Below are 60,948 nucleotides of genomic sequence, written 5' to 3' on the forward strand. Positions count from 1 at the left end.
AGTCCAACAGGACTGAGCGACTTCACTTTCACTTTTCGCTTTCATGCACTGGAGAAGGAAATGGCAACCCACTCCAGTGTTCTTGCCTGGAGAGTCCCGGGGACGGCGGAGCCGGGTGGGCTGCTGTCTCTGGGGTCACAGAGTTGGACACGACTGAAGTGACTTAGCAGTAGCAGCACTAACAGATACACACTACCATATATAAAGTAAACAAAAAGGAACTACTGTATATCACCAGGGACTATATTTAATATCTTGTAACAAACTATGATGGAAAAGAATATGAAAAAGTATATATATATATATGTACATTCTGAATTATATGTAATTGAAACATTTTGCAGTACACTTGAAACAGTACAAAACTTGAATCAAAAATACTTCAATTTTAAAATGGAAATGTACTTTGTTAAGGGAAAATAAAGTGACTTTGTGCTAAAGCTGATTATTTCTCTTTTTTCCTTTTTAAAAAAAAGTTATTTCTAAATGGGAAAGAAAACGAGAGACAAACTAATATGGATATAGAAAGTTGTAAAAGGCTTGTGAGAAAGAAAAGATAACTTTAGAAAGGAATTCTATGTGTGGTCCAGTCTGGCTAAGATTAGAATGAGCTAAACTAAGTAAATAAATTTCAGTATTAAATGTCAGGTGGTGCAAAACTAGAATCTGATTTTTCTTTCCATTGAGAGGACAAAGTTTTCTTGAAATATTGATTTTTTGGTAACAATGTAAAACGTTTCTTTACCTCTTAAGTGATCTATTATAATTTCACATATTTAGACTTTAAAATCTTTTACTGTCTCTTTGGTTAAGTGAATAAGTATTTATTGGGACCTATGATCCTACTTGGAGAAGGCAATGGCACCCCACTCCAGTACTCTTGCCTGGAGAATCCCATGGATGGAGGAACCTGGTGGGCTACAGTCCATAGGGTCGCTAAGAGGACACGACTGAAGTGACTTAGCAGCAGCAGCAGCATGATCCTACTTTCAGTTCAGTTCAGTTGCTCAGTCATGTCCGACTCTTTGCAACCCCATGAATCGCAGCACGCCAGGCCTCCCTGTCCATCACCAACTCCTGGAGTTCTCTCAGACTCAAGTCCATCAAGTCAGTGCTGCCATCCAGCATCTCATCCTCTGTTGTCCCCTTCTCCTCCTGCCATCAATCCCTCCTAGCATCAGGGTCTTTTCCAATGAGTCAACTCTTTGCATGAGGTGGCCAAAGTACTGGAGTTTCAGCTTTAGCATCATTCCTTCCAAAGAAATCTCAGGGCTGATCTCCTTCAGAATGGACTGGTTGGATCTCCTTGCAGAAATGCTATAAAAACTTGATATCTTTGGCAAACCTTCCCCAAGTCAAATTCTAAATGAAGTTCTTTTGACAGCTAACACTTTGGAATGATTCAGCTGCTGCTGCTGCTGCTAAGTCACTTCAGTTGTGTCCAACTCTGTGCGACCCCATAGATGGCAGCCCACCAGGCTCCCCCGTCCCTGGGATTCTCCAGGCAAGAACACTGGAGTGGGTTGCTATTTCCTTCTCCAATGCATGAAAGTGAAAAGTGAAAGTGAAGTCACTCAGTCTGTGTCTGACTCAGCGACCCCATGGACTGCAGCCTGCCAGGCTCCTCCCTCCATGGGATTTTCCAGGCAAAACAGTACTGGAGTGGGGTGCCATTGCCTTCTCAGAGGGCCCTAAAATAACTCAAAGAGAGATACTAATTACACTTTTCGGTATGTTAAGTAACATGGGAAATGTTGTCAAATGAGTTATAATGAACACTTTTAGATTATACTATATAGATAATTAATTCTAATGCTAAGTCTCTTCAGTCATGTCCGACTCTGTGCGACCCCATAGACGGCAGCCCACCAGGCTCCCCCATCCCTGGGATTCTCCAGGCAAGAACACTGGAGTGGGTTGCCATTTCCTTCTCCAGTGCATGAAAGAGAAAAGTCAAAGTGAAGTTGCTCAGTCGTGTCCGACTCTTAGCGACCCCATGGACTGCAGCCTACCAGGCTCCTCTGTCCATGGATTTTCCAGGCAAGAGTACTGGAGTGGGGTGCCATTGCCTTCTCCAATATAGATAATTATTATTATATAAAATTACTAAAAGTATCCTGGCATCTTATGTGTCATAACTCTAGTTATTGTATTAAAATTTTGTATGCCACAGAAATAACCAAATTTTACTGACAGTTATATTGTAATCAGATCATTTGTCTTTTGACATTTATGGGCAGTTATTGTTTTACTCTGATTCTTTTTAAAAGAATGTAGATCTTGACGATTCATAAGAAGGACCTTTTTACAAATACACATTTCTGGTAACTTTTAAATGATCCCACTGAACTGAGTGAAAAATTTACAAAACTGTAAATGGAAAACCTGATGGCTTCATAAAACTACTAACAAAAAAAAGTCAAGGTCAACAAGATTTAATTCCATGGCACTGAATGAAGTGAATTTATAATTTTATGGCTGCTTGAAATATTGCCGGCTTTTAATCTTTGTTTTCTGGATATGAGGAAACATTTCCTCTTATGCCTACTAACTTGCAGCAAGTTGATAAAGTATACCTTTGCAAACAAAGATGGAGCATTTATCTTTTTCTTTCTATCTAATCCCTTCAGCATTTGGCCTCTCCAACTGGCCCCTCTCTGGACTTGATGGCTTCTCGTGATCTAGACTGCAACAAGTTATATTAATCATTGTTTTAATTTATTCTTTGTTGTTTTCAAACTATTCATGCTTTGCTTCCCTCATTGTTGTACTGTGACCTTAAAATGTTACTAGCTATATTGCTTATACCTTAATTATTTCATAAGATTATTGTTTCTTGCATTACCTTCTGTGCAGCCGGGTCTCTGATAAAATTAACGATGGTAAACCTCTATATATCACACATATATACCTCCATATTGGTTTCTCAGGTGGCCCTAGTGGTAAAGAACTGGCCTGCCAGTGCAGGAGACATAAGAGATGTAGGTTCGATCCCTCAGTTGGGAAGATCTCCTGGAGGAGGGCTTCACAGCCCACTCCAGTATTCTTGCCTGTATAATCCCCGTGGACAGAGGAGCCTAGCAGACTACTGTCCATGGGCTCACAAAGAGTCAGACATGATAGAAGTGAGTTAGCACACACACAGCTCTATATAAAATTAATTGTGATGATGCAACTCTAGATATGGGAAGAAGTAACAAAGGGAAACATATTCTGGGTCATAATAGACTAGTTAGTAAGACAGATGATCCAGAGATGTTTTAGTATATTCACAGTGTCCAGATATAGCATAGAAGTGACCTATCAATGAAGTCCTTGTCTGACCTAGAAATGAGCCTTCCTAGCACCATGGGACAAATCGGTGATGAAATGCCTCCCAATCCTTGGTCAAATTTATGGCCTAAAGCTGTAAACAAAAAGAACAGAGTCTCACTCACTACCTGGTTAAGGAAAGGACTAAGCTGTAACCCACTGCAATCACTCACAGACTGTGTGCCTTAAGGGGAGTTCAGGATGGAGAAAACTAGGATGAAACATCCTGTGTTTTGGACACAGGTCCCCTAGAGAGTTGGGTTGCATCTCGAATGAAGAATTACAAAGACCCGAGATTCACCCATCTTCCTACACATAGGAAAGCATTAAGATCATTAACGTGAGATGTTGGTTTTTTGATGATTAGTAGCAATCTTTTACCAACATGTATATTTGACGATGTCATGAAAAAAATGCACAACCTAAAAGTTCAGAATTATGTTTTATACTGTAATTCTCTGAGGACTTCAGAGCAGTCCCTTAGAGCTACCCGAGAGGCTGCTTCCTGGGCTTAAAGAGGTAGGGAAGGAGCCAGGATATATACGAGTTTTGTAACAAAACCAAGTAGTTGGAATATCAAAAGATTACTGTTAATTAAAGAAAATCAGACATCTCAAGTTAATGAATTTAGCACTGTTCTCTGTATAGGAAGCTACAAAAGTTTGGGCTCACTGAAGTTGTTACTTTGATATGTACCTCCGCTACCTGAGGCCAGTATCCTGTGTTTTCCCATCCGGAGTCTCTGCTGGGCACACTGCTGGGCACACTGCTGGGTGCGGCTGCAGTGGATGAAGGCTAGGTGGTGGGCACTGGGTTTACATCCTGAATTCCCTCAGGACCCACCACAGGGGACAACTATAATGCAATGGCTTGATGGCTGCAACATCCTTAGTTTACTGCCTTTGGCAGGCAAATTTCTCATTCTCAACTATATGTATTTTCAAGGTGAAAATTTATATATCTGCTGTCTTCTACCTTACCTCTTCATAGCAGTTACTCAGAGCTCTCTGAGAGGCTGTCACATAGGCTACAAGTCCCCAGTAAGACCCCCAAATAAGACTGAAACTCACTGCATTCACATTGTAGTTTTTTATTGTCTTCTCCCCCCCACTCCCCAGGGGACATCTCCCTACAGAACAACTTCTCATTCTGCAAAACAATTCTCTTTGTCAGAAGGAAGCTCTTGGCTCCCCAGGGCTTGACCACAGGTGGACCCCAAGCACAACAAAGGGGCTTAGGGAGTAGATAAACAGCTTGAAAGAGACACCACATCTCATCCAGCAAAACGTGGATGAAAGGTGATAGGAGGTGTGGAGCAGCAAGACTAGGCCAGGCCACACTCTGATTATTCCACTTAAAGGACACAGAGCAGCTGCCTGGCCTAGGACCTGAGCCCCTTCTCACTGAGCCCCAACCTCCCTCATCCCCGGTCCTGCTGCAGCCAACCAGGCGCTGAGATGCTCAGGTGCACCTGTGCACCATCTTCCCAAAACAAACAGTGCCCCAGAGTTCCCAGGACTCCAAAGACCTAGGGCTGCTTGTACCGCACAGCGCAGGCCCCAGCAGGCCACACACTGGAGCCCACTTCTGTCCCACATCCTCCCTGCTGGGTAGTCATCCCGGTTCTTGCAAAAATTTCAGGTCAACAAGCCTTGGACCAAAACCAGAGCTGAAGAGAACTGGCTGAGGAGGCAGATTTCATGATGGGAGTGGGAATACAAAACAAGATTAGGCTGAAAAACATATTGGACTAGAGCTTCAAATTCCCAAGTCCATCATAAAGAGACTTTCTTACTCTCCAGTTGGTAGATTGAGGGTGAATGACGAGCTGGGAGGTGCAGTCAGACTGTGCTCCTCTAGAACCAAGGTGGCTCCATGTACTCTACACAGCTCGGGGTTCCTATAGTTCTCCAGCTGCACTGAGCCCCAGAGGCTGGGTGACAGGACTATGTGACTTCTGCATCCCCCTCTGCCTGACATAGTGCCTCATAGAGGGAAGAGGATCAGATCAGTGAATGTAACTTAAAATGATGTACTACCCCATCTCTGAGATGGAATCTTGGATAAGTAGAAGGAAGAAAGAAGGAAGACATGGAGGGAAGGAAAGTGCCCATCGTAAGAGGCATCCCTATAAAATCTTCCCAAAAAGGCACCTACATATGGAAGAAAATCCCAGCACCAATTACATTCCTGGAAATCTCAGTACAACCCCAGAGAGGGAGCCAATAGCCAGAGAGCCTTATGGAGAGCAGGAGAAAATATTGTTTGTGTTTTTATTACTTCATATCAACCCTATTGTGTCTCAACTCTACAAATGCCAGCTGCATGCAAACTCCTGAAGATTCTGCTTCATCCACACTTTCCAGAGCTGTGAACCCAGTCAACAAAAGAACCTGAGCTTTTTTTCATTTTCATACAAGAAACAGAGAGCCCCTGACTGCTGCCCATAGAAGCCAGACACTCTGACTGTGAGCCCAGCACAGTCTGTACTGGTTCTGTGACCTTCAGAAATTACTTATCCTTTCAGCTTAATTCCTGATCAGTAAAACGGAGAGGATAATTATTCTACCATGTAGGAATGTTATAAAGGTTAAATCTGACACAATATATGTCAGCTGCTGAGCAGAGATCCTGGAATAAACCAAGTTCTCAATAAATTCTATTTCTCATTGTAGTTCCAACTAGGAAAGCATCAGAAAGTAGAGGGAAGAGAAGAGAGAGATAAATAGTAGGAGGACCAGGGAAATCACCTCGAAACGGGTAATGAAGTCTTTCAAGTTTGGAAATTCATCCAGACATGTAGGTTCAAATATGCGGTGCCGGTCAAGGACATCATAAGCCAAGAAATCCACATAGGTGAGCTGCAGAAAGACAAAGCAGGAATGTGCACCAAACTCTGAGTAAGAAAATACACCAGTTCTCCTTCCTCTGAAGCCATCCCACTGACCTTGTCCCCTGCGAACCAAGGCCTCTTCGCCAGAAAATCTGAGAAGAGCTTCATCTTTTCAGGAATCTCCTTCAAGAAACCAGGCTTCAGTGTCTCCTAGACAAAAACCAGCTGTCACCGCTCTCAGACACAGACTCCCTGGCAGAGAGCAGGCTTCCCAGGGCTGTGTCTGATCCCAGCTGTGGGTGAGGAGCAATGTCCCCTGACTGAACCTGGGTTCGTGCCCACTCTGCAATTCAACCCACCTGTGTTCACTAAACTCCTATGGGTACCACCTCACATCTGTGAGAGGCGATGGGAAGGCAAAGGGCAAAACCACACTCTCCCTGAACGTGTCACCACTCAGCTTCAGGCACCTGCCATGGGTCAGACCAGCAGTGCTGTGAGGCCTGGCAGAGCTCTGTCCTCAGACCTCAGGCTGATGGTCTTAGTGTTGACTAAAATTTAATGTTGACTAAAATGACTAGGAAAGAAGTCCTACATTCCAGTGTCGGAGACAAGAATGGTGTGGACGCCTGGGCAGTTTCTGGACAGTTGGGGACAATTTGAGAGCCTGAAAGGAAGGAGGAGGAGAAACAAAGTCTGGCACTGGGGTGCCTACAAGACACACATCCTGAGCCCTGAGATGCCAGGAAGAACCTGGGCTAATGAGGTAAACACCATCTAGGAACTGAATCTCCACCCAGGGGAGGCTGGACTGCTCCTAAGATTGGTGGGAATTAGAGTTTGCATTTTATGTTCTGGGGGTTCTGAGAGTCACTCTGGGGACTCTGTAGGGACAAGCTTGGTGGATCAGTAGCACCAAATGGTTCAAATGGCAAAAGGACCAGTGCAGATGGACCCTGTCCTACATTTAAACTCTGTGCAACCCAGCCCAGTGGAAGGGAACTCACAAAGTCAGGGCTGTAACAGATCCTGGCCATGTGCAAGCGGACGTCCATAGTCTGGTTCTCCAAAATGTCCACACGGATCTTCTCCTCCTCTGTCTCCCCACCTGTGGCCACACAACAGAGACTCACCCTCAGCGTCCCACTCCAGCCCAGCCCAGGGGAGTAGGCATGTGTTCCCCAGCCCCACTTACACATATTGTGCTTGCGAGCGATGTAGCGAAGGATGGCATTGCTCTGGGTGAGCTTGTGAGCTCCATCAATTAAGTAGGGCAACTGGAAGAACAACATGGCCTTTGTTGTGCAACACACAGGAGTCTGTGTTTGAACTCCAGACTGCCCTGCACCCGCTCCCTGACCAAGTACAGAGATGAAACCTGGCACTCGAAGAGCCTGGCCCATTGCTTGCTTGCTTGCTTGCTAAGTCGCTTCAGTCGTGTCCGACTCTGTGCAACCCCATAGACGGCAGCCCACCAGGCTCCCCCGTCCCTGGGATTCTCCAGGCAAGAACGCTGGAGTGGGTTGCCATTTCCTTCTCCAATGCATGAAAGTGAAAAGTGAAAGTGAAGTCGCTCAGTCGTGTCCGACTCTTAGCGACCCCATGGACTGCAGCCTACCAGGCTCCTCCATCCATGGAATTTTCCAGGCAAGAGTACTGGAGTAGGGTGCCATCACCTTCTCCGGAGCCTGGCCCATGGTAGACACTAAATAATATGCTGTAAAATGGAGAGATGAGCTGGACACAGAGTATCATTGAAGGGCAGGGGAGAGAACCAGGAAGCTGAGAGACAGAGCAGAAGGCACCAGATTCTGAAACCTCTAAGCCGGGAAAGGAGATGGATGGAGACACTGTCCACTTCTTCCCACAGACCCCAGCCCCTGTACCTACATTGGGGAAGTCCAGGCCCAGCGTGAATTTTTCACTCAGCCACTGGCTTCTGTCATAGTCGGGAGCTGAGAAAAAGAACATACAGTGAAACAAATTTCCCGAGTCCAGCCCTCCTTCCCGGGGGACCCACCAAGGAGTCAGAGGCAAAACTCCCTGAACTGGTGGATGTGGATTCAGAACCGCCAATCTCACATGGAGCTTTGGGGGAAAGCACATTTATAAGGTTTTGGAACCTCCCTGAGTGAGGCTTACAGAGAGTTAGTGCAACACTAACAGGTGCCCAGGACTGATACAGGGCTTAGCTATGGGCTCTCATGTCCTTCCTTAGAGACCAGCTGCACCCTCAAAGTGTTTGGGAAGGGGCAGGCCTCTGCTCCAGCTGGTGGAGGGCAACAGAGGCAACAGGGACAAGGATATGAGTGGGCTTGGCACCAAATCAGTGTGACTTGGCCAGAATTCAGGACATGAAAAGGATGCTATTACCGTCCCCCATCGTGTACTTCTTCTCCTCATAGTTTGAGTCTGTATACTCCAGGAGCAGGCGGATGGCATGGGCCAGCTGGGAGAGATGCCAGGACAGAGAGCAGTTGTCAGGTCTTGACTGCCAAACTCTCACTGCTCCAGGTGGCTTCCATACTCCCAACCCTCTCCCTTCACCACCACCCCCAACCCTGCATGGGAGCCACCCACACACACACACACACACACACATGCCAACACCAGGTAAGATGGTGGGGTAAGGAAAGGGGCTCTGCTGCAGCAAGCCCTGTGGAAGCTTCTGGTTGAACCAGTCCCACCGCCCGGGATTTCCCCACCCGCCTCCATCTTCCCAGCCCTTGTGGACCCCCGCTCACCCCACGGATGTCCCAGTAACCCAGGATCATGGGCATGGTGCAGTTATGACGCTCAGAGTGCAGAAGCTCCAGGACAGCTGGACTTGAAACTTATCCTGTGACCGGGGGGGTCAAGGCAGGCCCGGAAGCACCAGCCCCTCTTTTCGGTCCCACCCCCGGCACAGACCCTGACTCAGCCCCAGACAGGCAGAGCGAGGACTATTCCTGTCTCTTAGCAGAAGGAATTGGAAGCCAAGCTCTGGTCACCTAGAAGACTAGGGCCACCTGAGTCGAGCTCGCCAGGTTCCTGCCTCAAGTCAGCCCTTGACTATTCAGGGGAGATGGCAGTGCCCTCAGGGAAACAAGCCTGAATCATAACAAGAGCAAGGCTCCTCCCTCTCCACTCCCCTCTCTGGCTCAGCTCAGCCTTAACTCTGGCTGCAGAGTTCCTGCGGGCTCTGGGCAGCTCTGACAGCCAAGTTTAGGCTAAGAGTCATGCGCCTGAAATGGAGACATTAAATCGGTCCCTGAGGACATTCCTGGTCATCCAGTGGCTAAGATTTCCCACTCCAAGTGCAGGGGAATGAGGTTGGATCCCTGGTCAGGGAACTAGATCACACAAGCTGCAACTGAGTGTTTCTGCATGGCTGCCGAACAGCCTGCATGTCTCAACAAAGATGTGAGATCACCAGTGCCTCAACTAAGAACTGGCAAGCCCAAATAAATAAATATTTTAAAACTTGGCTCCTATTAGAGGAAGATCAAGACTCCAGGCCATCCTAACACTCCCCCATGATTTATTTATATAATCCATGATAGCTGCAGTCTTCCAGAACAGAATATCACTGTAATAGGAAGAGGTGAAAGTGAAAGTCGCTCAGTCATGTCCAACTCTTTGCGACTCCATGGACTACGCAGTCCATGGAATTCTCCAGGCCAGAATACTGTAGTGGGTAGCCTTTCTCTTCTCCAGGGGATCTTCCCAACCCAGGGATTGAACCCAGGTCTCCTGCATTGCAGGTGGATTCTTTACCAGCTGAGCCACAAGGGAAGCACAAGAATATTGGATTAGGTAGCCTATCCCTTCTCCAGGGGATCTTCCCACCCCAGGAATCAAACCAGGGTCTCCTGCATTGCAGGCAGATTCTTTACCAACTGAGCTATCAGGGAAGCCCAAGGAAGGAAGAAGTGAAGAGGCAGAAGAAGGAAATGTGGTCTCTGTGTTTTCCTTTCAGGGACTATGGGTGTCCCTGCCATCCTAATGTGCCTAAAAGTAATGATACAACATAAATTAATCAAGTAGTTTATGGCCTCACTTGTGAATCTAAATCCAGATTCACTCACAGCAGAGAGGGTACCCAGGTGCAGCTTCAGAGATGTCTTGACAGACAGCTCCATGTCCCTCACATTGATGGGACAGTGATGGGGAATGTGGTGGGAATGTGACCCAGGGGAGAGGACCTGTCCTCTGTGTAGATGGCCAGAGAGGGTGGCCAGAGAGGAGTGGCAGCCTGGACGACTCCACACAGGACGAGTCAGAGTGGCCCAGACACCCCTGGATCCACAGATTCCAGCCCTCATCCCATCTCCTGACCCATTGTGATTTTAGGAGAGTGATCTGTGCCTTAAAAAAAAAAATTATATTGAAGTATAGTTGATTTACAATGCTGTGTTAGTTTCAGGTGTACAACAAAGAGATTCAGTTATATATATATATATATTCACTCTTTTTCAGATCCTCTTCTCATATAGGTTATCACAGAATATTGAGTAGAGTTCCCTGTGCTGTACTCTAGGTCCTTTCTGGTTACCTGTCTTATTTATAGTAGTACGTGGGCTCAGTGTTCTTTGAAGTCACTCTGTGATCTGTGACCTGTGGTACAACACGCACAAGAATGATGTCCTACCTGCCAACTTTCTTCTTAGCAGGCAGAAGTTTATTTCAAAATTAGGAGAATAGGACACAGGGTGGGCTGTGATTTCTTTTCTTTATTGAAAGGATATTACAAAGTAATGGCTGTAGGAAACAGATGGGAGCAACATTAAAAAAACAAATGAATTTTATAAGTTGAAATACAAAGTTGGTACACAATAAAAAAATATGTTTAAAAATAGGTAACACTTTTTTAGGATAGAAAGGTCTGCACCAGTGTTCAATAAAGATTCAAATAACTAAGATGCGGTATGGAGTGGGGTTTCAATCCCTGTTAAATCACAGACTCAGAGTCTGCTCATCTCTGCTTAGCTGGGGAGCAGGGAGAATGTGTCAGCAGAGACCAGAAGAGCTCAGTCCCTCTACGGATACTCCCAGCCATTCCCACCCTGCCAGTCCTCAGGGCTCAGCTCTGGGTCCAGGCTCAGGATGCAGCTCAAGGTCAGGTAGATTACTGTTTTTGTTTGCCCACAGGGAGGTGATGGTGTCTGTGTCACACAAAAGTGCTGGCTCATACAAAGGTTACACATTTCACAATACATTAAGGAGCTGCCATTTTGAGTTTTATACATCTTGAGCTTAGAACAGAAACACAACTAGATTTCACTGAGAAAATTATTTTAAAAGCTACATTAAATAGAATAATATTTAAAACAGGTTAAGCGATATTGTAATATAATGTAATTCATCCATCCATCCCTCATTCCTTTTTTGAAAAAACAGTCACTATGATCCTGACATATAGCAGCACCATAAGTAAGACCATCCTGGGTAATAAAGGCTGGAAGTCTTCTGGGAAATACAGGGAGGAATTTTTAAGTATGGAAGAGATTTTCAGTGTTCAAACACCGAGGGGCACTGAGATGGAGGGAGCTTGAAGGCAGGAGAAAGAGGCCGTGCCTGCTGAGACAAGGAACTGAGGACACAGGGATGGGCCCCGAGCACAGGCGGCTCCGTCAGGAGGAGGACATCAATCCTGCAGGAGGAGGGGGGCTGGCAGAGCAGGCTCTCAGACTCAGCCTCCAGGCCCAGGGGTCCCACTGGTGGGGGCAGTGGGTTTGGAAGGCAGTAGGGGGCAGGGGGACTCGGGAAACTGGAGAGGGGGCTGAAGGGCCTGATGCAGCCAGTGGTTGCCTCGCTGATATTCAGTGTCAGTGTGGTCACGTCTTCTGGATTTACATGTGCTCACTTAACTGTAAATATTAACAAGTTCTAGTATTTTAGAGAATACTGTGCCGGACATAAGAGCATATAGTGTCCAGTATCCAGTTGAGAATTCTGACTCTGATTTGACTCTACACTGCATTCCATTCTTTCAGCTCTACTGCTGATATTCTGAACCCTCAAATAAATTAACAGAAGTTCTATATGAAATAGCCTCAGAATACAAAATTACATAGTGTAAATAAATACAGTAGAATTTAAATATGTCCTTCATCTTGTTAATTTTTTAAGGTTTTACATATTGTCTGTGTAAGCATAGGATATTCAGGCTATAAAGAATATTTTTTTACCCTGAAAATAATAGAAGTAACTGCTCACAAGATACTACAAAATTATATATGAGATAAAATTTTTCCACTGACATAGTATTTTGAATAAGAAGAGGTAAACTAGGGTTTCAAGAATTTAGAAAAGGAACCAAGTTCAAGATGAAACATATGAAAAACAAGGAATACTAAGAAGAAAAAATTCACATTTAAAGAAATGTGTTTACACTTCATCTGTCTTCATCATCACATATTGCCTTGTTTTGAGCGTCACCTTTTACATCTGAATCTAAGATTTAAGTTTTAATATAGCTATGCCCTTTTAATTTGAGCATCTAAATCTGGAGTCAGGGAAATAAGTCCATCTGTTTTTGAAGTTATTGTCATGCAGCCCCATCCATTCATTTATGTATGGTCTATGGCTGCTTTCATACTACAGAGATAAAGGTGAGCAACTGAGACCATATGGAGCAATTTGAGACCAAAATGGAGACCACATGGCCTGCAAAGACAAAAATATTTACTGACTTACCAGTTTCATTAGCTTTTAGTTTACTGGACTTTTTTGTTAGCAGTTTCACTTTTTTAAATAATCATTTGTTTATAATTTCTTAAAATAATCATGTATTTCACATTATTCCTTTGCTACCTTTTTATTCAGTGACTGCAAGAAATGGCCATCTAGACGAACACCCAACAGGACTCTTCTCCAAAGCCCAAGGCCTATCAGACTTCAGGCCAAGTCAAGACTTAAGGCCATGCCATAACAAGGTCCAAACCCACCATCCAGCCACTCTCCGAGCTTGCTAATCGTATTATCTGATGAGTCCTACTCGCAGGTATCCTAACATAAAATAGCACACCACCTCCTGATTGCACAGATAGGCTACACCTTGGCCCAGCACACTAGACCTGCCCATTTCAGGTCAAGTTATCCAAGGCCCAGCTACAACATAATCAATGCTTAAGTTAGTGAGGCCTAATGTCTTTCCCCCAGATCTACAGATTTTAAATCTTTTGAATGTATTCTTTATCTCAAATGGCTATAACCACATTCAGATCTGTAAATCCATATAACGACTGTAGAGTTTGCCAGGGTTTTAACTAGAGATAATTCTTTTATATTTTCAATTTTAATGAATATTTACTGTTTGCCAGGCAGTGTAATAGATATGAGATTTAAAGTAAGATAAGATATTGATTATCTCCTTAGTGTCTTTATGATCAAGTTACAGAGGAAAACAGGTAAAACAACAATTATAATACAGTGGGGGTAGGTTTTATTGAGATACGTTATAAGAACACAGGGAAAATTTCTAGGAAAGGGTGACAGAAATGAGTCCACCAGGATCCCACACCATCAGTAGACTACTCAGACCCCTTCCCCAGCTCCCATGAGCCCCCTAAACCATGACACAGAGTGCTACAAGCTGAAAGGAGGCATCCCATGAATGCTGAATTAAAGAGGGAACTAGGCACAGAAGGGCCCCCCTTCTGTAGAGAACCCATGCTAAGGAACAGAGGTGCATGAAGTAGAGATAGAAATGAACAAGCAATGGTATAATCCCACCTGTGCCCAACCTCCCACCACACACACACACACGCATGCCCATCCATACGGCCCTGCAGTGGACAACACTAGGAAAAATAGACACCCACACACACCCAACACAGTCAGTCATGACTCCAGGAAGCCCCGAGACAATAAGATAAGACACAGCAGGTGTGATTAAGGCTTTATTGGGCATCAGACAGGCTGGGCAGGAACCACACTGGGAAGCATGGACTGCACACGAGGCCAGGTCTGGTCTTCAGGGCAGCGCTGGGAGCTCAGAGTAGAGCCCTGTGGGCCAGGGGCCTGGCTGGGCTGCTCACAGCAGAAGTAATCATGGAAGGGAAGGATAGTCTGGGTGGCTTTAATGCAGGAGGGATAATGTGGGGTGGGGAGGAACTTTGCTCAAAAATAGTGGGAAACTGAATCTTTAAAGTAGGGATGGAAAGGGGTGTGGGAGGGGGATAATGGGGCCAAGAAGCCATCTAGAGTGAACAGAAGGAAAAAGAAGAAGACAGATGGTTCTGCGGGCAGGAAGGTCCACCTGATCTCCAAGGCACTGGCTCCTCACGCCCATCTCCTGGTTGTGGGCACTACTTGTTGCCCCACACAGCAAGCTTCATGAACAGAGGGCCTGGGAGGAAGCGGCTGGACTTCATGTAGGCAGAGATCTTCTTCAGGCCCTGAGGGTGAAAAAGAACACCAGGCCTCAGGTCTGCTGCCCCACTGGAACCCAGGCAGCTCTCCCCAAGTTTGGGACCTGGGGTACAGCCCTTCCATGTGGGAGTCAAATGTTGGGGCAAAAGATAGTCTTCTGGGGTCCCCAGCTTTGGGAAGTTGACTCTTCCAGTTTCCTGTAATTCATCTGACATCCAGACTCACCACATATAGAGACTCTATACTGTATTAGGTGCTACATATCCACTAGACATGATGACATAGGTTCAGAATCTCTACACGACTCCCCTGCAAGATGGGTTCTACTGAGGCCGTTTACCAGAAGGGAAACTGAGGCACTCAGAAGATAAGCACCTCCCTCATGATCACACCGGACATAAGCAATATGGCTAGAATGTAGCCTGCTCGGTCTCCCTCTCCATTCTGAGTCTCTCTGCTGCACCCCCTTCCCCACAGCTGGAAACAAGGAGGCTCACTCATCATCCACTTACCCAAACAGTTAAGTGACCCACAGGGCAGTTGCCCCCCATACTGTTACATTGTGTGGGCTTTCCTTTCCAGTAGACAGGTTTGGTGACTCCAACAGGGCCCAGAGAAGACTTTTTCCCCTCACCAGAACGTTACAAAGAGGTGGAACATTGGTACCAGCAAGCCCCCTTGTGCTGGTCTACTTCTCTACATATGAATACGAATTTGGCTGAGTTCTCTAGTGAGCTCAGATTTACCATCTTGGTTGACAATCTTGAGTTTTCTTCAGTGGTAGGTGAAAATGTACCTGACTTCTCAGTTCAGAAATACTGAGAAAGTACCCAGTAGACAGAACAGGTCAGGATGAATAAATAGATCAGGGGTTGGCTGGTGTCTTTCCTTGAATTGACCGCTTTACTAGAGTCAGTAGGAATATAGTGTAGATACTACAGGCAAGAGCTTAGCTCTTTAGATAAGGAACAGAGCTCCTCCTGGCTAAGCAAGGCTTTCCCAGGCAATTGAGAAATTGTAGCAGAGGTGGAGGCCTCATACCATGGAGTCCTCATACCATGCAGCAGTCCTCATACCATGCAGCAGAAACCCACTCCTTAAAGAAACTCGCCCATCTGGGAGACACACGCAAAAGGTTTGGCAATCCTGGGTTCTCAGTGTCCATGGTGGTTTTAGACTGTCAGAAGGAAAAACTGAGACATGTATAAAACCTGAAATGAGAGTTAAGCTCACAAACAGCAGAAGGGCCCACTACATACAGTTATCAGTAGCAAGTTGTCCAGACAGCCTCTGAAAAGGGAAATCAAACTTTCTAGGTAAAAGAAAGAGGAGTGACCAGTGACTTAACACCACAGGTTTGGATACATTACATATAAAGCTTAAACTATACTGAAGGAGATCTTGTCCTAAAAATCACCAAAGTGAGGTTCTTTGACATCACGAAATTGGGTTTTTTTTCGTGTACACAGCTAAAGAAACGGACTACAAGATCCAACAGACTGAAGAGAAGGTCTGTTTCAATTTGTATTTAGAAGCTTCTAAAAGAGGAAATGAGAAAGTAACTTTTGCAGAAAACCAACAAAAAATTGCTTGAAATTTTATCAGAATTTTTAAAAGGCTGCTGAAGCCAGCCCTACTCTCTACTGCTCCTCCCTGCTCCTCTAAGTACATTCTGCAATGCTCTCCTTCATGCTATTCAACTCTCTCTGAACTTCCTTTTTATAACACCAAAATTGATTCCCACGAAAGCAACAATAATTCAGAAGACTTGGTAAAATTGTGAATATTTTGGCAAAAATAGTTTTTAAAACTTTTTTTTTTTTTTTTTTTTACTTTAAGGAAACAAAAGGCCTTATAGAAGGAACTTGCTTCATCTCCCTGTGCCTTTGAGACATCAGTGTTCTACCTCATCTTCTTAGGCATCTTCTAGTGCATTTTGAGAGATTAGTCTCTGCAACTGTACAGGAACACATTTGGTGAACACTCAGCACCAAGCTGCACAGACTGCAATTCCAAGTCCTTCTGTCCAGCTATGCTAGCATTAGGTAAATGTGTCATTAGGGGTCCCAGTTCATAAAGGGTCTTTGTTGTTTCAATCCTCCTTGTATCTCCCTGTACAACAAAGGCCCTTACTTTCTTAGACTATATTTGTGAGTAAACGTCCTGGTTCTTGAGAAAGCTGCATCCTTTGCACTCTCTTGCAGGGATTCCTCTTGCCTCTTACTGGTTTGAATCACAACTAAGAATCCTAACAATGGATCTTTTAAACTGGAAAAACTTCTAAATTGGTAAATTTTTAGAGACCTCTCATTGTAAAAACAGTTGTTTTATTGGTACCCATGGAAAGATAAAATTAAAAGGTGGATATGCACAATATTGATAATCAGCTATATCCCCAAAGAAAATTAAAAGTTTAAATTAAAACAAATTTTTTTTAATTAAAGATGGATACAAAGAAATATAATCATTGCTAACCTTAAGAACTTCCTTAGTTTCAAATCAATCAACCAACAAACAAAAGTTGTTCATAGAGCCTTATTTGTGGTCTCACATTTCCCCTCAATTGATCTTGCAGGTGCTAATAAAAACAACAGAATAACTAAAGTTAGTTAGGTTAATAAACAGGGAATAGATAAAAGCTGAGGGGAAAATCAAGTGATTTCTTCCTACAAGTAGGAAATTTTAAAGGGACTGGTCCCAACAGGATAAAAATCTTGATATGGTTATTAAGAGATGAGATAAATGAAACAGACTTTGATGGCATGAAAACAAAAGTTTTGATACAACACTACCAAAAAGGATGTTTTTGATGGGCCAGAAAGACCCCTTTATCAGTCCCCCAAATATAAAGGGACCCAAACAAGTCCATTCTACTTACCCCAGTTTAGAAAAATTTTAAAGGTAAGAGGGTAAAAAAAATTACACTGAGATACTTGACCAGCAATTGCATGGGGCAATAAACCAAACAACCCAGTTAAAGACTGACAAAAAGGCCTGGATCCCTTGGCTCAACCCCTCACTGGAGCCCAAAACCCTTTATACAGGACTGGGTTAAAATGGCCTGGGAAATAAAAAGGGAAGTTTCTAGGACTCTTTATAAGACCAAGAGTTGCTAACAGAGTCCTGACAAGGGCTACGGTTAAAGGTATAACAGTTGATAGAACTGAGATTTGTTACGGATAGAAACAAACTCTGATGCAATGTTGGATCTGTTTCTTTTACTTTAAGCATTGCTTCCCATTGCTTTTGTTCACTAAAAGGACACTGTCTATACCTAATAGCCTCCACAGGGGAACCCTGCCCCTCTGCCTAAATGTTAAACCGAAGTACCTTTGTTCAAGACCCTGGCTACCTATGGCTACAGGAAAGAAGAAATTAACACATGCCCTCCAGGAGGCTGGCCAAGACATTTGCAAGATTAATGGCTTTTTTACTTTATGGTCTCACCTACCCACTCTCAGTTCTATAAAACTGAGGCATATGGGCATCCAGACCCTGATAAGTTGGTTATTTTGGGACATTTGTCTGCCATCTTCTCAGTCCGCCAGCTTTCTGAATAAAGTCACATTCCCTCCCTCAACACCTTGTCTCTCAGATTATTGGCCTGTTGTGCAGCTAGCAGACCAAGCTTGGACTTGGTAACATATTTAAAAGTGGTATATTTGAACAGCTTTATGTAAGATGGTTACATCTCTTTTACCTGATTATACTGTGGGGATATACAAACATGTCTCACTGGGGAATGCTCCCCTGCCTTGCATAAGAAACAGCATATAATCTGCCTCTCAAACAATTTTAATTAAACATAATAAAGAAAACTAATAGGGTTACCTAAGCCAACAAACTATGAGATAAAAATTGCAGTCCAATATTCAGATACTCTAATATTCAAATACTCTTTGCAACCCCATGGACTGTAGCCTACCAGGCTCCTCTGTCCATGTAATTTTCCAAGCAAGAGTACTGAAGTGGGTTGCCATTTCCTTCTCCAGGGGATCTTCCTGACCCAGGGGATCTTCCTGACCCAGGGATCAAACCCGGGTCTCCCGCATTGTAGGCAGACGCTTTACCATCTGAGCCACCAGGGAAGGTATTCAATATTCAGGGCCTAATAGAAGCAATAACGGAGTTTGGTCTGGGAGGTTTGTTTGGTTGGTTGGTTTTATCTTTGTTCCTAGGATAAACTGGCCTGAGTTTGACTTGTGCACTCAGAAAGATGGCCTTCTGCAAACATTTGAAGACATGATACATTGATCCCTATAGTTCTAGAATACAGAAATCTTTTGATTTCCAGTTTAGTTGGAAATTTTCCTACTGATATAAAAAAGCAAATGAAAGAAAACGTACTTGGGAAAATCAATCTTTTGACATCATTTGGGTGGCAGCCCAGTTCTTCAGAGAATTAAAAGCAATTGTGTTTGTCTTGCAAATCTCCACTTATCAAGGGACTTCCCTGGTGGTTTAGTGGTTAGGACTCTGCCTTCCAAAGCAGGGACTCGGGTTCAATTGCTGGTCGGGGAACTAAGATCTCACGTGCCCTGGGGCAACGAAGCTCTCACATCACAGCCACTAAGCCCAGGAGCTCCAGAGCCTGCACACCACAACTGGAAAAAGCCCGAGCACCACAATGAAAGATCCTGCACGACGCAACTAACACGCTACGCAGTCAAACAGATGTTTTTTAAAAATCTCCACATACCAGAAATGTAAATACAGCTCACAATGACCTGAGACTAAGCAGGATTAACTTAATAAGGTAGAACCTGACACCAAAGGGAAGAAATAACAAAGAGGCCTCTTTAAACTCAAATGGTTGGAAAGGCTTCTTCACTCACAATATACTTGCTGCTGCTGCTGCTGCTGCTAAGTCACTTCAGTCGTGTCCGACTCTGTGCAACCCCACAGACAGCAGCCTACCAGGCTCCCCTGTCCCTGGGATTCTCCAGGCAAGAACACTGGAGTGGGTTGCCATTTCCTTCTCCAATGCACGAAAGTGAAAAGTGAAACTGAAGTCGCTCAGTCGTGCCCGACTCTTAGCGACCCCATGGACTGCAGCCTACCAGCCTCCTCTGTCCATGGGATTTTCCAGGCAAGAGTACTGGAGTGGGGTGCCATTGCCTTCTCCCACAATATACTTAATGGCCTCTTTAAGGGCTTGTCAAAAATGAATGCAAGGACTTCCCTAGGGGTCCAGTGGTTGAAAATCTGCCTGCCAATGCAGGGGACATGGGTTTGACCCTGGACTGGGAAGTTTCAACATGAAACTTCATGAACCACAACTGCTGAGCCTGGGCTCTATAGCCAGAGCGCACGCCTAGAGCCCATGCTCCATGACAAGAGCAGCCACTGCAATAGAAGCCAGATGACCACACTAGAGATTAGCCCCAGAAGGAAATGGCAACCCACTCCAGTATTCTTGCCTAGAGAATCCCAGGGACAGGGGAGCCTGGTGGGCTGCCGTCTGTGGGGTCGCACAGAGTCGGACACGACTGAAGTGACTTAGCAGCAGCAGCAGCTGCAACTAGAGAAACCTGTGCCCAGGAACGAAGACCCCAGCTGAGACAAAAATAAATACATATTTTTTTAAATCTATGAAAAAAAAGAATGAATACAAATCTTATTCTTTTCCATGAGGAGTAAAAAGCCTGAAGATTTTTCTTCATTATTAGTTATAGAAAGGGGTGAGCTGCCACCAACTGCAGTCACTCACAAACAGTGTACCCTGAGAAGAGCTCAGGATGAAGAAAACCAGGATTAAACATTCTGTGATTTGGACATGGGGTCCTATAGAGAGTTAGGATGCATCCCAAACTAAGAATTACAGTGACCTAAGATTCATGCATCTTCCTACACATAGAAGAGCACTAAGGTCATTAACTTGAGATGTTGGTGTTTTGATGATTAGCACTAATCTTTTATCAAGATGCATGCTTGGCTACATGTATTTCCGAGTCAAAAATGTATATACTTACTGTCTCCTACCCTACATCTTCAGAGCTCTCTGAGAGGCTGTCTCTTGGGCTACAGTCCTCAGTAAGGTCTCCAAATAAAACTGTAACTTGCTGCTTTTAAGTTCTGTCAAATGTTTTCCAATCAACATCTCATTATAGGATGTTGTTCTTTTCTTTATGCAAAAATATTCTCTTTTTCAGAAAAGACTCCTAGGTTCCCAGGGTTTGCATAGACAGATGGGCCCTTAGCAAAACAAAGGCACTCAGAAAGTGCCTGAGCAACTTGCAGAACCACATCTCACCCAATGACTCAGCAAAACATGGATGAAACATGATAGGAGGGTGTGGAGCACCAAGACTAGCCCAGGCCACACTCTAATTATTCCACTGCAAGGACATAGACCAAATGCGTGGCATGGGACCTCAGCCCACTCTCACTGGGCCCCAACCTACCTCATCCCCAGTCCCGCTGCAGCCAACCAGGCAGCAACACTCAGGTGTACCTGCGCACCACCTTCCCAAGACAGACAATGCTCAAGAGTTCCAAGCACTCCAAGATCTAGGGCTGCCTGTGCCCCACAGCCCAGGGCCCAACAGGCCACACGCTACAGCCCACATCTGTCCCCATCCTGCCTGCTGGGCAGTAATCCCAGCTCTTGCAAAATTCTCAAGGCAACACGTCTTGGACCAAAACCAGAGCTGATGAGAACTAGCTGAGAAAGCAGATTTCATGATGAGTAGTGGGAATACTAAACAGAATGAAGGCTGAAAGCCTTTAGGGCTAAAGCCTCAAATTCCCAAATCCATCACAAAGCAGACTTCTTTGCTCTCAAATTAGTTGACCGAGGGTGACAATGATGAGCTGAGAGGTGAGATCAGGCTGTGCACCTCCAGAATCAAGGTGGCTCCACCTATACCACACAGCTTGAGGTCCCAAGCTCAAGTTCTCCAGCTGCACTGAGCCCAAGAGGCTGGGCGCCAGGACTGCATGACTTCTGCATCCCACTTGTGCCTGACACAGTGTCTCATACAGGGGAGAGGATCAGATCAGTGAATGTGACTTAAAATGAATGCACTATCACATCTCTGAGATGGAATCTGGAGTTAACATGAAGGAAGAAGGGACAGGAGATGAGGAGTGAAGGAACTGCCCACCATAAGAGGTGTCAAGATAAAATCCTTGCATAGGACACCTCTGTATGCACCCAAATCCCAGCACCGACTACAGATGTGACAATCTCAGAAAAACAGGGCGGGGCTCAATTGCTGCAGAGCCCTGTGGAGATCAGGAGAATATATTGTCTGTGTTTTTAGAACTTGATATCAATCCTACTGTGTCTCATTCTACTAATGCCAGCTGCATACCATCTCCTGAATATTCTGCTTCCTACACACTTTCCAGAACTGTGAACCCAGACAATAAAAGGACCTGAGCTTTTCATTTCAGTACAGGAGATGGACAGCCACTGACTGCTGCCATAGAAACCAGACAGTCTGACTAGGAGACCAGCACAGCCTGTACTGGTTGTGTGACCTTCAGAAATTACTTATCCTTTCAGCTTAATTCTTTATCTGTAAAATGGAGAGGATAATTGTTCCACATGTAGGAATGTTATAAAGATTAAATGTGACACAATACACATCAGTAACTGAGGAGAGATTCTGGCAAACAAAATTCTCCATAAACGCTAGTCTTCATTGTAGTCCCAACTAGGAAATCAGGGAGAATAAGGGAGAGAAGAAAGACGTAAATACAAGGGGTTCAGGAGAATCACCTCAAAACGAGAAATGAAGTCTTTCAGGTTTGGGAACGCGTCCAGGCACTTGGGCTCAAATATGCGGTGCATGTCAAGGACGTCATAAACCAGGAAATCCACATAGGTGAGCTGCAGGAAGACAAAGCATGAATGCGGACTGAACTCTGAACCTGGGGAAATGACAGTTATCCCGCCCCCAAAGCCGTCCAACTCACCTTGTCCCCTGCAAACCAAGGCCTCTTCCCCAGAAACTCTGAGAACAGCTTGATTTTTTCAGGGATCTCCTTCAAGAAACCAGGCTTCAGTTTCTCCTGAGACACAAAACAGCTGTCACCACCCTCACACACAGACTTCCCGGCACAGAGCAGTCCTCCCGGCAGAGAGCAGTCCTCCCAGGGCTGTGTCTGATCCCAGCCATCAGGTGAGCAGTCATGTCCCTTGACTGTACGTGAGTCAGGGTCCAGGGCCAATTCAACCCACCTGTGTTCACTAGACTCCTATGGGAACCATCTCCCATCTGTGAGAGACTGTGGGAAGGCAAAGGGCAAAACACACTGTTCCCGGACCTGTCACCACTCAGCTCCAGACACCTGCCCTGGGTCAGACCAGCAGTGCTGTGAGACCTGGCGGAGCTTGGTCCTCAGACCTCAGGCTGATCAACACTAAAATGATTAGGAAAGAAGTCCTACATTCCAGTGTGGGAGACAGGAATGGTGTGGACGCCTGAGCAGTTTCTGGACAGCTGGAGAGAACTGGAAGCTGAAAGGAAGGAGGGAGAGGAAGAAAGGCTAACCCTGGGCTGCCCAATGGACACATGTCCTGATCCCTGAGATGCCAAGAAGGAGGCTATGTGGTAAGGAGAAAAACATTCAGTTTACGAATTGAATTTCTATCCAGGGGAAGCTGGACTCCTCTTAAGATTAGAGGGAACTGAGTTAGAGTTTCAAAGGAAATGTCCTGGTGGATCACTAGCTCCAAGATCAAAATCTAAAAGACCAGTTGATGAGATCCTGACAAGCACCTCACACCCTCTCCAACTCAGTGGGAAGGACTCACAAAGTCAGGGCTGTAGCAGATCCTGGCCATGGCCAAGCGGACATCCATAACCTGGTTCTCCAAAATGTCCACACGAATCATCTCCTCCTCTGTCTCCCCACCTGTGGCCACACAACAGAGATTCACCCTCAGCCTCCCATTACAGCCCAACCCAGGGCATGGCCACTGGTGTCCCTGACCCCAGCTCCAGACCCACTCACACAGGTTGTGCTTGCGAGCGATGTACCGAAGGATGGCGTTGCTCTGGGTGAGCTTGTGAGTCCCATCGATTAAGTAGGGCAGCTGGAAGAACAACAGGGTCTGGTTATTTGGGCCACTAGACTCCCCTGTACCCCCTCTATTGACCAAGGGCAGATATGAAATCTGGCACTCACAGAGCCTAAATACTGTGGTGGGCACTAAATAATATGCTGCAAAATGGAGGGATGAGCTGGGACACAGTATCATGGAAGGGCAAGGGAGAGAACCAGGAAGCTGAGAGACAGAGCAGAAGGCACCTGTTCCTGAAACCTCTAAGCCAGGAAAGGAGATGGATGGAGACACTGTCCACTCCCCCTCCCAGCACCCCAGCCCCTGCACCTACATTGGGGAAGTCCAGGCCCAGCTTGAATTTTTCATTCAGCCACTGGCTTCTGTCATAGTCAGGAGCTGAGAAAAAGAAGATGCAGTGAAACAACCTCCCAGGAATCCAACCCTCCTTCCCGGGGGGACCGACCAAGGAATCAGAGGCAAGACCCCCTGAACTGGTGGATACGGATTCTGAATTGGATTCTAATCTCACATGGAGCTTTGGGGGAAAGCACACGTAGAAGGATTTGGAACCTCCCTGAGCTGAGGCTTACAGAGAGCCAATGCAAGCACTAAGCAGAGCCCAAGGGGCTCTCATGTCCTGCTTTGGAGGACAGCTGCACCCTCAAAGGGTTTGGGAAGGGGCAGGTCCCTAGTCCAGCTGGTGGAGTTTGAGGGATGGGAGCAACAAGGCAGAACATGGGTTGCTTGGCAACCAATCAGCATGAGCTGGGCAGAAGTCAGAATAGGAAAAGGATTCCATTACCATCTCCTACCGAGTACTGCCTCTCCTCATAGTTTGTGTCTGTGTACTCCAGGAGAAGGCGGATGGCATGGGCCAGCTGGGAGAGACGGTGGGACAGAGGGCAGACGTCAGTCTTGACTGCAAAACTCTCACTGTTCCAGGTCACTTCCACACCTCCAACTCCCTTAGCACCATCACCTGCACCAGCCCACCCACGCCACACACACACATGCCAACAACCAGATAAGATGATCGGGGTGAGGGGAGAGGGGCTCCGCTGCAGCAAGTCCTGTGGAAGTTTCTGGTTTGAACCGGCCTCAGCTTTGCAGCATTTTCCCAGGGGGGCGCAGCATTTCCCCACCCGCCTCCACCTTGCCCGCCCCGGGGGACCCCAGCTCACCCCGCGGATGTCCCAGTAACCCAGGATCATGGGCATGGTGCAGGTTATGACGCTCAGAGTGCAGAAGCTTCAGCGCAGCTGGGCTTGAAACTTGTCTTCTGAATCCGGGATAAAGCGGGCCCGGAAGCACTCGCCCCTCTTCTCGGCTCCGCCCCCAGCCCAGCCCCTGACTCAGCCCCCGGCCTGCAGAGCAGGGTCTACTCTTGTCTCTCTCTCAGCAGATTCCTATGGAAGCCAATCTCTGGGCGCCTAGAGATCAAAGGCCGCCGAGGTCGGGCTCGCCTGGTTCCCGACCCCAGAGAGACGTCAGCTAACCGGTGGAGTTGCCAGTGCCCTTGGGAAACAAGCCTGAATCATGACATTAAATCGGCCCGTGTTACAGGAAGATGAGAACCCCAGGCAATCCTAACGTTCCCCCATTATTTGCAACCCTAACGCTCCCCCATGATTTACAATCCATGATAGCTGCAGTCTTCCAGAAATGAGTATCAGTGCGATAGGAGCACTCCAGTATTCATGCCTGGAAAATCCCATGGACCAAGGAGCCTGGTGGGCTACAATCCATGGGGTCGCAAAGAGTCGGACACGACTGAGCGACTTCTGTGTGTGTGTGTGCGATAGGAAGAGTAGAAAGGAGGCAGAGAAAGGAAATGTGCCCTCCATGTCTTCCTTTCAGGGACTGTGGAGGGTCCTGCCCTCCTCATGTGCCTGAAAATAAAGATGTAACATAAATTAATCAAGTAGTTTATGGCCTCACTTGTGAATCTAAATCCAGATTCATGCACAGCAGAGAAACTACCCAGGTGCAGCTCCAGAGATGTCCTGACAGACAGCTCCATGTCTCTCACATTGATGGGACAGTGAGGGGTAGTTTGGTGGGAATGTGACCCAGGGGAGAGGACCTGTCCTCTGGGTGGGTGGCTCCAGAGGGTGTCTAGAGAAGGGTGACAGCCTGGACGACTCCACACAGGACCAGAGTCAGAGTGGCCCAGACACCCTTGGCTGCCTAGATCCACAGTCCCAGCCCTCACCCTGGGATATGTTATTCAGTTCAGTTCAGTTCAGTCGCTCAGTCGTGTCCGACTCTTTGTGACCCCATGAGTTGCAGCATGCCAGGCCTCCCTGTGACCCAATGTGATTTTAAGAGAGTGATCTGTGCCTTTAAAAAAAATTTTATTGAAGTATATTTGATTTATAATCCTGCTTTATTTTAGGTGTACAACAAAGTGATTCAATTATATATAAACATATATATAGGTTATCATAGACAGTATACTGAGTAGAGTTTCCTGTGCTGTGCTTAGTCGCTCAGTTGTGTCTGACTCTTTGTGACCCCATGGACTATATGTAGCCCACCAGGCTCCTCTGTCCATGGGGATTCTCCAGGCAAGAATGGTAGAGTGGGTTGCCATGCCCTCCTCCAGGGGATCGTCCCAACCCAGGGATCAAACCCAGGTCTCCTGCATTGCAGGCAGATTCTTTACCATCTGAGCCACTAGGGACGCCCGGAGTGCCCTGTACTGTATAGTATGTCCTTGTTGATTATCTGTCTTATATATAAGTGTGTGGGCTCGGTGTCCTTTGAAGTTACTCCATGATCTGTGACTTGTAGTACAAAATGCACAAGGACAATGTCCTACCTGCCAACTTTCCTCTTTGAGACAGAAGGTTATTTCAAAACTAGGAGAATAGGACATTGGGTGGGCTATGGTTTCTTTTGTTTGTTGAAAAGATATTACAAAGTAGTGGATGTAGGAAACAAATGAGAGGAACTTTGAAAAACAAACAAATTTGATAAGTTAAAACATAAAGTTGTGCTATGGGTTATGTCCTAAGTTGCTTCAGTCATGTCTGACTCTTTGCAACCCCATGGACTATAAACCTGTTAGGGGAAGCACACTGACTGAAACCACCCACCCTGGCCAGGCACCATAGTAACCATTTGCATGAGTTGTTTTATGACAGGAGATCCTGATACGGAACACAGAACTAATAAGCCACCACCAACCGGAAGAGTTCGGAAAAGGTCGAAAGGAGACACCGGGTGTCCGTCTACTTCCCAGAATCCCTCTCCCTAGCATCCATCTTGGCTGAGTGATGATGTGCCACCAGCAAAGACTGAATTAGAGTGATTGGCCAAAGACCACCCGGAAACTAATCCCGTTACCATAAAACCCAAGACTGCAAGCCACAGGGCAGAGCTATTCTCTTGGGTTCCCTTACCCTATTGCTCTCCACCCGGGTGCCCTTCCCAATAAAATCTGTTGCTTTGTCAGCACGTGTCTCCTCGGACAATTCTTTTCCAAGTGTTAGACAAGACCCCAGTTTAGGGCCCTGGAAGGGGTCCCCTTTCCTGCAACAAGCCCACCAGGCTCTCTTTCCATGGGATACTCCAGGCAAGAATACTGGAGTGGATTGCCATGCCTTTCTCCAAAAACACAAAGTTGGTATACTACAAAAATATATGTTTAAAAATAGAGCTTCCCAAGTGGCTCAGTGGTAAAGAATATGCCTGGCAGTGAAGGAAACTCAGGAGCCATGGTTTCCATCCCTGGGTTTGGAAGATCCCCTAGAGGAGGAAATGGCAACCCACTCTAGTATTCTTGCCTGGGAAATCTCAAGGACAGAGAAGCCTGGCTGACTACGGTCCATGGGGTCCCAAAGAGTCGAACATGACTAAGCACAGCACAGCATGACACTTTATAGGATAGAAAGGCATGAACCATTGTTCCAAGAAGATTCAAATCACCATGGTATAGTATGGAGTGGGGCTTGGAAGGCAGATAGACTTTTTCTGCTGCTGCTGCTGCTAAGTCACTTCAGTCGTGTCCGACTCTGTGCGACCCCATAGACGGCAGCCCACCAGGCTCCCCCGTCCCTGGGATTCTCCAGGCAAGAATACTGGAGAGGGTTGCCATTTCCTTCTCAAATCCCTGTTAAATCACAGACTTAGAGTTTAGCAAATCTCTGCTAAATTTGGAAGTATAGAGAGTGTGTCAGCAGAGACCAGCAGAGCTCAGTCCCTCAATGGTCCCAGCCATTCCTACCTTGCCTGTCCTCATGGCTCAGTTCTGGGTCCAGACTCAGGATGTGGCTCAGGGTCAAGTGGATTCTCTTGTCCTTTTGCCCACAGGGAAGCGATGGTGACTATGGTCACCAAAAGTGCTGACCTTCACAATAGTTACACATTTCATAACGTAATGAGGAATTACAATTCTGACCTTTCTACATCTTGAACTTACAGAAACACCAGTAGATTTCACTGAGAAAATGATTTTCCAAAGCTACATTAAGCACAATAGTAATGTTTAAAATAGGTAAAGCAGATGCTGTAACATACTGCAATCTAATTCATCCATTTATCATTTTCCTTTATGAAAAAACAATCACTATGATCCTGACATATAGCAGCACCATAAGTAAGACCATCCTGGGTAATAAAGGCTAGAAGTCTTCTGGGAAATACAGGGAGGAATTTTTAAGTATGGAAGAGATTTTCAGTGTTCAATCACCGAGGGGCACTGAGATGGAGGGAGCTTGAAGGCAGGAGAAAGAGGCCTTGCCTGCTGGGACAAGGAACTGAGGACACAGGGATGGGCCCCGAGCACAGGCGGCCCCGTCAGGAGTAGGACGTCAGTCCTGCAGGAGGAGGAGGGGGGCTGGTGGAGCAGGCTCTCAGACTCAGCCTCCAGGCCCAGGGGTCCCACCGTGGGGGCAGCAGGTGTGGAAGGCAGTAGGGGGCAGGGGGACTCGGGAAACTGGAGAGGGGGCTGAAGGGCCTGATGCAGCCAGTGGTTGCCTCGCTGATATTCAGTGTCAGTGTGGTCACGTCTTCTGGATTTACATGTGCTCTCTCTCTTGACTGTAACGTGTTGACAAGTTCTAATATTTTAGAGAACGCTGTGCAAGACATCGAAACACACAGTGACCAGTATCCAGTTGAGAAGTCCAGCCTGTGGTCTTTCTTCTGTGTGGCCTTCCATAATTCCCTCCAGCTCTACTTCTGACCTTCTGAATTCTCAGTGAATTAACAGTGTTTCTAAATGAAATAGCCTCAGAACACAAGATTAATAGTATAATAAATACAAACAGAAGAATCTAAATATGTATTCATCTCGCTAATTTTTTTTTTTGAGTTTGTAAGTGTTGTCTGTGTAACTTTAGGTTATAGAGAACATTTTTTAATCTTAAAATAAGACATTAGAAATAACCATTGACAAGTGTTGAGGTCCTTTAATGGGCCGGAACCTGGTGGTCCCGAGTCAACCGATAAGAAAGTAAAGGAGAGAGAAAGAGGCTGATATTCCTTGGTTTACGCAGAAAACCAATAAAGCCCCTGCACGGGGTTTGCTCTGTTCACGAAGGCCTCAGGCGCCCTGTCGAGGAGGTGAAGGAAGCCCCGGCAGGAAAGTGAACCCAGAGGGCCTCTGCGCTCCAGGGTATCAGCCTGAAAAAGAGAGATGGGCGGGGGAGAGAGAGAGGGAGAGAAAGCAAGACACGGGGACCAAAGCTCTGATGGAGCAGAGATGTTTTATTCAACATTGTGTGAGTATTTATACTGTCTTACAAGGCAGCTATTTTCAGCAGAGATAAAATCAAAACTTACAAGTTATCAAGGAAACATGAGGTCATCCATATGAAAGAGAGAGGGTTGTAAATAATCACTTTTACCGTATGGTTCATAAAAAGGAAGAGGGTCATAAATAGTTGCTTATCACTGTATGTAAATGCATGCATACTTCAGCCCCCGGGAGTAGCTTGCTGCTCCACTTAATTCCTGAATATTCAGGAATTAATAAGGGACAGAGGATTCATGACAGATCCAAAACAGCACACAGGAAGCCTCCTGTTAAATGCTTCCTGACAGACAAGATACTGACAAATTATATATGAGACAAAAATTTTCCACTTGCTTATAACATTTTGAATAACAAAATGCAAACTAGGATTGCAAGAATTTACAAAAGGAACCATGTTTAAGATGAAAAGTATGGAAAACAAGAAATGCTATTAAGAAGAAATATTTCACATTTAAACAAATGTGTTCATACTTGATTTGCAACTGTCTTCATTATCACATATTGCCTCACTTTTTTAAAAAGGACTGAGTTATTTTGTTCTTTAGGTTTTTTTGATGGTCATCTCTTATGTCTGAGTCTAAAATTTAAGTTTTAAGATAGTTATTTATTATTTATGTGGAGGATAATTTCTTTATAATATTGTGTTGATTTCTGTCATATAATCAACATGAATCAGCCATAGGTATACATATGTCCCCTCTCTCTTAACCCTCCCTCCCACACTAGCTGCTGCTGCTGCTGCTGCTGCTGCTAAGTCGCTTCAGTCATGTCCGAGTCTGTGCGACCCCATAGACGACAGCCCACCAGGCTCCCCCGTCCCTGGGATTCTCCAGGCAAGAACACCGGAGTGGGTTACCATTTCCTTCTCCAATGCATGCAAGTGAAAAGTCAAAGTGAAGTCGCTCAGTCGTGTCCAACTCTTAGCGACCCCATGGACTGCAGCCTGCCAGGCTCCTCCATCCATGGGATTTTCCAGGCAAGAGTACTGGAGTGGGGTGCCATTGCCTTCTCTTCCCACACTAGCTATGCCCTTTCAATTTGAGCATATAAATCCGGAGTTAGAGAAATAAGTTCACCTGTTTTTGAAGTTCTGTTGAAATACAGCCCCATCCATTCATTTATGTATGTCCCATGGCTGCTTTCACACTACAATAATAAAGGTGAACAACTGTGATGATGGAGAACATATGGCTTGCAAAATCAAAAATATTTACTGACTTAAAGTTTCATTAACTATTAGTTTACTGGACTTTTTTATGTTAGCAGTTTTACTTTTTTAAATAATCATTTATTTATTTAAAAAATCATTTTTACTTCACATTATTCCTACTTTTGCTTAATATTGTTTTGCTTAATAACTGCAAGAAATGACCATCCAGACAAATACCCAACAAGACTCTTCTCCAAAGCACCTGAGGGCTATGACTTGAGGCCAAGTCAAGACTTGAGGCTGTGCTATAACAAGCCCAACTTCACCATCCAGCCACTCTTTGAAGGATCTGCCAATCATATTGTTATCTGATGAGGCCTACACTTTACCTCAAATGGCATTCTCCCTCATGACTGCACAGAGTGACTACACTTTGGTCCACACACTAGCTCTGCTCATTTCAGGTCAAGTTATCCAAGGGCCAGCTACAGCCCACTAAATGCTTAAGTTAGGGAGACCTAATGGCTAGACCTAACAGAAGCAGAAGATATTAAGAAGAGGTGGCAAGAATACACAGACGAACTGCACAAAAAAGATCTTCATGATCCAGATAATCACGATGGTGTGATCACTCACCTAGAGTGAGCCAGACATCCTGGAATGTGAAGTCAAGTGGGCCTTAGAAAGCATCACTACGAACAAAGATAGTGGAAGTGATGGAATTCCAGTTGAGCTATTTCAAATCCTGGAAGATGATGCTGTGAAAGTGCTGCACTCAATATGCCAGCAAATCTGGAAAACTCAGCAGTGGCCACAGGACTGGAAAAGGTCAGTTCTCATTCCAATCCCAAAGAAAGGTAATGCCAAAGAATGCTCAAACCACTGCACAATTGCACTCATCTCACACACTGGTAAAGTAATGCTCAAAATTCTCCAAGCCAGGCTTCACCAATACATGAACTGTGAACTTCCAGATGTTCAAGCTGGTTTTAGAAAAGGCAGAGGAACCAGAGATAAAATGACTCTTGAGAGTCCCTTGGACTGCAAGGAGATCCAACCAATCCATTCTAAAGGAGATCAGTCCTTGTTGTTCTTTGGAAGGAATGATGCTAAAGCTGAAACTCCAATACTTTGGCCACCTCATGCGAAGAATTGACTCATTGGAAAAGACCCTGATGCTGGGAGGGATTGGGGGCAGGAGGAAAGGGGGACGACAGAGGATGAGATGGCTGGATGGCATCACTGACTCGATGGACGTGAGTCTGGGTGAACTCCGGGAGTTGGTGATGGACAGGGAGGCCTGGCGTGCTGCAATTCACGGATCGCAAAGAGTTGGACACGACTGAGCAACTGAACTGAACTGAATTGAATGGCTTTCCCCTAGACCTATAGATTTCAAATCTTCTGATGTTGATTCTTTATCTTAAGTGGCTCAAGAAACTATATAGTGCTGAATCGCTTCAGTTGAGTCTGACTCTTTGTGACCCCATGGACTGTAGCCTGTTAGGCTCCTCTGTTCATGAGATTCTCCAGGCAAAGATACTGAAGTGGGTTGCCATGCCCTCCTCCAGCGGATCATCCCGACCCAAGGATCGAACCCTGCATCTCTTACATCTCCTGCATTGGCAGGTGGGTTCTTTACCACTAGTACCACCTGGAAGCCAGGTACCTATATGCAGAGCCCTAAATCCATAAAATGGCTGTAGAGTTTCCCAGGGTTTTAACTAGAGATACTTCTTTCACGTTTCCAACCATTATTGAACATTTACTGTGTGCAAGGTAGTATAATAGATGTGAGATATAAAGTCAAATAAGAAATGGATTCTCTCCTCAATGTCTTTATGACCAAGTTAGAGAAAGAACAAGTTAAACAATGATTATAATACACTGGAAGCAAATGTTATTGATATATGTTGTAAGAACACAGATGAAGAGTATCTAAAGCAGAGAAAACTTCCAGGAGAAGGTGACAGAGTGAATCCACCAGGATCCCACACCATCAGTAGACTACTCAGACGTCCCCAGCACCCAAGAGCCCCCTGAACCATGACACAGCTACACATACTACAAGCTGAAAGGAGGCAGCCCATGAATGCTGAATTAAAGAGGAAACCAGGCACAGAAGGGCCTCGCTTCTGTAGACACCTCATGCTAAGAAACAGAGGTGCATGAAGTGGAGATAGAAATGAACAAGCAATAGTATAATCCCACCTGTGCCCGACTTCCCACCACACGCCCATCCATGCGGCCCTGCAGAGCACAACACACCCAACATAGTTGGTCATGACTCCAGGAAGCCAGGAGGGAATAAGACAAGACACAGCATGTGTGATAAAGCTTTACTGGGGATCAGACAGGCTGGGCAGGAACCACACTGGGAAGCACAGACTTCACACCAGGCCAGGTCTGGTCTTCAGGGCAATATTGGCAGCTCAGAACAAAGCTCCATGGGCCAGGGATCTGGCTGGGCTCCTCACAGCAGAAGCAACCATGGAAGGGAAGGATAGTCTGGGTGGCTTTAGTGCAGGAGGGATAATGTGGGGTGGGGGAGGACCTTTGCTTAAAAAAAAAAAAAAAAGAAAAAAAAAAGTGGGAAACTGAAATAAAGGATGGCTGGAAAGGAGGGGGTGGGAGGGAGATAAGGGGGCCAAGGAAGCATCTAGAGTGAACAGAAGGAGAATGAAAAAGACAGATGGTTCCGCGGGCAGGAAGGTCCACTTGGTCTCCAAGGCACTGGCTCCTCACGCCCATCTCCTGGTTGCGGGCACTACTTGTTGCCCCACACAGCAAGCTTCAGGAACAGAGGGCCTGGGAGGAAGCGGCTGGACTTCATGTAGGCAGAGATCTTCTTCAGGCCCTGAGGGTGGGAAAAAGGTCAGGCTTCAGGTCTGCTGCCCCACTACAGTTCATGCAGGTCTCCCTAAGTTTGGAACCTAGATATAGCCCTTCCGTGTGGAGTCAAATATTGGGACAAAATACCATCCTCCTGGTGTCCCCAACTCTGGAAAGTTAACTCTTTCAATTATCTGTAATTCAAGTGATATCTTGATAAAACAGGACATTTGGAGACTCCACCCAGGGCTTGTTGCTGGAGATGATGACATAGGTTCAGAATCCCTAAATGACTTCCCTGTAATATGGGTTCTACTGAGACCATTTATCAGATGGGAGACTGAGGCACACAGAGGATAAGCACCTCCCTCGTGCTCACACTGCACGAGGTGCTCACACTGCATAAGTAATATGGCTAGAATGCAGCCTGCTCGCTCTCCCTCTCAATTCTGAGGTCTCTCTGCTGCACCCCCTTCCTCACAGCTGAAAAAAAAAACAAAAAACAAAAAACAAGGAGACTCACTCATCATCCACTTATACAAACAGTTAAGTGACCAGTCCTGGCAGTTGCCCACCAACAGTGTGCCCGTAGGGGAATTCAGGATGGGAAAAAACAGATGAAACATTCTCTGTTTTGGATACACAGTCCCTAGAGAGTTACAATGCATCTAAAGAAGCACTCTAATCAACCTAGGTTTGTATAGTTTTCTACGCAGAGTAAAGCACTAAAATCAGCAACTTGAGATCCCTAGCTTTTGGTAATTAGCAGTAATCTTTACCAAGACGTATAATTGATTACTCCTATTTCCCAGACCTCCTCCTCCACCTCCTGAAAGCAGTTTCCCAGAAATATCTGAGATATCTGAGAGGGTGTCTCCTAGCACACAGGTCTCCAAATAAAAGGGAAACTCATGCTCTTACATTGTGTGGGCTTTGTTTCCAGTGGACAGTTATAGTGACCACAAAGGAGTTCAGATGAGACTTCTTACTGGTATTGGAACCTTACAAGGAGCTGGAGCCTTGGTACCAGCAAGGCCCCTTGTGCCGGTCCACCTCTGTATGTGATCATATGAATTTAGGTGAATCTCTCATGATCTCAGATTTACCATCTTGGTTGACAATCCTGAGTTTTCTTTAGTGGTACATGAAAAAGCTTCCTGTCATCTCATTTTAGAGATACTGAGAAAGTACCCAGCTGAGACACTGGGAAGGTTCAGGTTGGGTGGGAAGGTTCAGGTTGGGTGCGTAGGTCAGGGACTGGTTGGTGTCCTTCCTTGGATTGACTAATTTACCAGAGTTGGCCGGAATATAGTGTAGATACCACATGAGATCTCTTAGCTCCATAGATAAGGGACAGAGCTCCTCCTGGCCAAGCAAGGCTTTTTCAGGCAATTGAGAAAACTTGCAGGAGTGGTGGAGGCAAGTCCTCATACCACACAGCAATCCCATAGGGAATCCCACTTTTTAAAGAAACTTGCTCATCCAGGGACACACACAAAAGGTTTGGCCAACCTGTGTTCCCAATGCCCACGGTGTTTTCAGACTGTCTGAGACATATCAAAGACCTGAAATGACTACAGGGTGACAACGAGCAGAGTTAAGCTCACAAGTAGCAGAAGGGCCCACCAGACACACTTATCAAAAGAAATTTACCCTGACAAACATACTGTGAAATGGGAAACAAAGCTTTATAAACAAAAGAAAGAGGGGTGACAGATTGCCAACCTGAGATTGACACTACAGGCAGGTTCAGGTACATTACATATGGAGTTTACACTTGCAAATACTTACTTAATTGGGGAAACTATACCAAAGGAGATCTCATCCTAAAAATGGTCAAAGAAGGGTTCTTTGACACTCAAAATTAGGGGGTTTTTGTGTACACAGCTAGAGGAATGGGTTTTAAAATCAAACAGACTGAATGATTTAGAAGGCCTGGTAAAATTGGGATTACTTTGGCCAAAAAAAGTTTTGTTTTCAAATTCTGACCTTAAGGAAACAAAAGTCCTTCTAGGAAGAACTTGCGTCATCTCCCTGTAGCTTTGAGACATAAAAGTTCTACCTCATCTTCTTAGGCATCTTCCAGTGCACTTTGAAAGCTTAGTCTCTCTGATCGTGAAGGTACACATACGGTGTATGGCTGGCAGCAAGTTGCACAGACTGTGATTCCAAGAGTCTTTTTGTCCAGCTATGCTAGCATTAGCTCAATGTGTCATTAGAGGTCCCACTTCATAAAGGGTCTTTGTTGTTTCAACCCTCCTTGTGTCTCCCTGTACAACAAAGGCCTTTCCTTTCTTAGACTATATTTGTGAGTAAACTTCCTGGTTCTTGAGAAGGCTGCATCCTTTGCACTCTCTTATGGGCATTCCTCTTGCCTCTTATTGGTTTGAATTATAACTAAGAATTATAATAATGGATCCTTTAAACTGGGAAACCTACTAAATTGGTAAATTTTTAGAGATCTCTCACTGAAAACAGTTGTTTAGCTGGTCCCTATGGAAAAATCAAACTAAAGGGTGGATACACAGATATATAATGGTGGCTAACCTTAAGAACTTCCTTAGTTTCAAACCCATCAACCAACCAACAAAAATTGTTCCTAGAGCTTTATTTATGGTCTCAGCTTCCCCTCAATGGATCTTACAGATGCTAATAAAAACAAAAGAATAACTAAAGTTAATTAGGTTAATTAACAAGGGAATAGTTACAAGCTGAAGGGAAAGTCAAGTGAGCTCTTCCTACAAAGTAGAAATTTTAAAGGGACTGGTTCCAATAGGATGAAAATATTTAGATGGCTATTAAGAGGTATGATAACTGAAACAGACTTTGATGGCATGAAATTAAAGATTTTGATCCAGCACTACCAAAAAAGATGTTTTGGATGGGCCAAAAAGACCTTTTATCAGTCCCCTTAAATGTTAAAGAGACCCAACAAATCCACTCTATTTACCCTAGTGTAGGAAAATTTTAAAGGCAAGAAAGTAGAAAAATTCACCAGCAATTGCTCAGGGCAATATGCCAAACAATCCAATAAAGATGGACAAAAAAAGCCTGGGTCCCTTGGCTCAACCCCTCACTGGGGACAGAACTGGGTAAAATGGCCAGGGAATAAAAGGGAAAGTTTCTGGGACTCCTTATAAGACCAAGACTTGTTAACAGGATCCTTACAAGGGCTATGGTTAAAGGTAAAATATTAATAGTTGATAGAATTGAGATGAAAGTTTATTTGTTATGGGGAAGAACAAATCTGCCTCAATGTTGGATCTGTTTTTTTTTTTTTTAAGATTTGTATCTTTTTTTTTCGGCTGCACTGGGTCTTCATTATGAGCCTGGGCTTTCCCTAGTTCCAGCCAGTGAGGGCTACTCTTCATTATGATGCAGTCTTCTCATTGCAGTAGCTTCTCTTGTGGTGGTGCACAGACTCCAGGTGCGTGGGCTTCAGTAGGTAGTTGCAGCACATAGACTAGTAGCTGTGGCTTTCAGGCCTTAGAGCCAGGCTCATTAGTTGTGCAGGCTTAGTTGCGCTGCATCATGTGGAATCTTCCCAGAACAAGGATTGAACCCATGTCCCCTGCATTGACAGGCAGATTCTTATCCATTGTACCAACAGAGAAGTCTAGATCTGTTTCTTTTACTTTAAACTTTGTTTCCCATTGCTTTTGTTCACTAAAAGGATACCCTCCATACATAATGGCCTGCCCTGGGGAACCTGCCCCTCTGCCTGAATGTTAAACCAAAGTGCCCTTATTCAGGACCTGTCCACCTGTGGATGGCTACAGGAAGGAAAAAATTAATATATCCCCTCCCCAAGGCTGGCAATTCCAGGAGATATTTGCAAGATTAATGACCTTTTTACTTTACTTCCTCACCTCCCCCATTTCTGTTCTATAAAAGAACCTGGCATCCAGACCCTGATAAGATGGTTATTTTGAGACATTAGTCTGCCATCTTCTCAGTCTGTACCTTGTCTCTCAGATGATTGGCCTGTTGTGCAGCAAGCAGACTAAACTTGGACTCAGTAACATACTAAAAAGTGGTGTATTTGAACAGGCTTTATGTAAGATGGTTATATCTCTTTTACCTGATTATACTGTGGGGATATACAAACATGTCTCACTGGGGAATGCTCCCCTGCCTGGCATAAGACACCGCATATAATGTGCCTCTCAGGCAATGTTAATTAAATATAACAGAGGAAACCAACAGGGTTACCTGAGCCCACACACCATAAGGTTAAAATTACAATCTAATATTCAGGGCCTAATAAAAGCAATACTGGAGTTTGGTTTGGGGGTTTTGTTTGGTTGGTTGGTTTTGTTTTTGACCAAGGGTAAACTGGTCTGAGTTTGACTTGTGCATTCAGAAAGAGGGCCTTCTGCAAACATTTGAAGACACAATACACTGATCCCTAAAGTTCTAGAATAGATCTTTTGATTTCCAGTTTAGTTGGAAATTTTCCTACTGATATAAAAAACCAAAATTTAAAAAAAAGGTAGTTGGTCAAATCAATCTTTTGATATCATTTAGGTAGCAGCCCAGTTCTTCAGGGAATTGAAAGCAACTGTGTCTTGCAAATCGCCACAAATCAGAGGACTTCCCTGGTGGTCCAGTTGTTAGGAATCTGCCTTCCAGTGCAGTGAAGGCAGTTCAATTCCTGGTCAAGGAACTAAGATCCCACATGCCCCGGGGCAACTACGCCCGCACACCACAGAGCCCATGTGCTCTGGAGCCCACGCAGCACACGCAGAAGCAGCCTGAGCACCACAGTGGAAGACCCCACACGACACAACTAACACCAAGGTAGCCAAAAAAATTCTGTATTTTAAAAAATCTCTTCACATCAGATATGTAAATATAGCACACAATGACCTGAGACTAAGCATGATTAACTTAATAAGATAGAATCTAACACCAAAGGGAAAAAATAACAGAAAAGAGGTGTTTTTAAATTCAAACAACTGGAAAGGCTCCTTCACGCAAAATCTAATTTACAGCCTTTTAAAGGATTTGTCAAGAATGAAGGACTTCCCTGGTGGTCCGGTGGTTGAGAATCTGCCTGCCAAATCAGGGGACGTGGGTACAATCCCTGGTCTGGGAAGATTTCACATGCCCCGGGGCAACTGAGCCTATGCTCTACAGCCTGAGAGCCACAAGTACTGAACCTCAAGTGCCTGGAATCTGGTGCTCTGCAACAAGAAACCGAGCTCCCTGCAACTAGAGAAAGCCCAGGCCCAGCAACGAAGACCCAGCCCAGCCAAAAATAAATCAATAACTTTTTAAAGTTTATGAAAATAAAAGACTGAATGCAAATCTTATATCGTTTCCATGAACAGCAAAAAGCCTGAAGATATTCCCTCCTAACTGGTATAGAAAGGGGTATGCTTCAATCTACTGCAGTCAACCACAGACAATCCACCCTGAGATTTCAGGATGAAGAAAACCAGGATGAAACATTCTGTGTTTTAGACAGGGGGGCCCCAGAGAGTTAGGATGCATCTCAAAAAAAGAATTTTCATGACTCCAGATTTACCCATCTTCCCACACAGAGAAAAGCACTAAGATCATTAACTTGAGATGTTTGTTTTTCAATAATTAGCATTAATCTTTTACCAAGATGCATGCTTGACTATATGTATATCCCAGCCAAAAATTCATATACCTACTGTCTCCTACCCTACATCTTCAGAGCTCTATGGGAAGCTGTCTCCTGGGTTCCAAACAAAATTGAAGGTCTCCAAGTAAAGTCAAAACTCACTGTTCTTAAGTGGTGTCAAATGTTTCTCCATTGACATCTCTTCATAGGAGTATTTGTTCCTCTCATCAAGCAAAAAATAATCTCTTCCTCAGAAAAGGCTCCTAGTTCACAGGGTTTGCCCACAGAGGGATGAAGGCCTAGCAAAGCAAAAGGGCTCAGAAAGTGGCCAGGCAACATAAAGAAGAGACCACATTTCACCCTATTACTCAGCAAAACATGGATCAAACATGATAGGAGGGTGTGGAGCAGTAAGCCTAGCTCAGGCCAGACTCTAATTATTCCACTTAAAAGACACAGACCAACTGCCTGGCATGGGACCTGAGTCCACTCTCACTTGGCCCCAACCTACATCCTCAGTCCTGCCAGAGCCAACCAGACAGTGAGACACTCAGGTGTACCTGTGCACCATTTTCCCAAGACAGACAGTGCCCAAGAGCTCCCAGGACTCCAAGATCTAGGGCTGCCTGTGCCCTACAGCCCAGGGCCCAACAGGCCACACTGCAGGCCACGTCTGTCCCCATCCTGCCTGCTGGGCAGTCACCCCAGCTCTTGCAAAATTCTCAAGGCAACAAGCCTTAGACCAAAACCAGAGCTGAAGAGAACTAGCTGAGAAAGCAAATTTCATGATGGGGAGTAGGAATACGAAACAGATTGTAGGCCAAAACACCGAGTGGACAACAGCTTCAAATTCCCATATCTGTCACAAAGCAGACTCTGTTGCTCTCCAGTTGGGTGAATGATGAGCTGGGAGGTGAGTTCAGGCTGTGCTCCTCCAGAACCAAGGTGGCTCCACCCACACCACACAGCTCAAGGTTCCTATAGTTCTCCAGCTGCACTGAGCCCAAGAGGCTGGGTGCCAGGGCTGCATGACTTCTGTATCCCACTTGTGCCTGACACAGTGTCTCATACAGGGGAGAGGATCAGATCAGAGAATGTGACTTAAAATGAATGTACTATTGCATCTCTGAGATGGAATCTGGAGTTAACATGAAGGAAAAAGGGACTGGAGATGAGGAGTAAAGGAACTGCCCACCATAAGAGGTGTCAAGCTGAAATCCTTGCACAGGACACCTCTGTATGCACCCAAATCCCAGCACCAACTACAGCCCTGAGAATCTCAGAACAACAGGTGGAGGCTCAATTGCTGCAGAGCCCTGTGGAGATCAGGAGAATATATTGTCTGTGTTTTTAGAACTTGATATCATTCCTACTGTGTCTCATTCTACTAATGCCAGCTGCATACCATCTCCTGAATATTCTGCTTCCTACACACTTTCCAGAACTCTGAACCCAGACAATAAAAGGACCTGAGCTTTTCATTTCAGTACAGGAGATGGACAGCCACTGACTGCTGCCCATAGAAGCCAGACAGTCTAACTAGGAGACCAGCACAGCCTGTACTGGTTGTGTGACCGTCAGAAATTACTTATCCTTTCAGCTTAATTCCTTATCTGTAAAATGGAGAGGATAATTGTTCCACATGTAGGAATGTTATAAAGATTAAATGTGACACAATACACATCAGTAACTGAGGAGAGATTCTGGCAAACAAAATTCTCCATAAACGCTAGTCTTCATTGTAGTCCCAACTAGGAAATCAGGGAGAATAAGGGAGAGAAGAAAGACGTAAATACAAGGGGTTCAGGAGAATCACCTCAAAACGAGAAATGAAGTCTTTCAGGTTTGGGAATGCGTCCAGGCACTTGGGCTCAAATATGCGGTGCATGTCAAGGACATCGTAAACCAGGAAATCCACATAGGTGAGCTGCAGGAAGACAAAGCATGAATGCGGACTGAACTCTGAACCTGGGGAAAATGACAGTTATCCTGCCCCCAAAGCCGTCCAACTCACCTTGTTCCCTGCAAACCAAGGCCTCTTCCCCAGAAACTCTGAGAACAGCTTGATTTTTTCAGGGATCTCCTTCAAGAAACCAGGCTTCAGTTTCTCCTGAGACACAAAACAGCTGTCACCACCCTCACACACAGACTTCCCGGCACAGAGCAGTCCTCCTGGCAGAGAGCAGTCCTCCCAGGGCTGTGTCTGATCCCAGCCATCAGGTGAGCAGTCATGTCCCTTGACTGTACGTGAGTCAGGGTCCAGGGCCAATTCAACCCACCTGTGTTCACTAGACTCCTATGGGAACCATCTCCCATCTGTGAGAGACTGTGGGAAGGCAAAGGGCAAAACACACTGTTCCCGGACCTGTCACCACTCAGCTCCAGACACCTGCCCTGGGTCAGACCAGCAGTGCTGTGAGACCTGGCGGAGCTTGGTCCTCAGACCTCAGGCTGATCAACACTAAAATGATTAGGAAAGAAGTCCTACATTCCAGTGTGGGAGACAGGAATGGTGTGGACGCCTGAGCAGTTTCTGGACAGCTGGAGAGAACTGGAAGCTGAAAGGAAGGAGGGAGAGGAAGAAAGCCTAACCCTGGGCTGCCCACTGGACACATGTGTTTAGGCCTTAGATGTGGAGAGGAGGTGCTGGGGTAAGGAGGAAAATATCCTGTCTAGGAAGTGAATTTCCATCCAGGAGAAGCTGGACTCTTCTTAAGATTGGTGGGAACTGAATCAGAGTTTCCAAGAAAATGTCTTGGTGGATAAGTAGCTCTAAGGAAGTAAAAATCTAAAAGACCAGTAGATGAGATCATGACAAGCGTCTCACATCCTGTCCCCCCAAGAGAGAGGACTCACAAAGTCAGGGCTGTAGCAGATCCTGGCCATGGCAAAGCGGACATCCATAACCTGGTTCTCCAGAATGTCCACACGAATCATCTCCTCCTCTGTCTCCCCACCTGTAGCCACACAACAGAGACTCAACCTCAGTATCCCCTCCAGCCCAACCCAGGGCATGACGACCTGCGCCCCTGCCCCCAACCCCAGACCCACTCACACATGTTGTGCTTGCGAGCGATGTACGAAGGATGGCGTTGCTCTGGGTGAGCTTGTGAGTCCCATCAATTAAGTAGGGCAGCTCGAAGAACAACAGGGTCTGGTTATTTGGGCCACCAGACTCCCCTGTACTCCCTCCATTGACCAAAGGGCAGAGATGAAACCTGGCATTCACAGAGCCTAAATACTGTGGTGGGCACTAAATAATATGCTGCAAAATGGAGGGATGAGCTGGGACACAGTATCATGGAAGGGCAAGGGAGAGAACCAGGAAGCTGAGAGACGGAGCAGAAGGCACCTGTTCCTGAAACCTCTAAGCCAGGAAAGGAGATGGATGGAGACACTGTCCACTCCCCCTCCCAGCACCCCAGCCCCTGCACCTACATTGGGGAAGTCCAGGCCCAGCTTGAATTTTTCATTCAGCCACTGGCTTCTGTCATAGTCAGGAGCTGAGAAAAAGAAGATGCAGTGAAACAACCTCCCAGGAATCCAACCCTCCTTCCCGGGGGGACCGACCAAGGAATCAGAGGCAAGACCCCCTGAACTGGTGGATATGGACTCTGAACTGAATTCTAATCTCACATGGAGCTTTGGAGGAAAGCACACATAGAAAGATTTGAAACCTACCTGAGATGAGGCTTACAGAGAGCTAATGCAAGCACTAAGCAGAGCCCAAGGGGCTCTCATGTCCTGCTTTGGAGGACAGCTGCACCCTCAAAGGGTTTGGGAAGGGGAAAGTCCCTTTTCCAGCTGGTGGAGTTTAAGGGATGGGAGCAACAAGGCAGAACATGGGTTGCTTGGCAACAAATCAATATGAGTTGAGCAGAAGTTAGAATAGAAGAAGGATTTCATTACCATCTCCTACCGAGTACTGCCTCTCCTCATAGTTTGTGTCTGTGTACTCCAGGAGAAGGCGGATGGCATGGGCCAGCTGGGAGAGACGGTGGGACAGAGGGCAGACGTCAGTCTTGACTGCAAAACTCTCACTGTTCCAGGTCACTTCCACACCTCCAACTCCCTCAGCACCATCACCTGCACCAGCCCACCCACGCCACACACACACACATGCCAACAACCAGATAAGATGATCGGGGTGAGGGGAGAGGGGCTCCGCTATAGCAAGTCCTATGGAAGTTTCTGGTTTGAACCGGCCTCAGCCTTGCAGCATTTTCCCAGGGGGGCGCAGCATTTCCCTACCCGCCTCCACCTTCCCCGCCCTGGGGGACCCCAGCTCACCCCGCGGATGTCCCAGTAACCCAGGATCATGGGCATGGTGCAGGTTATGACGCTCAGAAAGGAGAAGCTCCAGTGCACTTGGGCTTGAAACTTTTGAATCCGGGAGAAAGCGGGCCCGGAAGCACCCGCCCGTCTTCTCGGCCCCGCCCCCAGCCCAGCCCCTGTCTCAGCCCCCGGCCGGCAGAGCAGGGTCTACTCTGTCTCAGCAGATTTCTCTGGAAGCCAATCTCTGGGCACCTAGAGATCAAAGGCCGCCGAGGTCGGGCTCTCCTGGTTTCCGACCCCAGGGAGACGTCAGCTAACCGGTGGAGTTGCCAGTGCCCTCGGGAAACAAGCCTGAATTATAACATTAAATCGGCCCGTGTTACAGGAAGATAAGAACCCCAGGCAGTCCTAACGCTCCCCCATGACTTATTAATATAACCCATGATAGCTGCGGTCTTACAGAACAGACCATCGGTGCGATAGAAAGAGGTGAGGAGGCAGAGAAAGGAAATGTTTCCCTCTGCTCCTTTCAGAGACTGTGTAGGACCCATCCCTCATCATGTGCCTAAAAATAAAGATACAACATAAATTAATCAAGTAGTTTATGGCCTCACTTGTGAATCTAAATCCAGATCCACACACAGCAGAGAGGATACCCAGGTGCAGCTCTAGAGATGTCCTGACAGACAGCTCCATGTCTCTCACATTGATGAGACAGTGATGGGGAGTGTGGTGGGAAAGTGACCCAGGGGCGACCGTTCCTCTGAGTGTGTGGCTCGGGCGGGGGTCCATAGAGGGGTGACAGCCTATACAACTCCACACAGGACCAGAGTCAGAGTGGCCCCACACACCCTCAGCTGCCTAGATCCACAGATTACAGCCCTCATCCTGCCTCCTGACCCAATGTGATTTTAAGAGAGTGATTTGTGTCTTTCAAAAAATTATATTGAAGTATAGTTGATTTACAATGGTGTGTTAGTTTCAGGTGTACCACAAAGTGATTCAGTTATACATATACAGATGTTCACCCTTTATCAGACCCTCTTCTCATATAGATTATCACAGAATATTGAGTAGAGTTCCCTGCACTGCACAGTACATCCTTACTGGGAATCCATCTTATATACAGTAGTGTGAGGGCTCAGTGTCTTTTGATGTCACTCTATGATCTGTGATCTGAGGTATAATCTGCACAAGAATAATGTCCTACCTGCCAACTTTCCTCTTTGCAGGCAGAAGTTTATTTCAAAATTAGGAGACTAGGACATAGGTTGGACTGTGGTTTCTTTTCCTTGTTGAAAGGCTATTACAAAGTAGTGGATATAGGTAATTAATGAGAGGAACTTTAAAAAACAAATAAATTTTGTAAGTTAATACACAAAGTTTGTATACTACAAAAAAGTATTTAAAAATAGAGCTTCCCAGGTGGCTCAGTGGTAATGAATCCACCTGTCAAGGCAGGGGGCACAGGAGACTCAGGTTTGATCCCAGCGTCGGAAGATCCCCTGGAGAAGGGAATAGCAACCCACTCCAGAATCCTTGCCTGGAGAATCCCATGGACAAAGAATCCTGGCAGGCTAGATCCATAGGGTTGCAAACAGATGGACACAACTGAAGCAACTTAGCACACATGCATGCACACATGCATGTTGTAAGAACACAGATGAAGGGTATCTAAAGCAGGGTAAGCTTCCAGGAAAGGGTGACAGAAGCAAATCCACCAGGATCCCACACCATCAGCAGACTATTCAGACTCCTTCCCCGGCACCCGAGAGCCCCCTGAACCATGACACAGAAAATGCTCCTAGTTCACAGGGTTTGCCCGCAGAGGGATGAATGCCTAGCAAAACAAAAGGGCTCAGAAAGTGGTCAGGCAACATAAAGAAGAGACCACATTTTGCAATACTGCAAGCTGACAGGAGGTATCCCATGAATGTTGAATTAAAGAGGGAACCAGACATAGAAGGGCTCCCCCTTCTGCAGAGATCTGATGCTAAGGAACAGAGGTACATGAAGTGTAGATAGAAATGAACAAGCAATCATATAACCTACTCATCCCAACAGTCTACCCCACCCCACCCCCCACACACACCCATACCCATCCATGGAGCCCTGCAGTGGACAAGAGGGGGAAATAGACACCCACACACACCCAACACAGTCAGTCATGACTCCAGGAAGCCCCGAGACAATAAGATAAGACACAGCAGGTGTGATTAAGGCTTTATTGGGCATCAGTCAGGCTGGGCAGGAATCACACTGGGAAGCATGGACTGCACACCAGGCCAGGTCTGGTCTTCAGGGCAGCACTGGGAGCTCAGAGCAGAGCCCTGTGGGCCAGGGGCCTGGCTGGGCTGCTCACAGCAGAAGTAATCATGGAAGGGAAGGACAGTCTGGGTGGCTTTAATGCAGAAGGGATCATGTGGGGTGGGGAGGAACTTTGCTCAAAAATAGTGGGAAACTGAAATCTTTAAAGTAGGGATGGAAAGGGGTGTGGGAGGGGGATAAGGGGGCCAAGAAGCCATCTAGAGTGAACAGAAGGAAAAAGAAGAAGACAGATGGTTCTGCGGGCAGGAAGGTCCACCTGGTCTCCAAGGCACTGGCTCCTCACGCCCATCTCCTGGTTGTGGGCACTACTTGTTGCCCCACACGGCAAGCTTCAGGAACAGAGGGCCTGGGAGGAAGCGGCTGGACTTCATGTAGGCAGAGATCTTCTTCAGGCCCTGAGGGTGGGAAAAAGAACACCAGGCCTCAGGTCTGCTGCCCCACTGGAACCCAGGCACCTCTCCCCAAGTTTGGGACCTGGGGTACAGCCCTTCCATGTGGGAGTCAAATGTTGGGGCAAAAGATAGTCTTCTGGGGTCCCCAGCTCTGGGAAGTTAACTCTTCCAGTTTCCTGTAATTCATCTGACATCCAGACTCACCACATACAGAGACTCTATACTGTATTAGGTGCTACATATCCACTAGACATGATGACATAGGTTCAGAATCTCTATACGACTCCCCTGCAAGATGGGTTCTACTGAGACCGTTCATCAGAAGGGAAACTGAGGCACTCAGAAGATAAGCACCTCCCTCACGATCACATCGCACATAAGCAATATGGCTAGAATGTAGCCTGCTCGGTCTCCCTCTCCATTCTGAGTCTCTCTGCTGCACCCCCTTCCCCATGGCTGAAAACAAGGAGGTTCACTCATCATGCACTTACACAAACAGTTAAGTGACCCTCAGGGCAGTTGCCCACCAATAGTGCCTACAAGGGAATTCAGGATGGGAAAAAACAAGATGAAACTTTCTGTGTTTTGGATACATGGTCCCTAGATGGTTAAGATACATAAGCTCCAGAAAGAATGAAGTGGCTGGGCCAAAGCAGAAACAATGCTCAGTTTTGGATGTATCTGGTAGTAAAAGCAAAGTCTGATGCTTTTAAGAATAATACTGCATAGGAACCAGGAATGATAGGTCCATGAATCAAGGTAAATTGGTTGTGGTCAAGCAAGAGATGGCAAGATTAAACATCATCTTAGGAATCGGTGAACTAAAATGGATGGAAAAAGGAGAATTTAGTTCAGATGACCATTATATCTACTACTGTGGTGAAGAATCCTTTAGAAGAAATGGAATAGCCCTTATAGTCAACAAGACTCCAAAATGCAGTACTTGGGTGCAATCTCAAAAACGACAGAATGATTTTGGTTCGTTTCCAAGACAAACCATTCAATATCACACTAATCCAAATCTATGCCCCCACCACTGATGCCAAAGAAGCTGAAGTTGATTAGTTCTGTGAAGACCTACAACACCTTCTAGAACTAACATCAAAACAAAACAGTCTTTTTTCATCATCAGGAATTGGAATAGAAAACTATGAAGTCAAGAGATACCTGGAATAACAGGCAAGTTAGACCTTGGAGTACATAAATGAAGCAGGGCAAAGGCTAACAGAGTTTTCTCAAGAGAACAAGCTGGTCATAGTAAACACCCTTTTCTACCAAACCAAGAGACAACTCTACACAAGGACATCACCAGATGGCCAATACCAAAATCAGACTGATTATGTTCTTTGCAGTCAAAGATGGAGAAGCTCTACACAGTCAGTAAAAACAAAACTTGGAGCTTACTGTGGCTCAGACCATCAGCTCCTTATTGCAAAATTTAGGCTTAAATTGAAGAATGTAGGGGAAACGACTAGGCCATTCGAGTAGCACCTAAATCCACTCCCTGATAATTATACAGTGGAGGTGATTAATAGATTCAAAAGATTAGGTCTGGTAGACAGAGTGCCTGAAGAACATGGATGGTGGTTCATAACATTGGACAAGAGGCAATGACCAAAATCATCTGAAAGAAAAAGAAATGCAAGGAGGCAAAGTGGTTGTCTGAGGAGGTTTTACAAATAGCTGAGGAAAAAGGAGAAGTGAAAGGCAAAGGAGAAAGGGACGGATATACTCAACTGATTGCAGAGCTCTAGAGAATAGCAAGACCTATTAAATGAGATAAGGCCTTCTTAAATGAACAATGCAAAGTAGAGGAAAACAATAGAATGGGAAAGAATGGGAAAGACTAGAGATCTTGTCAAGAAAATTGGAGAGATCAAAGGAACATTTCATGCAAGGAAGGGCACAATAAAAGAAACAGTAAGGACATAACAGAAGCAGAAGAGATTAAGAAGAGGTGGCAAGAATACACTGAAGAACTACACAAAAAAGGTTTTAATGACCAGATAACCACAATGGTGTGGCCACTCACCTAGAGCCAGACATCCTGGAGTGTGAAGTCAAGCGGGCCTTAGAAAACATTACTACAAACAAAGCTAGTGGAGGTGACAGACTTCCACCTGAGCTACTGAAAATCCTAAAAGATGATGCTGTTAAAGTGCTGCACTCAATATGTCAATAAATTTGGGAAACTAATCAGTGGCCACAAGACTGGAAGAAGTCAGTTTTCATTCCAATCCCCAAATAGGGCAATGCCAAAGAATGTTCAAACTACTGTACAATTGCACTTATTTCACATACTAGCAAGGTTATGCTCAAAATCCTTCATGCTAGGCTTCAACAGTACGTGAACCAAGAACTTCCAGATGTAAAAGCTGTCTAGACAAAGGCAGAGATCAAATTGCCAACACTTGTTGGACCATGGAAAAAGCAAGGGGGGTCCAGAGAGACATCCACTTCTGCTTCATTGACTGTGTGGATCACAACAAACTGTGGAACATTCTTAAAGAAATGGCAAAACTAGACCACTTATCTATCACCTGAGAAACCTGTATGTAGGAGAGTTAGAACCTTAGATGGAACAACAGACTGATTCAAAATTGGGAGAGGAGTAAGACAAGACTACATACTGTCAGCCTGCTTACTTAACTTACATGCAGAGTACATCATGAGAAATGCTGGCCTGGATGAATGACAAGATGAAATCAAGATTGCCGGGAGAAATATCAGCAACCTCAGATAAGCAGATGATGCCACTCTAATAGCAGAAAGTGAAGAGGAACTAAAGAGCCTCTTGATGAGGGTGAAAAAGAGAGTGAAAAAGCTGGCTTGAAACTCAACATTCAAAAAAATAAGACGATGGCATCCAGTTCCACTGCTTCATGGCAAACAGAATGGGAAAAAGTGGAAGCAGTGACAGATTTTACTTTCCTGGGCTCCAAAATCACTGTATATGGTGACTGAAGCCATGAAATCAGAAGATGTTTGCTCCTTGAAGGGCTTCTCTGGTGGCTCAGATGGTAAAGAATTCACAATGTGGGAGACCTGGGTTCCATTCCTGGGTTGGGAAGATTCCCTGAAGAAGGGAAAGGCTACCCACTCCAGTATTCTTGCCTAGATAATTTTATGGACAAAGGAGCCTGGCAGGCTATAGTCCATGGGATCACAAAGAGTCAGACACAACTGAGTGACTTCCACTTTCACTTGCTCCTTGGAAAGAAAGCTATGATAAACCTAGACAGCATATTAAAAAACAGAGACATCACTTTGCCAACAAAGGTCTGTTTGGTCAAAGCTATGGTTTTTCCAGTAGTCATATATGGATGTGAGAGTTGGACCATAAAGAAGGCTCATCACCAAAGAATTGATGTTTTTGAACTGTGGTGCTGGAGAAGACTCTTGAGAGTCCCTTGACCTGCAAGGAGATCAAACCAGTCAATCCTAAAGGAAATCAACCTGCAGTATTCATTGGAAGGACTGATGCTTACGCTGAAGATCCAATACTTTGGCCACCTGATAGGAAGAACTGACTCATTGGAAAAGACCCTGATGCTGGGAAAGACTGAGGGCAAGAGAACAGGGCAACAGAGGATGAGAAGGTTGGATGGCATCATTGACTCAATGGACATGAGTTCGAGCAAATTCTAGGAGATGGTGAAGGACAGGGAGGCCTGGTGTGTAGCAGTTCATTGGATTGCAAAGAGCCAGACACAACTGAGCAACTGAACAACGACACTGTCCTTAAGTTGTGAGGGTTTTTTCCAATTGACACTTGGTCATAAGAGTATTTGTTCTTCTCATTCTCCAAAATTATTCTCTTTCTCAGAAAAGGCTCCTAGTTGCAAGGGTTTCCACAGAGAGATAGGTCCTAGCAAAACAAAGTGTTCAGAAAGTACCCAAGCAACTTGCAGAAGAGACCACATTTCACCCAATTATTCAGGAAAACATGGATGAAACATGATAGGAGGGTTGAAGCAATAAGACTAGGCTAGGCCAGACTCTAGTTTTTCCACTTAAAAGACAGAGACCAATTGCCTGGACTGGGACCTGAGCCCACTCTCACTGGGCCTCAACCTACCTCATCCTCAGTCCTGCTACAGCCAGCCAGGCAGAAACACTCAAGTGTACCTGTGCACCATCTTCCCAAGACAGACAGTGCCCAACAGTTCCCAGGATTCCAAGATCTAGGACTGCCTGTGCCCCACAGCCCAGGGCCCAACAGGCCACACCGCAGACTGTCCCCATCCTCCCTGCTGGGCAGTCACCCCAGCTCTTGCAAAATTCTCAAGGCGACAAGCCTTGGACCAGAACCAGAGCTGATGAGAACTAGCTGAGAAAGCAAATTTCATTATAGACGTGGGCATACAAAACAGATTGTAGACTGAAAAACCTCTTGGACAAGAGCTTCAAATTCCATATCTGCCACAAAGCAGACTCTGTTGCTCTCCAGTTGGGTGAATGATGAGCTGGGAGGTGAGGTCAGGCTGTGCGCCTCCAGCCCTAAGGTGGCTCCACCCACACCACACAGCTCAGGCCTCCTATAGTTCTCCAGCTGCACTGAGCCCCAGACGCAGGGCACCAGGACTGTGTGACATCTGTATCCCACTTGTGCCTGACACAGTGTCTCATACAGGGGAGAGGATCAGATCAGTGAATGTGACTTAAAATGAAAATACTAACCCATCTTTCAGACAGAATCTGGAGTAATGGGAAAGAAGACAGGATGGGAGATGAGGAGGGAAGGAAAGTGCCCACCAAATGAGAAGTCAAGATAAAATCCTTGTACAGGACATCTATATTATGTTAGCAGAAATGTTATGTTAGTCACTCAGTCATGTCTGACTCTTTGGGACCCCACAGACTGTAGCCCCCCCAGGCTCCTCTGTCCATGGAATTCTCCAGGCAAGAATACTGGAGTGGGTAGCCATTCCCTTCTCCAGGGTATCTTCCCAACTAAGGGATCCAACTGGGGTCTCCCACAGTGCAGGCAGATTTTTTACCATCTGAGTCACCAGGGAAGCCACCAACTACAGCTCTGAGAATCTCAGAACAACAGGCAGAGACTCAACTGCTGCAAAGCCCTTTGGAGATGAGGAGAAAATATTGCCTGTCTTTTTAGTCTTTGATATCAATCCTACTGTGTCTCACTCTACTAATGCCAGCTGCACATCATTTCCTGAAGGTTCTGCTTCCTCCACACTTTCCAGAGCTGTCAACACAGTCATGAAAGGGACCTGAGGTTTCTTTTTCCTACAGGAAATGAGGAGCCACTGATGCTGCCCATGGAAGTCAGACACTCTGACTGGGAGCCCAGCACAGCCTGCTCTGGTTCTGTGACCTGCAGAAACTACTTGTCCTTTCAGGTTGACTCCTTATCTGTAAAATGCAGAGGATAATTTTTCTACCGTGTAGTAATGTTATAAAGATGAAATTTGACACAATATATGTCATTGCTGAGCAGAGATTCTGGCATAAACCAAGTTCTCCATAAATGCTATTCTTCATTGTAGTTCCAACTAGGAAATCATCCAGGCTTCCCAGGTGGCACTAGTGATAAAGAACTCATCTACCAATGCAGGAGATGAAAGAGATGCAGGTTCGATCTTTGGACTGGGAAGATCCCCTGAAGGAGGGCATAGCAACCCACTCCGGTATTCTTGCCTGGATAATCCCATGGACAGAGGAGCCTGGCAGGCTACAGTTTGTAGGGTCACAAAGAGTTGGACACGACTGAAGCAACTTAGCATGCATACACCCAGGAAAGCATCAGGAAAAGGTGGGGGAAGAGACATAAATACTAGGGGGATCATGGGAATGACCTCAAAACGGGTGAGGAAATCTTTGAGGTTTGGGAATTCATCCAGGCACCTGGGCTCAAATATGCGTTGCAAATCAAGGATGTCATAAGCCAGGAAATCCACATAGGTGAGCTGCAGGAAGACAAAGCATGAATGTGCACCAAACTCTCAACCTGGGGAAAAATGACAGCTCTCCCTCCCCAAAAGCCATCCCCCTTACCTTGTTCCCTGCAAACCAACACCTCTTCCCCAGAAAAACTGAGAAGAGCTTCATCCTTCCAGGAATTTCCTTCAAGTAACCAGGTTTCAGTTTCTCCTGAGACACAAAACAGCTGTCACTGCCTTCAGACAGACTCCCTGGCAGACAGCAGGCCTCCCAGGCCTGTGTCTGATCCCAGCTGTCAGGTGAGCAGCCATGTCCCCTGACTGCACCTGGGGCAATTCAACCCACATGTCTTCATCAGACTCCTATGGGTACCACCTCCCATCTGCGAGAGGCGATGGGAAGACAACGGGCAAAACCACACTGTTCATGAACATGTCACCACTCAGCTCCAGACACCTGCCCTGGGTCAGACCAGCAGTGCTGTGAGACCTGGCGGAGCTCGGTCCTCAGACCTCAGGCCAATAAACAGTGGAATGACTAGGAAAAAAGTCCTACATTCCAGTTTGGGAGTGAGAAATGGTGTAGACGCCTGAGCAGTTTCTGGACAGTTGGAGAGAATCTGAGAGGCTGAAAGACAAGAGGCAGAGGAATAAAGTCTGACCCTGGGCTGCCTACTAGGCACCTGTATTTATGCCAGAGATGTCGAGGAGGAGACACTGGGTTAACAATGTAAACACCTGTCTAGGAACTGAATTTCCACCCAGAGGAAGCTGGAGTCTTTCCTAAGATTCTCTAGTGTAGAGGACTGTGTCCAGCGTTTCAAACCCTGTCCAGTCCAATGTGAAAGGACTCACAAAGTCAGGGCTGTAGCAGATCCTGGCCATGTGCAAGCGGACATCCATAACCTGGTTCTCCAATAAGTCCACTCGAATGTTCTCCTCCTCTGTCTCCCCACCTGTGGCCACACAACAGAGACTCACCCTCAGCATCCCACCCCAGTCCAGCACAGGACATGGCCACCTGTGCCCCTGCCCCCAACCCCATGCCCACTCACACATGTTGTGCTTGCGAGCGATGTGGCGAAGGATGGCATTGCTCTGGGTTAGCTTGTGAGTCCCATCAATTAAGTAGGGCAGCTGGAAGAACACCGCCTGGTCACTTGGGCCACCTGCATCTCCTCCCTTGCATTAGAGAAGAGATGAAATCTGGCACTCACAGAGCCTGGCCCACTGCAGACACTAAACGCTGCTGCTGCTAAGTCGATTCAGTCGTGTTCGACTCTAAGCGACCCCATAGATGACAGCCCACCAGGCTCCCCCATCCCTGGGATTCTCCAGGCAAGAACACTGGAGTGGGTGGCCATTTCCTTCTCCAATGCATGAAAATGAAAAGTGAAAGTGAAGTCGCTCAGTCGTGTCCGACTCTTAGCGACCCCATGGACTGCAGCCTACCAGGCTCCTCCATCCATGGGATTTTCCAGGCAAGAGTACTGGACTGGGGGCCATTTCCTTCTCCAGCAGACACTAAATGATATGTTGTAAAACAAAGGGATGAGTTGGGACACAGAGCATCATGGAAAGGCAGAAAACAGAACCAGGAAGCTGAGAGACAGAGCAGAAGGCACCTGTTCCTGAAACCTCTAAGCCAGGAAAGGAGATGGATGGTGACACTGTCCACTCCCCCTCCCAGCACCCCAGTCCCTGCACCTACATTGGGGAAGTCCAGGCCCAACTTGGATTTTTCATTCAGCCACTGGCTTCTGTCATAATCAGGAGCTGTGAAAAAGAAGATGCAATGAAACAACCTCCCAGGAATCCAACCCTCCTTTCTAGGGGGACCCAGCAAGGAGTAGAGGCAAGACCCCCCTGAACTGGTGGATCTGGAATCTGAACCACTAATCTCACATGGAGCTTTGAGGGGAAAAACCAACTTAGAAACTTCTTGAAACTAGGTGAGTAATCCTTACAAAGGCTTCAGGTAAGCACTAAGCGGAGCCTGTGCCAATGGCTGATACAGTACCCAGCTGTGGGCTCTCATATCCTTCCTTGGAGGCCAGTTGCATCCTAAAGGGTTCGGGAAGGTGCAGGTCCCTGCTCCAGCTGGGCGGGCTGGAGGGGAGGACGACAGACGTGAACAACAGGGGTCAGAACACGGGATGCTTGGCACCAAACCAGCATGAGTTGGGCAGAAGTCAGGACATGATAAGGATGCCATTACCGTCCCCCATCGTGTACTTCTTTTCCTTATAGTTTGAGTCTGTGTACTCCAGGAGCAGGCGGATGGCGTGGGCCAACTGAGAGAGATGGCCAGAGGGAGAGCAGATGTCAGGTCCTAATTGCCTGACTTTCTGTGTTCCCACAACCTCAACACCAACCCCCACCCACACTCCCGCGCACAAGCCCCGCTAGAGAAAAAAGGGCAGAGGAATAGGACTTCGGGCTTGGCTCTACCAAGCTCTGAAGAGGAATATTCTAGTGAAATCAATCCCCATTGCACAGCATTTCCCACCCGCAACCCTCCCTACCCTGCCGGCCTCCATCTTTCCCGCCTTGGTGACCCCAGCTCACTCCGCGGATGTCCCAGTAACCCAGGATCATGGTCATGGGGCTGGTTTCCGTGCTGAGTGGAGACACTTCACAGGGGCTGGACTGGAAATTTATCCTCTGACCCGGCGGTGAAGGCGCGGCCGGAAGCACCCGCCCCTCTTCTAGGCCCCACCCCCAGCGCGGCCCCCAACTCCTCGAGGCCTTTCCCAGATGCAGCCCTCGGCAAGTGAAAATGAGACCTATTTCCGCCTCAGAGCCAAGGGGTCTCCAGAGACATGGTGCGGGCTCTGGGATGTCAAGAACCCCCGGGTCGGGCCCACCTGGTTCCTGATCCCAGTCAGATCTCTGCTAAGTCGGTGGAGTTGGTGGCACGCTCAGGAAACAAACCGGAATCAACAGCAGCAAGGCTCTTCTGCCTTCCCTTCTCTCTCAGGAACCGCTTAGTTTTGCCCTTGGGCTTCAGATATCCCACGAGCTCTGGGGAGCTCTGTCCACTAAGTTTAGGCCAAGAGCAGGTGCCCCTCAAACTGAGGGTTTAATTGGCTCCTTTCACAGGAAGAACAGGACTCCAGGCAATCCTAAAGCTCCTCAGTCAGTTACGATCCCTAACAGCCTCAAGTCTTGAAAGAAAAGCCTATCACTGGGATAGGAAGAACCACCCAGGTCAAGAAAACGTGCCTCAGTGCCTTTGTTCCGGACCTATGGAGGACCCAGCCCTTCCCTGCTGTTCTAAGAGTGAAACTGATCAAATGTATATTAACCAACTGGTTTATGGTTTGGATTATGAATCTAAATCCAGAACCAGGCCAGCAAAGAAGATATCAAAGTGCAGTCCAGAAATATCCTAACTGCCAGCTAGATGTCCCTCACATGATACAGTGATGGGGAGAATGGTGGTCACAGAAGGAATGTGACTGAAAGGGGAAGAGCTGTCCTCGGAGTAGTCAGTCTCCTCTCTTGTAGCAGAGAGTTGCCAGAAGGGGTGGCAGTCAGGAACCTGAAGGACGGTGCACAGGACCGCGGTCAGAGTGGGCCCAGCACACCCTCAGCTGCCCAGGTCCACAGATTCCAGCCCTCATCCTGCCTCCTGACCCCTGTGTAGTTCTGTGTATGAGAGGATGGTTCAAGTGTCCTTTGAATTCTCTCTGTGATATAACCTCCAGAAAACCAGCTTCTACCTGTCAGTGTTCTTCTTGGAAGTTTGAAGACTATTTCAAATTTAGGAGAATAGGACATAAGTTGGCCTGTGTTTCCTATTCTTTGTTTAAAGAGTATTACAAATTAGTGGATATATGAAAACAGATGAGAAGAACATTTAAAAACAAATGGGTCTACAAGTTAAAACACAAGGTTGAGGGACTTCCTGGGTGATCCAGTGGCTAAGACTGTATGCTCCCAATGCAAGGGGCCAAGGTTTGATCCCTGGTTGGGGAACTAGATCCCACATGCCAAAACTAAGAGTTTGCATGCCACAACTAAAAAAAAAAAAGGATCCCACATGCCACAAAGAAGATCAAAGATCCCCCATGCCGCAACTAAGACCCAGTGCAGACGAATAAATGAATATTTTTTTTAAATAATTCAAGGTTGATGTACTAGAAAAATAAGTTAAACTATGTAACACTTTGTTCAGATTGAACTAAGCGAACCAGGTATTCAATAAAAGTTTCAAAACACCAAGGGGTTGAGGATACAGATAGACTTTATCTAATTCACATTAAATCACTGAGTGTGCACATCTCTGCTAAGTTAGGGAGAAGGGAGAGTGTATCAGCAGAGACCAGCAGAGCTCAGTCCCTCTATGTCCGTCTAGTCCCTACCCTGTAAGTCTTCAGGGCTCAGCTCTGGGTGCAGACTCAGGATGCGGCTCATGTCAGGTAGATACCCTGGTAGGTTTGTCCCCAGGGAGATGATGGTGGCCATGCAAACACAAAAGTGCTGGCCCTCTTGAAAATGATATGTTTCATAGCACATTAAGGAGTTGCGATTCTGGGTTTTACCCATCTTGAGCTTAGAACAGAAACATGACTAGATTCCATGAGGAAAATGGCTGTTTCAAATGAACAAAGAGAATAATAACATTTAAAGTAGGTAAAGCTGATACTATAATATAATGTAATTTGTTCATCTGTCCTTCATTCCTTTTTTTGCAAGAAACAATCATTGTGATCCTGTCATATAGTAGCCACAAGAGTAAGACAATCCTGGGTAATAAAGGCTGAAAGTCATCTGGGAAATAAAGAAAGGAATTTTTAAGTATGGAAGAGATTTTCAGTGTTCAAACACCGAGGGGCGCTGAGAGGGAGGGAGCTTGAAGGCAAGAGAAAGAGGCCGTGCCTGCTGGAACAAGGAACTGGGGATACAGGGATGGGCCCCAAGCACAGGCAGAAGGCGCAAATCCTGCAGGAGGAGGAGGGGGGCTGGCAGAGAAGGCTCTCAGACTCAGCCTCCAGGCCCAGGGGTCCCATTGGTGGGTGTGGAAGGCAGTAGGGGGCAGGGGGACTCGGGAAACTGGAGAGGGGGCTGAAGGGCCTGGTGCAGCCAGTGGTTGCCTGGCTGATATTCAGTGTCAGTGTGGTCACGTCTTCTGGATTTACATGTGCTCTTGTTTGACTGTAACATGTTGACAAGTTCTAATATTTTAGAGAATACTGTTCAGGACATCAAAACATACAGTGTCCAATATCCAGTCAAGAAGTCCAGCCTCTGGTCTCCTGAATGGCCTTCCATAATTTCCTCCAGCTCTACTATTGACCTTTTGAATTCTCTAGTGAATTAACAGAAACTTTATATGTGAAATAGCCTCAGAATACTAAATTATACAGTATAAGTGAATACAAACAATAGAATTAAAATGTGCCCTAGTTGTTAATTTTTTTTAAGACTTGGAAATAGTCTGGGTAAGCTTAGTATATCCAAGATATAAAGAACATTTTTTAACCTGAAAATAACAAAATGAAAAAACCCAGTGACAATTTACTGCCAAATTGTATGTCTGACAAATTTTTACTACTTGCTCATATTATTTTCAATAAGGAAAAACAGATAAACGGGTTTCAGGAATTTAGAAAAGGAACCAAGTTCAAAGTGAAAATTATGGAAAATAAACAATGCTAAGAACAAAAATTCCACATTTAAAAAATGTTTCTAAAACCCTTAGTTAATTGTCTGAAAACATTAGTAAATCATTATAACAGTAGTCTAACAACAAAAACAAAAGGTTTTACATGATAGTAAAAATCAGGACTGAGGAAGATACCTAAAAATTAGTCAAACAATTTCTAAAGGTGGGGGAAATCTCTCTCAGGTAATGACTAATTAATGTTACAAACAAATGGAACAAACATACACACATCAAAACATGTGCTAAAGAAACAAAGATTCCGAATGAATAATAGCATTATAAAGAACAATAATAACCCAAAAGGACACTTGGTCCTTGGGAATTTTTTTGGTAATTTTTCAAAACTTTCTAAACAGAAATGCAATACAGAAATTGTCACAAACTGTAGACAAGTGTGGCCTGAATACCCTAAAAGGACAACACAGGTGAGAACAATTATAAATCACTGTCACTTATGAACCTAAACCCAAACATTAGCAATGACAGCTTAGAGCACAGAGGGTGGTGTTTTGGTACAAAAGGCCCATGTGCTCATAGGGAGCATTTGAGAAACAGAGAAGACAGAAGGAGAGGGAGGGGAGAAGGCAGAGAAATCAAGTGTGGAAAGTTAGTATCGGGGTCTACACAAGTTCTTTGTACTTTTGAAAATTTTCTAAAAGTCTGAAATGTCAAAGCTTAAAAATAATTTACCAGATGATCTAGGACATACATGGATATATTATTAATCAAAATAGAAGTTTCATCAAGGAAGACTGACCTTATCAACATGTGTTGCATTCTGATTTTCCTTTCTTCTTTTTTTTTAATTTATTTTTATTATTTTTGGACATGTAGGAACTAAAAAGCCTCTTGATGAAAGTGAAAGAGGAGAGGGGAAAAGTTGGCTTAAAGCTCAACATTCAGAAAACAAAGATCATGGCATCCGGTCCCATCACTTCATGGGAAATAGATGGGCAAACAGTGGAAACAGTGTCAGACTTTATTTTGGGGGGCTCCAAAATCACTGCAGATGGTGACTGCAGCCATGAAATTAAATGACACTTACTCCTTGGAAGAAAAGTTATGACCAACCTAGATGGCATATTGAAAAGCAGAGACATTACTTTGCCAACAAAGGTCAGTCTAGTCAAGGCTATGGTTTTTCCTGTGGTCATGTATGGATGTGAGATTTGGACTGTGAAGAAGGCTGAGCGCCGAAGAATTGATGCTTTTGAACTGTGGTGTTGGAGAAGACTCTTGAGAGTCCCTTGGACTGCAAGGAGACCCAACCAGTCCATTCTGAAGGAGATCAGCCCTGGGCTTTCTTTGGAGGGAATGATGCTGAAGCTGAAACTCCAATACTTTGGCCACCTCATGAGAAGAGCTGACTCATTGGAAAAGACTCTGATGCTGGGAGGGATTGGGGGCAGGAGGAGAAGGGGATGACAGAGGATGAGATGGCTGGATGGCATCACTGACTCGATGGACGTGAGTCTGAGTGAACTCCAGGAGTTGGTGATGGACAGGGAGGCCTGGTGTGCTGCGATTCATGGGGTCGCAAAGAATCGGACACAACTGAGCAGCTGAACTGAACTGATCACTTCTATATTTATTTATTTATTATTTTATTTACTTCTGGCTGCACTGGGTCTTCGTTGCTGCTACAGGCTTTCTCTCATTGCAGAGCTTCTCATTGTGGTGGCTTCTCTTGTTGCAGAGCACAGGCTCTAGGAGCATGGGCTTCAGTAGTTGCAGTAGGCAGGCTCTGTAGTTGTGGCCCTCAGACCCTAGAGTGTGTACGCTTTAGTAGCTGTGGCACACGGGCTTAGTTGCTTCTCAGCATGTAGAATCTTCCCTGACCAGGGATTGAAGCCATGTCCCTGCATAGGCAGGTGGATTCTTATTCACTGCACCTCCAGGGAAGTCTGATTTTCTTTTCTTTTTAAATGCTAGCCTCCATTCACTACATCATTTGTCTTCCTTTGAGGCGGAGAGTGATTCTTTCCCTTAGGGGACATTTTCAGTGTCTATGGACACTTGTGATTATCACGACTGGGAAGTGCTATTGGCATCTGATGGGTGAGGAGTTGGGATGCTGCAAAAAACCTCAATATGCATAGGACAGCCCCCCACAATCTAAAATTACACCATCTAAACTGTCCGTGGTGCTGAGGTTAAGGTATTCTAGTCTACGACCATAGGTCAAAACCTGCAGCTGGTTTTCCTCCTACTGCCCTGGCAGGAGGAGCCAGAGCACCCACGAGCCTGGTCACAGACTGACAGCAGGAAGGGCTATCTGCAGGGACAACCTGAAACGACCTGCTCTGGGGGCTGTCTCCGCGGGCACCGGGCAGCAGATCAGGACAAAAGCCCAGGAGAGCGGGCAGAGAATGTGGTGCTGGGCTGGCAGCCTGGGCTTCCCGGGTGCAGAGTGTGGTGTGGGGTTGCTCTGGTTGTCAGACAGTGGGCTCATGCGGAGCTCCCCAAGGTTCATTCCAGGGCCACAGTGCTGACCTCCGCCAGGACAGTTAATTCTCCAGGAGCTGCTGACATGGCTACATGGGAAGAACTGAATGGATTGTTAAACCATGTCCACCAAGGGGCAAGTTTGGGGGAGGTCTTTGGTGTGGCTCTCACAGCACAGCCCTGCTTAGGTGCCCACTTAGACTGGGGGAGCTGGGTCAGGTGGTCATCAGGACACCCCTGTCTGAAAAGCAGTGGCGTGCTCAGGAGAAGCCATGCTCCCCACAGCCAGGTGCTGGGGTCCACAGCTCCTGTGACAGTCTAAAGGCCATCTTCCTGCCCTGGGCCAATGGGGTGGCCCTGCAACAGAGGTGGAGCAACCCCGTTACACCAAAGGTGAAGAGCTGAGACTGACCAGCAGTTTCGGGGGCCCTGCTGGGAACTGACCTGGCCCCAAGGAGAAAGGGAAGAAGTTAAAAGAAAAAAAAACTGTCCACATGACTGAGAAAGACGTACAGAAAATTCTTACAAGTTACTGCTTTAAAAATAAAATAAAATCCCCTAAGGAAAGGAAAATGAAGAAAAATCCACAAAGGAAAACCTAGAAAATGGACCCCTGTAGCTAATGAGGAGCCAAAATAAAATGAAGCTAGGCAGTTATGATGGACCTGGGTTTCAGTCATGTGCTCTGTTTTCTTAGAAAACCACAAGCAAAATCTACAAGGATGCCTGTTTTTGCAAAAGGTCCTATCTTAAAAAAAAAAAAAAAAAAACACCCTAGTAGGAAGCTCGAATGACAACCAATCATTGAAAACAATCTTGCCATCACCCAGCCAGGATTTGTGGCTGCAAGGACCATCCGGTCCCATTACAAGTCTCTCAAACTATGGTTTCTGTGGGTTTTTTTGTTTGTTTGTTTACAAAAATTACTCACTCCCTCTCCCTGTGCCCCGCCTCCCAACATATTTTCCGTTCCAGACGAAGACTGAATATCCTCAGTTTGCAAACCTTGAGAATAAAGCTGTCCTTTTGCTTCAAGATATCCCTGATTTTTCTCTGGGGGTTATTTCTGTTAAGGATGACAC

The 60,948-nt window shown here is 46.0% G+C and overlaps 4 protein-coding genes across 5 annotated transcripts in view; all 4 read right to left on the reverse strand.

Moving 5' to 3' along the window:
* LOC102281969 (glutathione S-transferase Mu 1) overlaps window positions 1-9,228 on the reverse strand; it is an 18,550-nt gene extending 9,322 nt beyond the window's left edge. Inside the window, exons 1-7 of the mRNA XM_005891294.3 lie at window positions 8,890-9,228; window positions 8,519-8,594; window positions 8,036-8,100; window positions 7,341-7,422; window positions 7,153-7,253; window positions 6,260-6,355; window positions 6,063-6,173 (exon numbers count right to left, since the gene is read on the reverse strand). Of these exons, the coding sequence (XP_005891356.2) occupies window positions 6,063-6,173; window positions 6,260-6,355; window positions 7,153-7,253; window positions 7,341-7,422; window positions 8,036-8,100; window positions 8,519-8,594; window positions 8,890-8,925 (567 nt within the window). The 5' untranslated portion in view covers window positions 8,926-9,228. The remainder of the gene's footprint in view (window positions 1-6,062; window positions 6,174-6,259; window positions 6,356-7,152; window positions 7,254-7,340; window positions 7,423-8,035; window positions 8,101-8,518; window positions 8,595-8,889) is intronic.
* Window positions 9,229-14,015: 4,787 nt separating this feature from the next.
* On the reverse strand, window positions 14,016-24,854 carry LOC102282430 (glutathione S-transferase Mu 1). Its single transcript, XM_070367529.1, has 8 exons — window positions 24,698-24,854; window positions 24,319-24,394; window positions 23,848-23,912; window positions 23,465-23,546; window positions 23,265-23,365; window positions 22,424-22,519; window positions 22,227-22,337; window positions 14,016-14,526 (listed from the first exon to the last, which is right to left on the reverse strand). The coding sequence occupies exons 1-8, from the start codon at window positions 24,731-24,733 to the stop codon at window positions 14,437-14,439; spliced, it is 657 nt and encodes a 218-aa protein (XP_070223630.1). The 5' UTR covers window positions 24,734-24,854; the 3' UTR covers window positions 14,016-14,436.
* A 7,895-nt stretch (window positions 24,855-32,749) lies between these two features.
* Window positions 32,750-43,297, reverse strand: LOC102282708 (glutathione S-transferase Mu 1). The gene is given in 9 exon segments (XM_005891297.3): window positions 32,750-33,284; window positions 40,669-40,779; window positions 40,867-40,962; window positions 41,709-41,809; window positions 41,908-41,934; window positions 41,937-41,988; window positions 42,291-42,355; window positions 42,762-42,837; window positions 43,143-43,297. Coding segments are annotated over 9 exon segments (654 nt in total). The 5' UTR covers window positions 43,179-43,297; the 3' UTR covers window positions 32,750-33,194.
* A 2,046-nt stretch (window positions 43,298-45,343) lies between these two features.
* Window positions 45,344-54,369, reverse strand: LOC102283179 (glutathione S-transferase Mu 1). 2 transcript variants are annotated; one of them, XM_005891300.2, is made up of 8 exons: window positions 54,319-54,369; window positions 53,969-54,044; window positions 53,462-53,526; window positions 52,806-52,887; window positions 52,606-52,706; window positions 51,866-51,961; window positions 51,667-51,777; window positions 45,344-45,850 (listed from the first exon to the last, which is right to left on the reverse strand). In XM_005891300.2, the coding sequence occupies exons 1-8, from the start codon at window positions 54,352-54,354 to the stop codon at window positions 45,761-45,763; spliced, it is 657 nt and encodes a 218-aa protein (XP_005891362.1). In that variant the 5' UTR covers window positions 54,355-54,369; the 3' UTR covers window positions 45,344-45,760. The 2 variants fall into 2 exon arrangements, with proteins under 2 accessions (XP_005891362.1, XP_005891361.1); XM_005891299.2 differs by lacking the exon at window positions 51,667-51,777 and having other exon boundaries at window positions 54,319-54,354.
* Window positions 54,370-60,948: the final 6,579 nt, after the last annotated feature.

The sequence above is a fragment of the Bos mutus genome, chromosome 3 (genome assembly GCF_027580195.1).
Source record: "Bos mutus isolate GX-2022 chromosome 3, NWIPB_WYAK_1.1, whole genome shotgun sequence".
NCBI lineage: Eukaryota > Metazoa > Chordata > Mammalia > Artiodactyla > Bovidae > Bos > Bos mutus.

Excerpts from the sequence above, each read along its gene's own strand:
- LOC102282430 (XM_070367529.1), bottom strand. The coding sequence starts at position 24,733 with ATGCCCATGATCCTGGGTTACTGGGACATCCGCGGG. Across the intron at positions 24,395-24,697 it reads GTTACTGGGACATCCGCGGG|CTGGCCCATGCCATCCGCCT; the intron begins GTGAGCTGGGGT and ends CGTCTCTCCCAG. Across the intron at positions 23,547-23,847 it reads TGGGCCTGGACTTCCCCAAT|CTGCCCTACTTAATCGATGG; the intron begins GTAGGTGCAGGG and ends TTGTTCTTCCAG.
- LOC102283179 (XM_005891300.2), bottom strand. The coding sequence starts at position 54,354 with ATGACCATGATCCTGGGTTACTGGGACATCCGCGGA. Across the intron at positions 51,962-52,605 it reads TCTGCTACAGCCCTGACTTT|GAGAAACTGAAACCTGGTTA; the intron begins GTGAGTCCTTTC and ends TTTGTGTCTCAG. Across the intron at positions 51,778-51,865 it reads GTTGGTTTGCAGGGAACAAG|CTCACCTATGTGGATTTCCT; the intron begins GTAAGGGGGATG and ends GTCTTCCTGCAG.